This window comes from Protopterus annectens, chromosome 3.part1 (genome assembly GCF_019279795.1).
Source record: "Protopterus annectens isolate FY-2018-M chromosome 3.part1, PAN1.0, whole genome shotgun sequence".
Lineage (NCBI taxonomy): Eukaryota > Metazoa > Chordata > Ceratodontiformes > Protopteridae > Protopterus > Protopterus annectens.
Window position 1 is genome coordinate 1173478787 of NC_056732.1, and position 72089 is coordinate 1173550875.

Consider the following 72089-nt stretch of genomic DNA (forward strand, 5'->3'; position numbering starts at 1 on the left):
TACCGCATTTACAGCAGTTCTACTTCCTGAAACAGTTTACTTCTTGAATTTGCGATGAGTCTGTGTGAAATCAGGGGTCAAAGTTCAAAATGGCTGCTTTCAGCTTCTCTGCATGTTTTCTTGATGTTGAAGCTTTAAAAACGACTCGAGGACACTATTCATGAGGATACCCACACCCAAATTGTCTCCCATAACATTCTGGCGGGAATGTTAATAAAAGTAAGTGACAGACATTCATTTTGTAGTACAAATGAATCTATGCAGTGTAAAACCTTCTCAAAGCACTTCACAAGTCATTGCAGTCTCTATGGCAGTGAAACCAAGCCTTCAATTGCTTAACATAAACATAACTTATTTTTATATGCCCCATTTCATTTTCTCATTCAGAGTTTGTTACATACACATATCATTATTATCAGAACCTTATTACCTTATAAGTAAGAGAGAGAGAGAGAAAAAAAAAGAAAAAAAAGGTACCTACAAAGATATTTACTTGATGTTTGTTTTAATAAAGTAAAACCTGAAACATATTACTTTCAGACACTTTTAGTTCTAGTCAACTGCAGTTATATCATGACATATTATTTGATATCATATATTTAAGCAATTTAGTCATGGTGTAATAAATAGCAGTAACATTTAAACAGCATAAATAATTTTAAAGAGATAATAGATTATTTTTCCCCTTATTTCCTTCTTTTCATCCTTCCCCTCTCCCTGCTCTCCCCCACCCTTCTCTAGATGTTTAATTTAAAGAGAATGCTATTATTTAAAACAAGAAAAGAAAGGAAATGTATCAAATTACTAACCTTAGGTCTCTTTGTCATAAAAGAGAAACAAGTTGATTCATATCAGGTTATTTGTTCGTCAGGAAGTTTGATTATTTATAAAACAAAATTCAGTTCTTGCATATTGAAATAACTTTGAACAAACCATTAAAATATTTGTGGTTTTCTTGTAAATGTAGTAACTGTAATTAAAGAGTTTAAAGAAATATAAAACATGTCATTTGTTTTTTAGTCTTTTTTGTTTCTCTGATGTCTTCCAAGAAGTTCCTGTTGCCATTCTCTTTAACGAAGGACTTGCCCATTCCATATCCTCTATTTTATCTAGTATTTTATTTTTTTTAATGTGCAGCAAAGCAGAGTCCAAGTCTTCAAAAATTCTAGGGCCATCAGGTAAAAAGATTTTTAGCTTGGAAGGAAATAAAAGATGAGTTTTGAACTGTGCTTTCTTAAGCTCTCTTATTAATGGTAAAAAGACCTTTTTTTGATATGACCAAAGAAGAATAGTCATTGTCAATGTGCACTGTTGCTTCATTAATTTTTATAGGTGCTTTAGCCCATGCAGATTTTAATACCATCTCCTTGTCATAAGATGATAAAAATCTTACAATAACTGATCTAGGATACTTTTTATTTGTATTAGAATTAGATAAAGACTTATGGGCCCTTTCAATACCAAAAGAAAATGCATCTGACAGATCTAAAGTTTTGGGAAGCCAAGTACTTAAAAAAGAAGTAATGTTATTACCTTCTATATTTTCCGGCAGTCCAAAAATCCTTATATTATTGCGTCTGGATCTGTTTTCCAAGTCATCTAGTTTGGATTGAAGGTGTGTGTTTTGTTTTAATAAGAATTCAATGTTTATTTCTTCTTCCTTAATTCTGTTGTCCGTGTCTCTTCTAGACCTGTAATCTGAGCTTTCTGATGTTGTAGATCTTGGTGTAGCACATCCATTTGTTTTGTGGTTTTCTCTATAAAGTTATCAATTTTAACATCTAGTCTGTCCATTTTAGTTGTTAGTTGCTGAATAGTTGATAGTAAAGTCTGAAGCTCTTTCTCAATGCTGGAATCCTGGCTGTTAGCCTTGCTGGAACTCATTCTGAACAGAAGTGATGAGAGAGAAATTTCCAAAAAGATTTCTGACAGGAAAATTAGTTAAATTTTCTTTCTTTTTTAGATATTATTCAAGATATTGATATTCCAAATGTTATTAGAAAGAAAATTATTCCATTAGTTGAATTTTGAAGTAATAATTTCCTGTTAATGTAGTTATGTTGGTGGAGCTGAAGAAATCTGCTGCTATCCTGTGTTCATCCTTGGCCATGCCCCCTATTCTACAACTTTCTGTAGGCCTAATAGTTACTATATGCATAGAAATATTAAATATACCATATAAAAAGGAGTGCGAAGAAATGCGTTCACTCATGTTTGTTTAGCGGTGATTACTTGGCTCTCCCATAGATATTCATGGATATTTCAATAATCTAATATTTTTTCAACCCCAGTTTATAATGTATTGCTGTGCAAGCTCACCATGCTATTCTATATTTTCTTTTTTTTTTCTCAAAAAACTTTTTATTAGGTATATAAAACAAGACAATAAGAGTATTGTACATGAAAAAAAATATGTTTGAATAAGCAAAATGCAACATTAAAGAAAACAACTTTTTCAGAAAAATTTAATACAATATTAATAACACAAGCATAGCAAAAATATATACACTATGTACAAGTTAGGCTTAACTGAAAAACAATAAGAAGAGAGAAACCTGACATGAGAAAAAGAATATTTATGCAATTATCACAAGTTGAATGAAGAATTTGAGGCACTAATCATTGATAATATTTAAAACTTTTACTAACATTAACTTTTTAAAAGTCATTTTTTTTGGACTTCTGACTATGTTTTTCTGAGCATCAATATATAAATAAGCCATTTTCTGAAAAGCAACCCAATTTAGTTTGGTACGATTAAGCCAATTTTGGGTTATATACAATTTTAATAGTGAGCAAATAAAAATAATCACATGAGTATCTAATTTTGAGAAATGAGTTAATGGAATATGAAGAATGGCAAATTCCCAGAATAATGTAGATTTATGATAACCCATTTTTTGTAGCCTGACTTTCAGAGAAGTCCACATTCTATGAGAAAAACTACAATACCATAAAATATGGAGGAGATCTGCCTGGGAGTGATGACAACAAGGACAAGATGAGGATTTACTTGGGTTAAATTTATTTAATTTGTACGGAGTATAGTAGGCATCATTGTTAATCATTAATTGTGTGTATAAAAGTTTTTTAAAAGGGGTACAATCCTTTGTATATCTGATAGCCAGGAGTTTCTGATACTCAGATATTTGGGGATTATGCTTTAACCAGACATTAGACAAAATACAATTGTGATCCATCATTAAACTCTTTATCAATTTGTAAGAATTTGATAACATTTTATGTGATAAAGATAAAGATTTGATAATCGTGTTGAGATTATTCATTTGATATTCTGTAGGATCTATAAATGGAAACCTAATTTTAATTGTTTCCCTAAGTTGACGAAGAATTGACGAATAATTCCACTTAACTTTCAAAATCTTACGCCAATCAGTTAGGGATAAGTCAAAATGTTTTAAAACATCCCCAACTTTTAAATTCTTTATTAGAGGATAATGTGTTAAGTTGAAAGGAGTATTGTCTATCAATATATTTGGGTTTAGATGAATTGGTTGAATAAAGTGAGATATCTTGTCTAGATTACATAGTTTAAGTAAAGTTTGAAAGGCTTTAATCTTATGTTTAATGAATATAGAAAGATTTTTAGTAGATATGATGTCCAAAGAAATAAAAGGAATAACTTCTGGGTTTATATTTTTAGATATGATGTAATTATACCATATTTTTATCCATAAAGAATGATTGATATTAGAATTATTCGTGAAATTAGATATAGTGAAAAGTTTATTAGATGTAACAATCAGATAATAAAGATATAAGTTAGGAAGACCCAAACCACCTTTATCCTTAGAAATTGAAATTGATAGTCTGGAATAGGAAATTCTAACCGATTTGGGGAACCATAAAAATTTAGCTAAAACTTTATTTACAGATTCAAAGAAAGCCTTAGGAACTATCTGATCAGAAGAAAAGAAATGGTAAAGGAATCTAGGTAAAATGTTCATTTTAATTATAGCAGCCTTTGATAAAAGTGATAGATTTAGATGTTCCCATCTGTTTATATCAGATAATATTGAATTCCAAACTTTATTTAAGTTATTTTGAAAAGAAGATTTATTATTGTGTTCTAAGCTGATACCTAAGTACTTTATACTAAAAATAAACTGAATTTGATTGTCAAAAAACGGGAGTGGCTTATGGACTAAATGATTTAAAGGAAATATATAAGTTTTAGAGGAGTTTAAAAGATAGTTCGAAACAGAAGAGAAGTAATCAATAGAATTTGTTAATTTCCTAAAGTCAGATAATTGAGTTTGAAAATAAATTACTAGGTCATCAGCAAAGGCTGAGAAATACATTTTTGTGTTAAGAATTCTAGGAACATTATGAAAAGTGTTCTGAATAATGTACAGCAACAGAGGTTCTAAATAAATGTTGAAAAGAAAAGGGGATAATGGGCATCCTTGCCTTGTTCCTCTAGTGATCTTTATTGGAGAAGAAAAGTGTCCATTGATGTAAAGTCTGGTAAACATATCTTTATACAATATTTTTATGAAGTTAATAAAGAATAAAGGAATATTAAAACAAAGCATAGTTTGAAAAAGAAAATTCCAACAGACTCTGTCAAAAGCATTAGAAGCATCAACACTCAGAGCATATATTGGGTTTGTATCATTTTTACTAAGATGAATGATAGACTCTAAAGACAATGTATTGTCCCAAGCATGTCTATGGGACATAAAACCAGATTGATCTTGAGAAATAATTGAGGGTAAAATCCATTTCAATCTATCTACCAGCCAGAATAGATGATAAGATTTTAATATCAAGATTTATTAATGATATGGGTCTATAATTAACTGGGTCTGATTTTTCTTTGTTATTTTTCAGAATTAAAATAGTTTTAGATGTATTCCAATGAATGTCTGAAATATCATTTATTCTTATATAATTATATACTTTAAAAAGAAAAGGAAGAATCACTGATTTAAAAGTTTTGAAAAATTCTGGAGTGAAACCATCTGGACCAGGAGATTTGCCAGACTTAAGATTATCAATTGAATCCGATATCTTTTGTAGAGAAATAGGAGTAGAAAGCAATCTTTGTTGGTTATCATTTAATTTAGGGAAATGTAAAGAATTTAAAAAAGTTTTTATAAAATTATCATTAACAAAATTAGAAGAATTTGAGTATACATCCGTATAGAGTAAAGTAAAGAGCTGAATAATTTCTTCATCTGTGTTGTACAATTTATTGTTGTAAAACAAGGAAGAAATTTTTGGTCTGTCAAAATTATTTTTAATAATTCTAGCTAATAGTTTGGAAGGGACCTGGGCCCATTCTGAATATGAAGCTAGTAGTTTTTGTTCAACTAAAGAGAGGCTATTTTGATGAAGCATAATTAAGTCTTTCTGGCATTCAAGAATTTGCTTTTCTATATTGGAATCATAGTTCCTTCTAAGCTGATTCTCCAAAGATAGAATTCTATATTTTAAGGACTTCTCTTTTCTAAAGTACTGTTTTTTGAGATAGGCCGCTTTACTGATAAGCAAACCTCTCAATCTGGCTTTGCAAGCAGCCCATTGTATATCATAAGGGATATCTGATGACCCTAGATTACCCTCCATTTCCTGAAGAATTTCAGAGCATTGTTTACAAATTTCTTCATTGAGTAATAAATTATTATTTAAAGACCATTTATTTGAATTGATATTATTTTTAATATTAGTATTTATGCCTAGTTTTAATAAGATTCTTGAATGGTCTGAAAAAAATCTAGGTTCAATAGTAAAATCTAGAATATATTTTGAGATAGAATCAGAGATTAGAAAAAAATCCAATCTGGACCATGATCGATAACACTTAGAGTAATAGGTATAAATATCATTCCTACTTGAGATTTTGACAGAATGTAATGGATCAACCAAACCATGCTCTAACATTAAATCGTTAAGAGCCAGAGTAGATTGATAGTTATAGGAAGCAGTGGATCGAGAACGATCAATTTCTGGATTTATCACTGCGTTCCAATCTCCTCCTACTATAATATAATGATCTTTATATGATGTGAGAATATTGTAAATTTTTAAAATAAACAGATGTTGTAGACTACATGGACCATATATATTTAGAACTAAAAGAGGTTTATCTAGATTATGAATAGAAGCAGTAAACAAACACCATCTACCCTCATTATCAAATTTCTCATCAATTATGATCCCCATGAATTTTTGTTTAATAATTATGGCTACTCCTCTGGAATTAGATGAGTCCCCTGCAGCTACAATCCTCTTAATCCATTTTTTATTTTTCTCTTTGGCCCAATCAAGTCGAGGGATATGGGACTCTTGAATAAAACAAATATCGGCCTGTGACTTGAAAATCAAATGAAACAATAATGACTTGTTTGCTTTATTTTGGACTCCTCTAACATTCCAGGAATCCACTGATATATCAACTGACATATTTAATGCAAACAAGCAGTATTGATGCTGTTAAAAAAGATAATAAAAAAAAAAACATAGAGTGAAGACCCAACAATACGTAAACCAGTGCCTTTAAGAGATGAAAAAGACCCACTTGTATTGAACAATGTTTGAGTATATAATCAAATCAAAAAATATTCCTTGTAAAAGAAAAATAGAATAAAGAATAATATAACATTCATTTATTTCCTTTATCCTAACCCTAGTGCCTACCCACCAAACACCTATTGATAAAGGAAAACCGGATATGATTAAAATAGAAGATGAAGTTTTAAATACTAATAGCATCTGAATAATAAAACAAACACTAAATGTAAGCCTAACAAAAGTTAAAACCCATACTAAACTACCAAACCTATATACAAGACTAACTAATTTCAAGATGTCCAACATACTCAATCCCCACTTAATATATTACACTAAAAGCTCCTATTATTAAGTATAAATATATATCAATAGACTAAATTTCCTCATATATTCCCAAGGAAAAAAAAAAATTTGTGATTAACAAAAATAACCAATATTAAGCTGAGAACAAACAAATATGAAACAACATATAAGCATCTTAAAGGAAAGTATATTAACCTTACTATATATATGAATAAGCATATATGAAACTAAAATATTTGAATCATGAATAAGATGCTGATTTAGCTATAAAATGAAACTAGCTTTAAATATTGTAGAACAAAATAAAATTATGAAATATCTAATAATCACATAGTAAAAATAACAAATGTCTCAGTGGTGAATTGGTGCCTAACTGTGACAATAATATCTGAAATTATGTTTAAACATTTATATCTGGACCAGATACAGTATAATCTGTCACCCAGAAGACTTACGCTCCAAATTCAACCCCACAAAATGAATGTTACCTGCCAATGTAGTTGTTATACAGGAGCAGTTCTATATATTAAATAGATTTTGGCGCCATCTAGTGAATAAAAAGGGAAAAAAAACAGGTGAACAATACCCTAACCTACAGTATAAACCTAAATTCAAAGATAAATGGCTAAGGACAAAAAACAAAATGGATTATATGCTTCAAAAAATAAAGCATAAAATGTTTGTATCAAAAGCACCATTAGTTATAAATTCGTGATGCATATTAGTATATAGAGAAGCAGTCTAATACCAGGTGTCCATATTCATAAAGGACACCCACACCTCAAGGTTGGTGGCAACGCACGATGCATCGGAGACCATCCAGGTGCAATTAACCATAGGCAAGACTGCTCTGCAATTTGTAGCATGTTACAGGCCACCCTCTCAAACTCAGGAACCTCACATGGCCTTCCTGAAAACATTGGAGGGGATAAATGTATCTCCAAACACCATCATACTAGGTGACTTCAACTACCCTAATATAGACTGGGAACACTACTCAAGCCCGAACACTCTAACCCAAAGATTCCTGGAGTTCATAAACTCAAATGCCATGGAACAACTAGTCACCATCCCCACAAGAGGTGAAAACATACTTGATCTCATCATCACGAACATGGGATCAAAATGTTCAACACCGGAAGTATACCCCTCACTGGTGAGATCAGATCATAAACTAATCTCGCTGGAGGTCCTCATCCCGTGCCCACCTGAAACAAAAAAGACCACAGTGAAAAACTTCTCAAAGCCGATTTCACACTTCTAAAAACTAGTGTGGTCTCCTTTAAGGCCCCTGAGCCAGTGGTAAACATTACTCAAACCGCTGAATCACTTACAAATGCCTTCTACCAGCACCTACAGGACTGCATGGATCAGGCAATCCCAAACAAAACTAAGACTCTCTGTACCAAAGGCAAGTGTCCAGTCTGGTGGACCCCAGCCATAAACAAGCTCTACAACAAAAGGAGGAAGCTACTACAAGATAGAGCAAAATCCTTGAAAGGTAAGACACCTTTGATCATTATAAGTAAAAACTAAGAGCTCTCATAAAATCATCCAAGGCAAATTTTGAGAGAAAATCGCCAAGGACTCTAAAGACAATCATAAGGCCTTCTTTAGCTATGTTAGAAACCTAGGAGGAAACTCCCAGATATGCTCAGAATTAGTTCAAAATGATGTGAAAATTACTGAACCTACACACATTGCTAACATACTGGCTGACAGGTTCAGTGCAAACTTCTCCCCAAAAGGAGAGATATCTATTCCAGAGGATTGTAGCCCCCAAACATCTCCAACGCCCAGGTGAGAACTGCCCTCACTAAGGCAAAAACACAGCATCCATGGGACCGGATGGTGTCCCCGGCTGTGTGCTTCATGAACTCAACGAGGAATTAAACCCACAGTTAGGACAGCTGTTTAATCTTAGCCTCACCTCAGGATACGCACCAAGGAGTGGCGACGCGACTGTGGTCCCACTTCATAAGGGCGGTGCCTCCACAGACCCTGGAAATTACCGCCCCATTAGCTTGACAAGCCTTATCTGCAAAGCCATGGAGAGGATCATAATGGAACTCATAAATAAAGACATAGGGAACTTGCAGACTTTGGATCCAACCCAGTTTGGCTTTGTCAAAGGCAGATCCTGCCTCTTAAACTTGGTTGACTTTTCGAGACAGTCACCAAGGCCATTGATGAGGGAAAGGCAGTCCATACAGCCTACCTCGACCTGGCAAAGGCCTTGACACAATACCCCACTCAGGTATCATCGAAAAACTCATCAGCTTGAATGTAAACCCATACATCACAAGATGGGTTGCAAACTGGCTAGCGACAGAACCCACAGGGTCAGAGTTGCTGGAGCCATGTCAGACTCAAAGCCTGTCACAAGTGGTGTCCCACAGGGCTCAGTCCTGGGTCCACTCTTGTTCGGCATCTACTTTTCTGAAGTACAAGCAAACACAGGAGGGTTATGGCTGACAAAGTTTGCAGATGACTGCAAACTGGGCCATAGTCGAAAACACATCTGACACAGATATCCTCCAGAAGGGCCTCACAGAAATGGATAACTGGTGCCAGAGCCATGGCCTGAAGTTAAACGCCAAAAATGCATAGTCATACCCTTCGGGAAAAACAAGGTTACCCCTAGCTACCATATAGGTGACAATCCACTGAGCACAGAAAAGTCATCAGGGATCTGGGGACCCAAGTTGACAGTAGTCTTTCGTTTGACACTCATGTTGCTAAAGTAGTTAGGAAAACCTTCTATATCGCCCACCTGATCATGAAGGGATTCACATCTAGATCAAGGGAGGTCATCGTCCCCTGTACTCATCACTCATTAGACCTATGATTGAGTACAATGCCCGTTCGAATGTATCTGACCAGACACCTGATGCAGCTTGAAAGGCCCCAAAGTTCCTCACCAAAAGGATAAAGGGTCTCAAAATATGTCTTATGCTGCCCGACTGAAAGAACTCCAGCTTTATTCAGTCTCATACCGCTTGCTCAGAGGTGACCTGTGCCTGACATATAAGGCCATGTCAAACCCAGATTTGATGAATATGCTTCACCTCAAAAATCTAGATCCCTCAGAACCACAAGGGCGGAGACTTAAACCTTGACACGGTTATAAATAGAACGTGCTGGAGGGACAGATTCATCACCCAGAGACTCCCTATGCTGTGGAACAAAATCCCGGTACATGTGAGGCAGAGCACCTCGCTGGCCTTGTTCAAGAGGAATCTTGACCAATGGATGGGAGATCGCAGATATACCCCAGGGATTACTTCAGTGTCACTGCTTGACAGAGGCACAGAAAAATGATAGGCATAGTTTTTATTCAAACTAAAGGGGTGGCGAAAGCCACATAACTATGGGCAAGGCTTATAAATGCCCTTGGGCAGATAGCCTAGTATGAACCTATGAACCTATGAACCTATGAAGTAAACCACACAATTCTCGTACACTCGCTTTTTAAAATACCCAACAAGGACAAACAACACTAAATTTAAACTGTAAAAGAGTCAAATAGCATAAACCTAAACATAAATATTATATCAAGAACTTTAAGAGATAGACCTAAATGCAATGTACAACGGCTTAACTGTATGGTAGGTTGTCAAAAGTAACTAACATTCAAAAATCCCATACTGTATGAAGTAAAATGCATGAACTCACAAGATAAAAAGGCAGTAAAGCCAAACAGATACAATGACAAGCATATCATAATAACACAAATATATTTTCTTAATTGTCTCTTTTTATAGTTCAAAAATAAAAGAGACTAACCTCTTTTGTGGAAATAAAGACCCATTCCCACTTAGAAGTCAATATCAGAAGCTCGCGTAAAGCGAGAAAATCACAGTAAGATTTCCTGGTGGTACAGTGGAAATATGCCCTAACAAAGCCTGAAGATGATCATCGCCAGACCCAGACACATTGTAACGTAAAAATAAAAAACAAATTATAAGTCCATCCCCGAACTCGGGTAGGCGGTGAAGATGTACTGTAACTGCGAAGTCCACGGATCTCCTCAGCTAGTGATGACGTCACCCATAGTCTCCGACAGTTCATATGAGGTGCGCGATCATGTACAAAAGCAGCTGGTGATGCGAGGAGAAGTCCATCCCTGAACTCGGGTAGGCGGTGAAGATGTACTGTAACTGCGAAGACCACGGATCTCCTCGGCTAGTGATGACGTCACCCATAGTCTCCAACAGTTCATATAAGGTGCGCGATCATGTACAAAAGCAGCTGGTGATGCGAGGAGAAGATTTTTAACTTGAATAGTCTCGAGAAGTGAAAAATTCTCCCTCCAAAAACGGACTACTGGCGTAGGACTCTAAAAACTAGAAACTTGAAAATAATAACGGATTACCTTTACAATACGAATAAAAATAACAAACTGCAAGGCCATTAGAAACTCAAAAATAAAATATAATTCTAGAAACCTGAAAAGTAAACAATGTCATAATTCACATGAGGTTTTGGCATAACAAGAAAAGATATATTGAAATAACTATTAAAATGGAATAAAATTAAATTATAACAGACAAGAACATCCTAAAGCATGAAATATTAAAAAAAATAAATAAAATAAACACACTTTTGAAACTCAATATATAAGTAACATATTAAGACACAGAATCAGGAAGCTTTTTAAAAGCTTTAAAAAATATATCTTTAGCTTCCTTAGGATCAGAGCACACAAATCTTTTATCATTGATAGTAAAAGATAAGGTATTAGGATAGGACATACGAAATCTTATCCCTCTTTTTATCAAGTCAGCACAATAGGGAGAAAGTTTTTGTCTGTTAAGTTTTATTTGAGAAGGAAGGTCTTGAGCAAATGACAGTTTATGAGACTTCCATGTAAACTGCTTTTTACTTTTAGCTGCTTCCAGAATTTGGAAAGTGTCTTGAAAATTTAATAGTTTTGTGTAGATAATCCTTGGTAAAGTAGAATCCTGACTTGCACGTAATGCTCTATGAGCTGTTTCTACAATTATGGTATTAGAGGATGATTCACAGTTTAACCCAAGATTCAAAGATGCTTCTAGTCACAGATAACAAATTTTTATTGTCATAAGATTCAGGCAAACCACGAATAATGATGTTATTTCTACGACTTCTGGCTTCCAAATCCAACAATTTGGTTTGTATATCAGAAATAATCTTATCTTTAGACTTAAGGTCACTTTCCAGTGAATCAGTTCTTATCTCTATAGCTGAGTTTCTATTTTCAATCATATCCATTCTGTCATTTATTTGTTTTAAAGTCTTACTAAAGTCAGCAAATTGATCTGAGAAATTTTGAATAGCACTCTGGATAGGCTTTAATGCTAATTTTAGTTCATCCAAATAAAAATTTGAATCATTTAAGTCTTTATTACTTACTTTGGAAGAATCTGTAGATTGCTTAGATGTTCTTAATCTTTTTGAACTGGAATCTTTTTCAGGAGAGAGCATTGAAGAAAATTTGGCCTTTGTAGGCTGAGTCTCCATGGAGTCAGATTTAGTAGCCATACCCAGAGATGCAGTGCAACTGACAGGATTTCAGGATCCAGGAGTCTTCTGAGGCAGCAGATAATCAAGGCAGCTGAGAGAACAAAAATGTTCTGAGGTAAAATAAATCCCAGGATAAAAGTTCCGAACAAAAAAATACTCCAAATGCGCAGAAGAATATTTATAGAATCTTTTTGTAGAAAAAACTGAGGAAAAAGATTGCTGTAAAATTGTAAAAAAACCCAAAAGTTAAATAGCTGTGAGGAGCTCAAAGAGTAGGGACTAGTCTAGTCGGCAGCCATCTTGGAATCATGCTATTCTATATTTTCTTACTGATACTCACAGACACTCATATGTAATGCACAAGTCACATTGTTTATCAAATGAAAATGTAATATTCAACAAAGTAATAGACTGAATGTCCTTATGGCTCATGGCTGACTAACCTGTCATATGGAAGCAGGCAGCTTATTACACAAGATCCAAGGTGAAACAAATGCAGGCAGGAAGTAGTAAATCCATACAGTTTGTTGAGAAGAATAAGTGCTTTCATCCCAAACAGTTAATTTATCAGGAACTACATCAGAAACAGTACAGATTCATCCTACACCAAATTTATGTAAGTAAAAGATGACATCATATCCTGTCTTGGAGCCCAAATGTATAAACTCCCCCCCCCAATATAAATATATGAATATGCATATAAACAGTATAAGGACAAAATGATTGACTTCAACAATTGGCTAAGCTTCTGGTGTCATTCAAAGGGGATCCAGTATCAACAAACCACGATGCTTTGCCAGAGATGGTCTGCACCTGTCACCCCTGGGATTCAGGTTACTGGCTAAAGATCTTCCCACCCCTATAGTGTATTTTTAGGAAAGTACAAAACCACCACCGTATCATATACAAGCATGCAAAATCTGAAGGTAATGCTACTCAATGCTAGAAGTTTAAACCTCAAAATGCAATCTCTCGAGGCACTCCTAAAAATGGAGATCATTGATATCTGTGCAGTAACTGAGACTTGGTTCAAGGCTCCCAGAGAGCACCCCTGCAATAACAGGCAACAACTCTTACCACCCTTTTTGGCCACAGAACCAAGACCAAAACACTAAAGGTGGATGAGTGTCCATATTCACACCTCCAGGCTAGTTGCCCAACACAGTCCATCTGAAATTCTCCAGGTGCAACTAAAACTAGGTAAGACAACAATCCAAATTGTAGCTTACTACAGATGCCCCACCATGCCCCAAGATTTTCACTACACCTTTCTAAACATACTGGAAAATATTAAGATACAACCAAACACCCTAATACTGGGTGATTTCAACTACCCAGCCATTAACTGGGAAAAGTACTTGGGTACCAACTCCTTTTCCCAACGGTTCTTGGAATTCATAAATTCCAATGCCCTGGATCAACTAATCCATTGTCCCACTAGGGGCTCCAATATCCTAGACCTGGTCATTACCAACATGGGAGATAGATGCTCCACACCAGTGGTCACCCCCATCCACATCCCACCCCCACCTCCCTCAGTAAGAAAACCTCCTTAAAAAACTTCTCCAAAGCCAACATCATGCTACTGAAGTCAGAAGTGACAAACCTCATGACACCCATGCAGACGGGATCTGAAAGTTCGACTGCAGAATCCTACACTAAGGCACTGTACGAGCACATCCACTTGTGCATGAATCGTGCCATCCCAAATAGAACCAAGATGCTCTCCTTCAAAAAAGGAAGCCAATCTGGTGGTCCCCTGCTATAAACTATACAACAGAAGGAAGAAACTGTTGCAGAAAAGAGGAAAATCCCAGGATGCAAAAAGCTCCCTCACCAGCCTCAATAAGAAGCTGAGATCTCTCATAAAATCCTCAAAAGCTAGTAATGAAAATAAAATTGCCAAAGATTCCAAAGTCAGCCACAAGGCATACCATAGTTATGTCAAGAATTTAAATGGCAATGCTCAGATCTGCTCTGAGCTTTAATGGAAAGGCATTAAATATACTGATTCCAAGGATATTGCCAATATCTTGGCAGATCAATTTAGTGCCAACTTCAGCCTCCTCACACCCCCTAAAGGGCCCATCTCAATACCAAAAGATTGCCAAATTCAGGTAATCTCGGCCACACAGGTAGAAACCGCACTGTCCAAAGCTAAGAATACAGCATCCATGGGACCAGATGACATCCCAGGCTGTGTACTACATGAACTACAAAATCAACTGGCACCTCACCTAAGTGTCATGTTTAATCATAGCCTCACCTCAGACTTCATGCCCACTGAGTGGTGCACACCTACAGTTATCCCACTCCACAAGGGGGGATCCACCTTGGATCCCAGAAACTACTGTTCCATCAGTCTGACGAGCCTGATCTGCAAGGGCATGAAATGCATTATCATGAAACGTATAAACAAAGACATTGGCAACCTTCAAACACTGGACCCCACCCAGATTGGGATTGTGAAGGGCCAATCCTGTCTCCTGACCCTGATCGACTTCTTTGAATCAGTCTACAGAGCTGTGAATGAGGGTAATGTGATCCACGCAGCCTATCTGGACATCACCAAGGCCTTCGACACCATCCACCATTCTGAAATCATAGAAAAACTTACTAAGCTGGGCATAAATCCCTACATCACTCGATGGGTTGCCAACTAGCTTACTGACAGAACCCAGACTGTAAAAGTAGCCGACTCCAAATCCAGCTACAGACAAGTGACAAGTGGAGTACTTCAGGGTTCAGTCCTGGGACCACTCTTGTTTGGCATCTACTTCTCTGAAGTACAGGCCAACACTAAGGGACTCTGGCTAGCAAAGTTCGTGGATGACTGTAAACTGGGAGCCATTATTGAATCCTCAAATGATGTTAATATTCTACAAAAGGGCCTTACAGAAACAGATGCTTGGTGCCAGAGCCATGGGCTCAAGCTTAATGCCAAGAAATGTATAGTTATCCCTTTTGGAAAAAAACATGTACCCATGAATTACCACATAGGTGGCAGTACACTAAACATTGAAAGTGTGATAAGACACTTAGGGACAAAGGAGGACAGTGGTCTCATTTTCGATAACCACATCGCCACAACAGTCAGGAAATCCTTCTATGTGGCACACCTCATCACTAAGGGCTTTTCATCCAGAAAAAAGGAGGTCATTGTCCAACTGTACTCATCCCTCATTAGACCCATTATAGAGTATAATGCCCCATTTGGTATGTACCTCACAAGATTTGCAACAGCTGGAAAGGCCACATAAATACCTCACTAAAAGAATCATAGGCCTAAAGCAGATGCCATATGCTGACCGTCTAAATACACTCCAGCTATACTCTGTGGCATATCATCAACTCAGAGGCGATCTCTGCTTAACATACAAGGCCATGTCAAACCCTGAGCTGTTGGACATGCTCCACTTAAAGAAATCCCAATCTCTCAGAGCCACAAGCTCCAGGGATCTAAACCTTGTCATCACAATGAACAAAACATGCTGGCGGGATAGGTCCCTGAGTCAAAGACTCCCCATACTCTGGAATAGACTTTTCATACATGTCAAGCAGAGTGCCTCCTTGGTCCTCTTCAAAAGGAACTTTGATAATTGGATGGGAGATAGGAAATTCATCCTGGGGATCATGTCAGTTTCCCTGCTAGACAGGGGTCCAGAGAAGTAAATATTGTGGGAAAAAATATCCAGGGTATTGTTATGGTTAGGCTTGTATAGACCCTAGAGCTGATAGCCTAGTACCAATCTATGAACCTATGAACATTATATTAGTATCAAGAATTTAAGAATATATAAATAAAAGCACTTAATTATACACAAAAGGCATAAAAGCAATATAAAATATGAAAGAATTAGAAAATTTTAAGAAATGCAAACAAAATCACTATAAAAACTATGGGCCGGATTCATTAAGGCTTGCACGGAGTCTAAGAGTAGAGTAAGACTCCATGCAACCAACATGTCTGCCGAGCAATCCAGGAACAGCCGGTAGGGGCGTGCAAGAGAGCTCCTAAAACGACTCTTACATGGACAGGGCTAGGATATGCAAATTACCTCAATTGCTGATGAAAGCTATGCAAAGGAGGTAAATTTGTGATCCAGGAAACCCGAACCTGTCCGAGTAAGAGTAGTGTTATTTGCAGAAAAGTACTCCGTTGACAATTGAGTACCATTCTGCAAATAGCAAATCGGAGCCATGACAGCTCCAAAAAAAGGATGCATCTAGTTGAGAAAGCATGCCAATGGCCAAAAATATGGTCATTGGTAATGTTCCCTGTTGCAAAATAAAAAAATCTATTTTTTTTTATCCCGATCTCCGAAGTTTAAGCATAGAACAGTGCTCTATAAACCAGAAAACCAATAATTAAAATCCACAAATATGGATTTTATTGTAATTCTTAATTTATAATGCAAGGGAATGGCAGGCTGAAGACAGCATGGCTACCAAGTAGAGGTTGCTAAGGGGGGAAGCTCAGTCTAAGAGCTGTAACCAAGCATTAGTAGGCAATCCTATGCAAATGAGGGTAAGGATAGTGAATCCCAAGTTTACATAGCAAATCAGCACAGTCAGTGGAGTGTAGGAGTAGGATAAGGGGAGTATCAGAGTAGAAGATAGGTGACATCACGAGGGGGGTATGTATGAAAGACGTTAAGCTCATTGAAGCAGAGTGGCATGTGTTTGCTGTCAGTTACTCATCACTGGAAGAGGTGTGTCAACAGGTACCCTAGCTAAAGGCAAGAAATTTAAGTTGTATGCCGTGGATAACACTAAAGTTTCTTGTTGAAGTGCTTGCAACGTGTTTGCGCACAGGTGCCCGCCTGTATATTTGAGTAAGACTGTGTGCGTGCGTTTACACCTGTGTTCACGCGTTTAAGCCAGAGTGAGCATGTCTAAGGTTGTTGAAATGTGTGTAAGTGCGTATGCACCTGTGTGTGTGCGTTTTAGCAAGAATAAGCAAGTTTTAGTCTGTGTAAGCATGTGTGTGTGCATGTGAGCTGGTGTGCCCGTGTTTGCGCTTGTGTGCCTGGTGCTGACCCCCTGAGGAAACAGAAAGGGAAAAGGAAGCACAACAAATAGTAGGAAGTTAACCAGGGAGAACTACCAGAGCTAGCAGGTGAAAACAATCAGAATCAGGCAATTACACAGGCAGTACACTAGCCCAGCCTAGCACTTAAAACTCTGCAAACAACTTTCCACCATGTTTTCCTCAGAGACACTGCAACACAGTAAACTAAGAGAAGTGAAAACTTAAAAAAAGCTTTACTGAGACAAAAAATGTTAAGGGCTGCCATTGCTGTTATAAGGCGACATATGCAACATGCTGAGGGTAGTGACAATGCGAATGCTGCTGGACAATCCACAGTGAGGAAACAGAAAAGAGTATACAGGCCCAGGGTAACCTATCAGGGGCTACATGAGCTGGAGATAGTGGAGTGCTATAGAGTGGACAGAGACCTCATGCAGCAAATTGTTCAGCTGTGCAGGCCACGCCTCACACACAGAACCAACAGAGGGGAACCCATCCCAGTGGAAACCAAGGTATGTGTTGGCCTAAGAATATTAGCAACAGGTACCTTCCAGAGACCAACTGGTGATATGATGGGGATATCACAGGCAACAGCATCCAGGGTACTGCACCAGTTCCTGGATGCCATGTCAGCGATCATGTATATTTCCCCAATTCACATGAGGTATTAGCCAGCAATATGCATCTCTCCCAGCAAATAGCGGAATAACCTGAAGTAGTGGGTGCAATAGACTGCATGCACATACGCATCAAAGCACCAGCCGGTGAGTGGGGTAGGGTCTACATTAACTGCAAGGGCTTCCCCTCCATCAACTGCCAGGTAGTGTGTGATTCCCAGGGCATAATACTGAATGTGTGTGCTGGCTGCCCTGGAAGCTACCATGATTCCCATATCTGGCATCTGACACAGCTGTACCAGACATTTGCCAATGGGGACATCCCTCATGGTCACCTAGTAGGGGATGCTGGCTATGCTCTGGAGCTGTGGCTGATGACACCCATCAGAAACACACACACACCTGAACAGGAACGCCATAATGAGGCACACGCACAAACATGAAATGTAACTGAGCGTGTGTTTGGGCTGCTCAATTCATGGTTCCGGTGCCTGGACACAACTGGTGGAGCCTTGCAGTACTCACCAACTACATGTACCCAAATTGTCATGGTATGTGCTATGCTATATAATATGATCCTGCGAAAACAGCTGCAGCAGGAACAGCATAGGCCCAGGCCAAACAGCCCCCCACCATTGCCAAGGCCATCACAGGCAGAGCGTGACTCGGAGGAGGAACAACCTGAGCCTGCCCCAGTAGGCAGAAGGAGGCATGCCCAGTATGCTTTGGCCTTGGCAAAGAGGCAACGCATAGCACATACACTGGCTCAGTAGGAATCTTGGAAATTATACCTCTCTCTCTGACTCACACATATAGTAAAAGGGATGCCTAACTTGACACTACCTGTTTTCAAACATGTATAAGGAGTATAGTATGTGCATCCAATATAGGCAGCCCGGCAGCACCACCTGAGGCACGATTGCCATGTGTTAAGCAATATAAAGCAGTGCTAAACAGCTTTTACCACTATTTTGTATATGCAAACAAAATTGCACACTCTAACTAGCACAACTTTGGTCATTGTTGAGCAATATTGGGCAACGTTCAGCAATGTTGGTTAACATTGAGCAATGTTGGGCAAGCTTGGTCAAAGTTGAGCAAAAGCAGGTAAACATGCTCATATTTGTTCTGGTCATTAAGCAGTCTGGTCTGCCCAGTATGAAAATATAAAGCAGTGACAGGCCTCGAACCCAGGATACTGTGCACTATAGTCAAAGTACTGAACCATGACAGTATTTCACTGGTCAGCCTGTATGAAGAAATGTTGATACGTCTGTGCAAAGTATTTCATGGAAACCCTGCAGGCGCAGAATAATCCCTGTCGAGTTATGACACAAAGGTGAGCCCTGCAGTAAAAATATAACCTGATTTTCAACACACATATAGTATAAATGTTAATATTGGGCATGTTCACACACATTAACAAATGTAGTGGGCTTCAGACAGTAACATACTGAAAGGTCACACAGGGCATGCTCACACACTTAAATAAATGAGACAAATGTCAGGCAACAAAACACTGAAAGGCCAAACTGGGCATGCTCTCACACTTAGGCCATGTCTGAGTACAGCAGTGGGCCACACATATCTGGCAGTTGCATGTGTTAACCCAGGAACCTCTAACTATTCACCAGTCTGCCTTGTGCACACAGTTATATGACAACAGACACATATATAATATATTGGAACCCTGTCATAATCAAATATGTACTGCAGATACTTAGGTTGTTCATAGGAAGTTGGAAAGCAAAGAAGATAAAAAACCTGCAATCAGTATCATCAATAAACAATGTGCACTCCAAACATTATCATAGGTTCATAGGTTGCTACTAGGCTATCTGCCCTAGGGCATTTATAAGCCTAACCAGAGTTTGTGTTGGCTTTCGCCACCCTGTTAGATTAGTAGACTGTGCCTGTGAATAGTAGGCCACACCAGATAGCCCTTTTATGGTTAGTTTATTGTGCCTCTGTCTAGCAGGGACCCAGAAGAGATCCCAGGGGTAAACATATGATCACCGATCCACTCGTCAATATTTCTCCTGTAGAGGGTCAGTGCGGGGCTCTGCCTAAGCGGGGTTGGGATTTCATTCCAGAGTGAGGGGAGCCTCTGGGATATGAATCTGTCCCTCCAGCATGTCCAATTAATTTCTGTGCTGAGGTTTAAGTCCCTTGGAACGTGTAGCTCTAAGGGATTCGGATATTCTTAGGTGGAGCATGTCCATTAATTCTGAGTAGAGCTGGAGTTACTTTAGCTGAACTGCGCAGGGCATCTGTTTGAGTCCCTAGATCCACTTGGTGAGGTACTTTTGTGGCCATTACAGTTGCTGCAGGTGTCGGGTAAGGTACATCCAAAATGGGGCATTGTATCCAATCATGGGCCTTATGAGTATAGGGGCACAATGACTTTACTTGATCTAGATGTGAAACCTTTTGGGATTAGGTGAGCTATATAGAAGGTCTGTCTAACCACTTTGGCAACGTGATTGTCAAAGGCAAGATTACTATCTACTCGGGTCCCCAAATCCCTAATAACTTCTTCCATACTTAATCGATTACCACCTATGTGGTAATGTGTGGGCCCTTTGTTATTCCCAAAGGGGATGACTATGCATTTAATGGCATTTAGCTTTAAGCCATGGCTCTGGCACCAGTTATCCATCTCTGTGAGACCCTTTTGGAGAATGCTTGTGCCAGCTGGAGAGTCAATTATGGCACCCAGTTTGCAGTCATCTGCGAACTTGGTCAGCCATAGTCCTCCTGTGATAGCCTGTACATCAGAGAAATATATACTGAACAAGAGTGGTCCCAGGACTGAGCCTTGTGGGATGCCACTTGTAACTGATGTAGAGTCAGACATGGCACCTGCAATTCTGACCATGTGGGTGCTATCCCTGATCCAGTTTGCAATCCATCTTGTGGTATATGTGTTGATATCTAAGCTGGTGAGCTTATTTATGATGCCCAAGTGGGGTATTGTGTCGAAGGGTTTTGCGAGGTCCAGGTAGGCTGTGTGGACTACCTTACCTACATCTATGGACCTGGTAACTGTTTAAAGAAGTTGACCAGGTTCAAGATGCAAGATCTGCCCTCAACAAAGCCTAATTGGGTAGGATCCAGTGTCTGTAGGTTCCCTATGTCTTTGTTTATGAGCTCCATGATTATACGCTCCATAGCTTTGCAGACCAGGCTAGTTAGGCTTATAGGGCGATAGTGTCCGGGGTCCATTGTGGCACCACCTTTGTGGAGAAGAACCACTGTTGCTGTATGCCATTCCTTGGTACATATCCTGTAGTAAGTCTGATATTGAACAGTGACTTTATGTGAGGGTTAAGTTCTTCATGAAGCTCATGTAAGATGCAGACCCGGACACCATCCGGTCCCATTGATGCTGTGTTTTCTGCTTTGGAGAGGGCAGTTCTAACTTGTTCATCTGTGATGTCAGGGAGGCTACACTCTGTTGGGATGGACATTTGCTCTTTAGGGGGGATGGGGGGAGACATTTGCACTGAACCTGTCTGCCAGGATGTTGGCAATGTCTGTAGGTTCAGTGTATTTTTTGTCATTTTGCACTAACTCACAGCATATCTGGGAGTTGCCACCCAGGTTCCTGACATAACTAAAGAAGGCCTTGTGATTGTCCTTAGTGTCTGGTGCAATTTTCCTTTCGAAGCTGGCCTTAGATGAGTGATCGTAGCTTCTTGCTAGTACTGATCAGAGATGCCTTCCCTTTTTGGGATTGTGCTCTATCATGTAGTAGCCTCCTCATTTTGTTGTATAGCTTATTTATGGCTGGGGTCAACCAGACAGGTCACCTGCCTTTGGAGTAGTGAGTCTTGTTTTTATTTGGGATAGCACGATCCATGCATTCCAGTAGGTGTCCATAGAATGCGTTTGTAAAGGATTCTGAGGTATGAGCCATATTTATCACTATCTCGGGGTATTTGAAGGATACCACCTCAGTTTTGAGAAGTGTGACATTTGCTTTTGAGAAGTTCTTCACCGAGATTACATTGGACGGGGGTGGGGACGGGATATGGATGTCCAGTGAGATAAATGTATGGTCTGACCTTACCAATGAGGGGTATACCTCTGGTCTGGAACATAGAGTCCCCATGTTGGTGATGACCAGGTCCAATATGTTTTCCCCTCTTTTGTGGGGTGGTGACCAGTTGTGCCATAGCATTTCAGTTTATAAATTCTAGTAACCGTTGGGCGAGGGTGTTGGGGCTTGAATAGTATTCCCAGTCAATGTTTGGGTAGTTGAAGTCACCCAATATAATGGTGTTTGGAGAGACCTTCATAATCTCCAGTGTTCTCAGGAAAGCTGAGTGTGGTTCCTGAGTTTGGGAGGGTGGTCTGTAGCATGCTACAAACTGAAAGGCAGTTTTGCCCACTGTTAGTTGCACATGTATGGTCTCCGATGCTTCGTGCAGTGCTACTAACCTGGAGGTGTGTGTATCTGTGATGTATATGGATACTCCCCCTATTTTTGTTGGTCGGTCTGAGTTTTGTGGCCGAAAAGCATGGTATGAAGTATAACCTTGTGTGCTGGGGTGCTTTCGGGAGCCTTGAACCAGGTGTCTGCTACTGCACAGATATCGATATTCTCCATACTGAGGAGAGCCTTGAGTGCGTGCATTTTGAGGTTTAGACTTCTGGCATTGGGCAGCATTACCCTTAGTTTCTTTTACCTTGTATTGTCTATGGAGGTGGGTTTGTCTTTTGAGCCTTGCCTAAAAAAGGCACTATGGGGGTGGCAAGAGCCTTAGCCAGTATTCAAAAGCCCAGGGGTGACAGGTGCAAGCCATCCCTAGTGAAGCAATGTGGTATGTTGTGCATGTCATCCCAGGCTGACAGACACTGGATCCCCTTTGAATGACACCACTATGTTAGCCAACTGTTAAAATTGATCATTTTGTCTTTATACTGTGGCATCATTCTTGGTGAGGGTAAGATGCTACACAAGGTCAGGGTCATACATGATCAGAGAGCTCCTCTATGTCTCTTTTCATGTAGTCCAGGGAGGAACATCTGAGGTCATTCACACCAGCATGGACAATGATGGAGCCATATTTGTACTTGCTTTGGAGTGACCTGAGTGCATGTGTTATGTGACGGATCCTGGCACCCGACAGACAGCTCAAAGTGACCTTCTCCTTGTTCAGCCTGGTGAGTGGGATGTCAGTGTGTCTAACAATAGAGTCATCTATTACAAGTGTATTAGGTGTGTTGTTTAGCCTTAAGGGCAGTGACTGCGTGGCACACTGACTTTGTGAACTATGTGATATGTGGGTATTGTTGTGGAGTAGCAGTTGTTTGGGTGTCTGCTTTGGAGGTCTGTGCTGCTTAGGCAGATTTTTATTTAGAGCCTCAGAGTATGTTTTTGTGTGGTAATGTGTTTTGTTTGCTGTTGCTATAGGTCTATGTGAGACTGGTTTGTGGTGTATGTGGTTACCTTCACCACCTGATAGACTGTACCAGTCATGGGTCGAGAGAGCTCAGCCTCCTGTTTGTCTATATAGTTGCATCTCTCACATATATCTGAGTTTGTTGGGAGGAGGAGAAGGTTGTCTGTGTACATAAGGCAGTTGTAACATTGCATCAACATTCCCATATTCACCAGCTGGACTGGAGAGTACACACGAAACTGACCTTTGGACATGTCAGGATATTATGATGAAATACTCTTTTGACTGATCAAAAAGGCTCAGTAGGGTGTTAAGTGTGTAAAAGAGTATAACAGGGGTTTAGTGCTTAGGTTTGTCGGTGTTTTGCAAATGAGTCCAGACAGAACTATGACACTTCCTTCAGCTATGTCATAAATAGCAATGTACACTCATATATGTCCTGAGTCAGGGCCAACTGTAAATGACTGACAATGCCAACATCCTGTCATACATACATACATACCCACCTCCCACTGACAAAAGGCCCTATTATCATGCCAGGAGATATCACATGTAGAATGGGTAAACAGCTCCTTCCAAAGCTGAAAACGTGGCGTCAATTGGATTACATTGTTTCCCTGTATGTGTCATAAGTGAACTGCAGAACAAATAGACCCTGCACCCGAACAGTCTGTTGAGTCTCACCCTCTCTACAGGATCTGAAACTGTTGAATGGGTTACAGCAACATATGGCACACCCCAAAAGTGCTGGTGCACAACAGACCATGGGAACTATAGTCCTATAAGCCTATGAAGTCCATCATGATTAAAGTCATAAACAGAGCTATTGGAAGCCAACAAACACACAACCCTACCAACTTTGGTTTGTTCATGGGCAGATCATGGTTCCCAAACCTGCTAGACTGTTTGCAAGGCAGCCACCCAGGACATACATCACTGAAAGGAGCTACACACGTCCCACATAGAGTTTGAATAGCCCCTTTGCAACATCCCTGACACATGTCGTATCCACAAAATCAACAATCTGTGCATAAATATGTATTGTCATATGATGGAATGGCAATTGGTCCACAGATAGATCACACAAGCTAAGAATTGTGGAGTCCTGTTCAAGCTGTTAACACCTGCTGTCCCACATGGTTCAGTCCTGGGATTGCATAAAACAAAGTGCACACACATTACCATGTCCAGTCTGATGATGTCATCATCCTACAAATATAGCAGGAGAAAAGAAACCACCCAGTAAATCATATAGTGTGCCGTGTTAATGCGTATCTCTCTAGTATCAAAACATAGTTATGTAGGGGTTTGAATCCTGCAATTGCTGAATGTGTGTGGGGGTGTATGCATGTGTGCGTGATTTCCTTTGAGAGGAGTGCCCTTTTTGGAGACTAGGAAAACACATTAAAAGAGGTAAATTCCTCATTGGCAAGTCTGATGATGTCAGTATCCCACAAATAAAGCAGTGGAAAGGAAAGCTCCCAATAAAGCATATAGCACGTCATGTTAATGCGTAGCTCTCTACTATCATAACATAGTTAGGTAGGGGGTTGAATCCTGCAATTACTGAATGTGTGTGTGTGAAACTGCTGGTCAATGTGTTGTGGGTTTTGCTTTTACTACTGTATGGCATATCAGTAAAACAACAGTATGGGCATTGCACACTTCAGGTATCTGTGTGGCAAATGCATATATGTACATGTGACCTCAATTAGTTCATAGGTGTGAAGCCTGCTTTCTACATGAATACATCTGTTACCATTGACAGTTTGTGCTGCTGCTTCTCAGACCTTAGGTCACATATGTATGTTTGTGACAAGGCCAGCCACTGTAGTGATCTGTGGCCTAGGTCATCTGTGTCACACACACCTATGACAGTTTCTATAGAATGGTGTGAATGAGGGTTCATGCCTGGGGTATATTTCAGACATGTTCAAACACAACAAAGTCTGTCAATAATGGACATTCATTTTAGGTGTACAACAACTTTGTGGATATGCATACAGACCCATTATTGCTTATGTGATACACTGAGGGACTTCAGAATACCGTTGGAAATGTGAATACCAAAGGACAGATGACATAACATGTGGCTGTATGTACACATTGGTACCCTTCTACATGTTGTGGGCTACTACCTATGTGGTACTGTCAAGGTACTATGTTTAGTAAATGTGGATGACTATGCTATAGTTGGCTTATAGCTTTACAGCATGGGTTGGTCAACAGGTATCTGTCTGTACGATTCCCTTGTGGAGGATAAGTGTCTCATCCGGAGAATGCATTGTAGTCCACTGTATGCATTACCAGATGTGGACGGACATATTCCTAGTGTGTTTGCTTGTACCTAAGATGGCTACATGCCAAACAGGAGTGGTCCCAGGAATGGGTGGCGGTCAATACCACTGGTTACTGGTATAGTATAGTACCGGAAGGATTCAAATGCTACTGTGTATCCTACATCTGTGTGTCAGTTGTCAAGACATCATCTAACGATTGGTTAAAGTCAGGCTGTTGAGTTTATGTATACTACCAGAATGCAAACCAATGAACGATATTAACATTATCACCCACAGCATAGTGTCAAACCATGTCATACACACATGTGTACCCAAGTTGAAACATATGTGTAGTAAAATGCATACTGGCCACCAAAAGAAAATATGAAGTGTTAACACTGTGTAATACAGGGCATGTCACCTTCCCATGTGTCCACTATGCACGTACATGCAGACAGTGCACCTCCACCATGCTCACCAGTGTACACCTGCAAATCTGTACTGCACACATCACACACATACTGTTCACTCACCAACACATGCCACTGGTACCACACACATCAGCCAAGTGGCACATGGGTGGACAATACATTTTTGGAATTAACACTGGTGTAAACAATACTACATTGATAATCATAGCTTTAATGTATCATGTCTACTCAGATATACCTACAAGGATATCATTACACTTTACTGTAGACAATATGCTAACATTGTTACACTGCTATTAAGTCACCCTGTGCATCAGCACCATGTTAGCCTGTTCCTGCATCAATGTTACAGATGACAGGAGGTGGCACAGTTTCATCATATGCACACGGTGTGTTGTTGGTTTGCCAGAGCCCGACAGTGACCCATCCAATCGACATGTATGTGTGTGTGTGTGTTTGTGAGGGACAACAGTAGAGCATGGGTCAATGTTGATGTAATGTGTGTGTGTATGTGTTAGCCCTAGGTGTTTGGCTTATGTGTGTATGTCTGCATGCACACAGTTCCACCATGTGGCTGCCAAATACGGGAGGATGTGGGACAGCCACAGACTGTTCCTGCCAGGCTGTACAGATCACTGTCTCCGGCCAGGGACACAGTACCTCTGCCTGGCAGGGGTGCCACAGACAGTATCGGGTACTAAGCCAGACTGGGTACTACCATCAGAGGCAGAGGGATGTCGACTGGACCCATGTCCCTGCTGGGACTGGCCAGAGCCACGTGCATGTGGTCATCTAGGATGGTCTATTGACAGCCCAGCCCCAACATTGCTGGGGCTGGTACTGCCACTACAGGAGCGGCTGTGACTTGTGTGTTGTCCACGACGACTGCCAGCTGATGATGTTGCTGGCATATGTCCACGTCGACATCTCAGCCATCCTGCACTGTCCTGGCACATGGACATGATATTGCGGAGGACATCTAGTGTCTCCCCCAATGTCTATCAATGACCTTGGTGTAATTACGGATGGCACTGGCAAGGTCACAGATACTGTCATTGATAGCAGTGTTATGAGCCCTCTGCGCCCTTAGTCCCTGCCTAGTGTACCATTCCATACGTGTCTTTGCCTGCATTACAGCCTGGAACATACCTGAGGTTGTAAGACCTGTGGGGGCATGTCTGCCAGGGGCATTACGACCAGCAGTGCTCCCACGAGAAACCCTGGACATATGTCTATGTGGTACCATTCCTGGAGTCTGGGTATGGCTGCTGTGAGGGGATGCATGTGCCATAGATACCACACTATCCTGGTCAATGCCTACTGTATGCTGTCCCTCAGCTAAGGCCATTGGTGTTGAGGGATGTATTGGCAGTATGAATGTGCACATAGATGGGATGGAAAGCTGTGTACTGTTGATTAGCGAAACAACAACAGACCCTGTCAAACTTGCCTGTGCCACAATGCATGTATCATCATGTCCACTATTTGTGGCAGTGACTTCAGGTTCCCTGCTGCACTCATCCAACACAACCTCAGCACCTGTGAGAGGAAGACAGGAAACGCACTTTACAATCTGTACATGATGTTAGCACACATGCACACATGCACACAAATACACTACTCAGTCAAGTTGACACACACACACACACACACACACACACACACACACACACACACACACACACACACACACACACACACACACCAACAGCAATACAGAACATACTCATTAGTGGTTGATGGTGGAGTACAGTATCACAAGCCAAAGAGTCCTACCGCACTTGTCAGCATGCAGGATGTGTGTTGCTCAAAAGCATGGAGTGCGAGTGTAGAGAGTCCTTGTTGATAACAGTATACATGTCTTTGATGCATGTGTGTTGTTCAATGATTGGCCTCACCCTGGAACACAATGTGTACATGGACACAACATTGCTGTGCAAGTATAAAATGCTTTCCAATGTCCTGTGCACCATCACTCATAGGTATACATACCATGGCTGGATGCACACAACTGTCAGGTGTATAGCAATGAATGCTATGTGTAGTACTGTAGTTACTGTAACTGGATGTAGTGTAGTACCATGAGCCATAATCAGACAGCATCATGTGGTCACTCAAGGCCACACTAGCAATTATCTTGCTGTACCTGACCTGCACCACTTTGGCTACATTAACCGTTTCACAGGCAGTTGTTACATGGGTATGTAAGGTGTTCAATAGGGAGCATTGCCTAACATGAATGTCTTGTGTGTTGAAGAGTGTCACACTGACCTGTGATAGGCCTCTACCCCTCAGGTATAGAATGTGTGCTGTGTTGATGACATTTTGGATACTGGAGTCTGACCTTACAGCAGGTGTCTACATACGCCATGTGTATCATTTTAACACTTACTGCGTATGACAAAGTGGTGTATGTTGTGTGCATGTGTATTGACTCTGCCTATACAATGTCCACTACACTGTACCACAATTGGTTGGGATGCTCTGTGTATTGCATGTGTTTGAGGCAGCTGCTCATGTTACTGGGATGTGCATAGTCCCACAGAGAACATGCAGAGCATGCATTATGTGTAGGTGTTTTGCATGTGTATATGGCCTACAACTCTCCTATTATATGCACATGTTATATGCTATATTAAATGTAGAACACTCATCAGCATTGGTCTGCTGTCTTGCTATCACACCAGAGGGACCTACAAGGATATGAGACAGTTTGTCAGTGTCAACAACTGTGGCATTGCTGCTGTGAGTTTGCAATTTTACAGTAGTACAACAGGTGACAGTCACAGGCATACAGATTATGTACCAAAGTATCAGTATTGCATGACACCAGACTCCACATCTTCTAAATACGCAGTACACATCTGATAAATACATGTTCTAACAATCGAGCTAACAGTAGTCTACAGATATACCATGTTACCTGCACGCTCTGATTCGACTTGCTGGGTGACTCCGGCCTCCATGATGACACATGTCTGTTGTAGTGGTTGGCCAGGAGCCACCATGCTGAGGAGCAGCTCTTCCACTCTGGTGAGGGGTGGATGTGTTGCTGCACTACCACCTGTGGCAAGCTGTTGTCTGTGGACATCGGAGGCATGCTGCCGGACATGTCTGATTAAATCACTGCAGTGATGGCGCACCTGCTCATAAGTCCAGTTATGCATGCCTACATCATTTGCCCGATGGACAACATCCTGCCACAGTGCAGTGCGCCCATGTTGGTCCTGGATGGTTCTGGAGAACAGCATGTGGTTGTGATGTTGTATTAGGGCATCTAGGATTATTTCCTCCTCTTCAGGGGAATACGCGGGCTTGTGATTGTGAGACATATCCCTGGAAGACAATAAAGCAATAATTGTGAGCAAGTCATGTGGCACACTTAACATTCTAAAGTACAGACATCAATGAATTGCCATATATAGTAACCTATTGGCTGTCAGTAGATACACAATTTTAATATCACATATCACTGCTCAGCCCACAACTGCCTGACAGTGCCTGGCACATTCGATATATTAAACCATGTTCTGCACAGCAACAAAGTGAAGCCAGTATGTAAGACTATACAACAGTACATGGCACACTGTATGTGACACAATGCACCACCTAGCCACAGGAGGTATATATCAAGCTAATGGATAGAGAATGATGTCATCTATTGCAATGAATGTAAAGTACAGTTACAGTATTACCAGTATACCACAGTAGTCATTGATGCCAAACCCCTGCCTAATATATGTGCACAGTTGTTGATATAGGTGGCATACTGCTGTAGTAGACTATACATGTTGCTAGATACACACGTATACCCTGTAACACAGATATGATTGAAGGCATGGTACAGGCATAATTACACACACATCAGACATACATACAGCACACAAATGTATGCCAACCCAGATGAGCTTTACCTGTGTACCATACAGTACTGTGTATCACTTCTTACAAAACCTTATGCCTGAGGTATGTAATCTATGAGGACTACAGGCATGACACAAAACATGTTCCAAGCAATGTGAACATACACCATACTGTACTGTTTAGGCCTACAGCTTTAGGTAGTACTACAGTTCATATGGGAGTTGGATTCACCAGCAGTACCACTCACTAAGCATACATGTATTGCTTTAGCCTACAATGGGACAACACAGTCGACAACAAGGGACTACGTCACACCATATGCCATACTACTTTTTCTGCCTAGCAATAGCATACACATCTTTTCTGGGATCACAGCTAGGACACAAACTACCATGACAGAAACAATGTCACACTAAGCTATAACACCTTTACAGATCTTGCACACATTCACCAACACATTCACCATCACACTCAGTCAACCTCACATAGCAATTATTGCACTAAGTACATGTGTGTGTGCTTCCTGTCATGGGTAGATAATACGCTATTGGCCCTAGGGCCTACAGCAGCCTAGCCATATACTACCCTGGCCTTTGACACACATGTAATTTAATTTTACTTGCCCCTGTCAACAACAGCCACAGAGGTGATTCCTGGGGTGTATTTCCTATCTCCCAAACAATCATCAGGAGTATTTATGACAACTGCTAATGAGGAGCTTTGTTTGCAATTGATAGATGGTTTGTTCCAGAGTATGGCATGTCTCTGAGTTAGGACTCTATCCCTCCAGCATGTGCTGTTTAGTGAGCTGACAAGGTGTAGGGCCCTAGAGCATGTATCTGTGAGGGATTGTAATATGTTTACGTGGAGGACGTCCAACAGCTATGGAGGTGACATAGCTCAGTATGTTAGGCAGAGGTCACCTTTGGGTAGGCGCTATGCAACACAGTGAGTCGGTCTGCATAGGGCATCTGTTTGAGGCCAGTATTACTCTTTGTGAGGTATATCTGTGGCCTTTCCAGTTGCTGTAGTTGGCATTATACTCTCTAATGGGTTTTAAGTGTGATAAGTAGAGGGGAACACTGACCTATATTTCCCTAGATGACACACCTTTTGGGATGACGTGTACCACGTAGACAGAGTACATGACCAGTGTGGCACTGTGATTATCAAAGGGGAGGCTACTGTCCACCTGTGTCCCATGTTCCCTTATCACACCTTCGGTGTTAGGTAGACTACCACCTATGTGGTATTTAATGGGTACAGTGTTCTGGCAAGAAGGGATGGCACTGCAGTGTCAACACTGAGATTCAGTCCATAACTTAGTCACCAGGCACCTGTCACTGTATGTATACCCCATGTCTCTCTCCCTCTCTCTATATATATATATAGCTGCATATCTATATATATATATATATATATATATATATATCTGTATATATCTATATAGATCTACATATATATATATATATATATATATATATATATATATATATATATATACACACACACACACACACACACACACACACACACACACACACACACACACACACACACACACATATACATATAAACATCCATTGCTGTACATATAGATGTACATATAGGCACATATACAGTCCACTATTCATGGTGGGAATAGCACTTATGCGACAGTTGTGAGATATACAGTTATGTAATAATATTGCACAGTATTGTGCAGACTGCATTGAAGGTGTCCTCAGCCCATGTAGCTTTAGCAGGCCTCACTGGCTACAACATTGCATAAATGACAGAGCATACCCACAGCGTTTAACCACCACATGTCATATACCAGCACTGCATGCTATTGTCTTTTCCACACACTACAACCTACATAGACATATGCACATAACAACCTTCAACAATGTATATATGTATACCCTTCACAAACAGTTGCAGTGTGTCCCTTGCCCTATGCACATGTACAGATACATAGAGATATGTACTGCTGCCACATATGGATGATTCACAGTATGTAGAGTGTTCTTCATAAACATCTACTACATGCCAACAAATACATATGTGTTACATACCTTTTGTTTGTATTGTTGTGTTCAGTTTGTTTTTAAAGGTTATGTTTTTTTTTCTTTTTCTTTTCTCTGTCTGTTACTCTTTATTTTTCTGTGTTTCTCTGTCTGTCTCTGTCTCTATCTCTCTCTTGCTGCAATGAGATTATTGCATGTGTAGACAGCAAGTACAGCCTGCTTTTCTAGGTATCTGCACATGTGCATGTGATGGCCTCTGCACCAGTTGGTGCCCACCATTCAATAATTGCATGCAGCCTGCTGTGTGGTAATTGCACTACTCACTGTCATAGCAGCCCACTGCTATAAAATGCTAGGTTAGGTATGCTTAGCCCTTTCAGCTTTCCAAAGTGGTGCCCATGCTTGTTTGCTGTGGACACCGTTGTGTCAGTCAGAAGGTTGGTATACTTCTTATCTCAGAAGCTAGTGTTGTAGCCAGTGATTTGCATGTTGTACGCAAACCTGAATGTTGCTGCTTCTACTACACACTTGTCAGTGTAGACTTTTACTCACCCCTCCACATGCTTACACAAGATACATGGGAGTATGTACTTTCTTTTCTAATTAGACAATTAACTGTCATACAAAAGTAGTTATTGCAATGTGTTCCTCTGGCACATGAACTATTTGTGAACTACTATACTGCAAATATTAATTACCTCACTTCTGAACAGTTTGTTGTTTATTTGTGTTAACATTAGCATGGGCTGCTCAAGACAACTGGACACATTTCAGTACTGAGTATGGCTACCTACATCCTTGGTAGAGCCTGAATACACAGGAATATTGTTCTTTTGGGTAGGGGTGCAGAAGTACAGAGAGCATTATATATTATTGTGTGATGTTTATCTTGCTGAACATACAGGGTTGCTGTGTACCTGTTAGTTTAACAAGGCAAGTAGTCTGTCTGCGTAGCTCCCACTTGTGGACATATCTAGATGGTAGCCAGAGGTTGGCCTATTATTCTTTGTCTGTGCACCACACCAGTTTTTTCTGCACTAGAACAGTGGCATTGTCACAGTTGGTTGCTAACAGTACATGGCTACATCCTTTGATATTTCTGTGTTGTACTCCTACATAAGAGAATGCTTGTGGGACTCATTCCAAAGCTATTTGCAGAGTGTGTAACAGCAGACAAGCTGTAATGCCTGTGTGTTTCTGCCTCTGCCAGGCCTCTGATGCACTCAGGTATATATTCGAACAGCCTCAGGGAAAGGTACATATAAGTGGGGTACACCTGTAATATATTACAGACATTAAGTTGAGACTGTGAGAGAATCAGAGCATATGTATTACTACACCTTTTCTGACGTGCATGCAGTGTGTACTATTACTTATTGACATCATTCATTAAGTGTAATTCCCCACTCTTCGACCTACCATCAGTACTTTTCAGAGGGATTCTGAGGGACAAAGCTAAAATTTTTTAGGAATCAGGGACATCCCTGAAAAGCAGTCACACTTGCGAAGTATGTCCTCTGCCCTATTCAAATATGCCAGTGTTTATCCTGCTCTGACACTGTGTGGGGTTTGTAAAGTGCTACTGTAACATTATTTCCTGCTAGAATGGCAGATTCTCTTTTCACAGTCATGTCATGCAATTCCACAACAACTGCTGGTAAAGATTGACAGAACAAGATTTGTGTTATGACATTCCTATTTTCCCTTTACATTCACTCATTGTAATGCATGATATATTTATTACAGCACCAACTTGCTGGAAATCTACTGTGGCCTAGTGTTACTTCATGCAGTCTAGTGTGTTCAAGGTCCGGGTTCAAGACTGAGAGAGGTGTTTTATTTTGCTGCTCAGCAGAACAAGGGCAATGCCATGCAGAGTCACTAAGGCACTTTTAAGCAGTTGTAAGCGGGTTTGCGTGGGTTTGCGCAATGCTTAGCAATACTTAGCTAAGCGCACACATGCGCACAATTGCTTAAACCCATTAACCCGCGCTAATTTCTTTGAAAGAAAATAAAATGGGGAGATAGGAAAGCGGTGAAAAAGGGGGCCCAAAGAGGGGAAGACAGTAAGGAAACAAGCTCGGGATGTGCAGGACGGGTGTAGGGAAGGTCCATAGCTGCCCATTTCTTTACCAGCAACAACTGTGCATATGCAATAAATTTGGTGTGAAATTTGAAACCTTCCACCCCTGGGATAGGGGTGAGGACAACAAAGTATGTTGTACTGCCAATTATACTTATCAGTTTACATGTCCAGCGGACATGTGTGCGAAATGGGCAGCTATGTATGGGGCGTAATTTTTTTGTGGGTACAGATTGCCCTTTTTTTTTTTTTTAGGTGAGAGTGGAAAGTGAGGTAGAGGAAGTAGGTATATTTTGGGAGGTAGGTTGGGGAGCTAAACAGACAAGACAAACAAGATGCATACAGGGCAGTGTATGACACATGGGGTGGGTGAACACAATTGATGGGGACGGATGTTTGGAAATCACAAGCGCATGAGCCCACAGATGGTAACAGTGGAACTGAGATCCCCACCCATGGGCAGTCACCGCTGCACCTTCACAGAACCGAGGGTGGCTGTGCTGGGGGCTGCGTAGGACAGGCAGGATCACCCATGAGACGTGCCACTCTCGCCTCAAGCTGGCATAGGGGATCAGCGACTGAACTCTGGATCTCCCTACGCACCACAACCTGGACCCTTTAAAGGGTGACAGGTGGCCCTTCTCTGTCCATGCTTGCACAGGGGGGGGTGAGCCCTATCCCCCATAGTGCTTCCACCCAAAGGTGGCACAGGACCAACGGAGGAGGGGAGCCTGGGATGGGCACCGGACCTGCTGGTGCCAGGTGCAATCACCAGCTTAGGAGGGACAGGTGGGTCCGCTGGGATCGGCCTTCCCATATGTTCTGTGATCAGGTGTGTTTAATTACAACATGAACAACAGCATTCCAAATTAGTTGTAACAGCATGCAGTAATATTCCCATTAACCCAACACACCAAGGTTCCAAAAGTTGAACAGCAAGCATAACACATGCATATACTGAACAACAGTGGACATTCCAACAGCATGCAGAGATGATTGGTGGCAACAGGCCACCATGATTGTGGTGTTTAAACAGGGCACATGCATCAAAGTGAATGCAGATATTTATAGAACAATAGGACATATGTCCCAACAAATGTTTTGAGATTACACATACCCATTGAGGTGTGGAATTGCATTGTTTATGCACATACAGTAGGATGTAGAAAGAAACCTCAATTAACATCTTATAAGTACTTTTAGTCTACACTACATTCCTATTGACTGCAGGTGTATATCCCCTATGTATCATTACACTTGCCAACATGCATTAGGTTGTGTAATGGGTTTGGCTAGTTCATTATATACCTGACCTATATCTGACATACTAACTGTCCAAGATGCAGATGTTACTGCTACATGGTTATTGATTTTATTTGTATTTCTTTATCTACATATCTGGAAGTGTTCACATGATATTTTCAGTTAAATTTGTATAGAACCCTACATTTCATGTAGCACACTCACATTTCTGGGGAACATATTAACAAGCTACTCGTGTGCCAGATTTACTTATGCTTGCCAGCCATTAACTGACTGTTGTGAACTGTATATATGCTTCACAGCTACTGGCACTTCCATCAACCACTTTAGATGGGGCTGCCCAACTGTGGGTTGCCAGCACTTATTAAAAGAGTACTATTTGTATAATGCAAGGGTACAACAACATTTCAAAGTAAGTCATACAGCCACACTCCAGGTATTATACCTTTAGTAATTACATTACACACTTTTCCACAGGCTCTCTCCTTTATTTGATATTACTGTGCATACGGAAGACATATTCAAGACATATTATACCTTTATTAATAAGTTAGAACACTCTTTTTCAGGCTCACTCACTTATTTTATATGACAGTACATGCAGAGATATTATTCCGGACATATTTTACCTTCCTTAATGGTTTACTACTCTCTTTTTCTGGCTCTCTGACTTATTTTATATAACAGTACATGCAGAAGAATTATTCAGGGCATTTTATGGCTGTATTATTGGGCTACAACACTTTCTTTTAGGCTCTCTCACCTATTTTATATAACAATACATGCAGAATAATTACTAACCTGCCTGGTGGTGGAGCCTTTGCAGCCTATCTGCATAGGCTTGCTGATTCACAGCACAGAAACCTACAGCCCTGAAGTAAATGAAGGGATATTGAGATATACCTATCCATTATATAGACTAAATTAGCATGTCTTACATGCTGCATTCCATGGCTACCTACTCAGCAGTGGGGCATCTTGCATCCCACAGGCCTCCTGTATCCATTGGTTCAGTAGGTCCTGCTTTCGTCTCTTCAGGTCTGCATGGTGGTGACGGACCTGCTCACCAGTCCGAGGAACACCTGTGGCACTTGTGATATCATGAGCTAACCGGTTCCAAGCCTCTGCTTTGTACTCCATCCCTTGGAATGGGCCTTGCAGGAGTCTTGACTCATGACGGTGGACAAGGAGCCAAAACATGTATTTTGACTCCTCGATGCCCCAGCGTTGCGCTCAAAAGCGAGTACCCTCTCCAGCACCAGCCATTCTAACTGCAGATGGTAGCTACAATCAGTTATGGCAAGTATTCCCGCCCATGGGGCTTAAGTATGCCGCATTTCCCGCACTTATTTGTGATTGGCCATTTTTGAAAATTCTCAGCTGACTGCAGACCTGCTTAGCAATGGTTAATCTACCATTTATAAGTATATGTATGTTAACAGTGGCTGTTTATCCTAAGCTGTCATGGCTTAGTGGTTCAGTATGTTTATTATGGTGCACAGTGTCCTGGGTTCGAACCTTGTCATTGCTTTTTATTTTACCACTATCCAGACAGGCTAGAGGGTGTGGCTGTGTTTAGGCAACTTTGCTCTATGTTGCCGTATGGTGCGCTGGTTGGTGCAGCGCGCACCTCTGCACAAACTGATTGCACTGGGTAAAGTGCAATTTATCTATGGGCAACTATATTGCGCTGGGTAAAGTGCCGCTTAACTACGAACAACTATATTGCGCTGGGTAAAGTGCTGCTTAACTACAGGCAACTATATTGCGCTGGGTAAAGCGCTGCTTAACTACGGGCAACTATATTGCGCTGGGTAAAGCGTTGCTTAACTGCGGTCAATTATATGTCAGGGTCCTTTATAAATATACATTTTGTTCACTGATACATAGGCCATTTCAATGCTTTTTAGTAAAATTTTAATCATATATATCAGGAATTATTTCATATATTTTATTTATTTATTTTACATTTGTTGACCGGGCTAGTCCAGCTGGATTAATGTCCATTTTCAGTGGAGGCCCGTGGAGAAAAGCTCCAGAGGTTAAAAACAGTATTGGAAATACATAAAAAGACATAGTACAAATGTATTATACAAAGGGAAAAAATGTAAGTACAAATATTAAATATCTTAACTAATCAGAATCATCCTAGGTCAGAAAGAAGTTAGGTTAGAGGTTAGCAACTAGCAAAACAATATAATAAGGTATCAAATCATAAACACAAACAATTCCTGTTTTTTTTTTTTTTTTTGTAGTGAGTTAAGTAATATTTACAAAAAAGGGATAATATCTCAGTTGAAGTAGAAGATGAAATCCAAGTGGATAAGAAAAGTTTATGACAAACATAAGGGTGCCAACAGGCTAGTCTGGGTTGGTACAAGAACAAAGCCAGAATTTATTAAGATGTATTAAAAGTTGTTTCTTAAATAGTGGGAGAGTAGGCAAAGAGGACAAATCAGATGGAAGATTATTCCATATTTTACCTACTGAGTTAGAGAAAAGGCAATTGCCTGCAGAATTCATAATTTTGGTAATATTAACAAGTAATTTATCAGAGGAACGTAGTTGTTTCAGGTTGATATAGGGAGTCAAGAGGTTATAAAGAGATGGTGTTTTAGAAGGTTGGTATAGAATTTTATGTGCAATTAAGAGTTGTTGAAAAAATGAGCTTGTTAGGGAGTTCCAGCCAGTGTAGTTGTTTTAGGTTTAGACAGTGGTGAAATCTAAATTGGGATGTGGTGGCAAAGCGGGCAATATTGTGGCAAGATGTAGTAAGTTTCTTAAGGTTACTTTTAGATAGATTAGTGTAAATAGAGGAAGCATACAAAAGGGTAGAGATAAGGTGTGTTTGGGCTAAGGTTATCCTAGCTTCAGGTGTGAGGAAGAGCTTTATTCTGTATAGGGATCCAATCTTTTTATTAACAGCTTTTATTGTGGTGTTGATGTGACAATCATAGTTGAGATTATTATCGATAATAACACCAAGAAGTTTAGTTGAGGAGTCAGGAGAGATTATGGTGTTGTCAGTTGCAGTAATACAGAAGTTTATCAAAGTAGATTTACGGGTAGGTGAAAAGAGTAATAATTTAGTTTTCTTGGGGTTAAGGAGTAAGCAGCGATTGGAGAACCACTGTTCAACAGTTGAGAAGGCTGATTGTGTTTGAAACTGGAGATCTGTTTGAGAAGAGACAGTGCAAATTATAGTGGAGTCATCTGCATATTGTATGCAGGTAGTATTAGGTAAAGATGATTGAAGGTCATTAATAAAGATAGAAAATAGAAGTGGGCCTAGGATAGACCCTTGAGGTACTCCTAAAGAGATAGGGAGGAGAGCAGAGAGAGAATTTTTCCAGAGTACGGCTTGCTGACGATTTACAAGATAGGAAGAAAACCAGGTAAGGGAAGAGGGCTCCAGGGCCAGAGATTTTAATGTGTGCAAAAGAAGTATATGATTAACCATGTCAAAGGCTTTTGATAGGTCTATGAAAAGAGAAGATGTAAGTTTATTGTTGTTACGGTTTAAGTTAATAGTGTTGATGAAGGAGAGAAGAGCTGTGGTAGTACTGTGAGCAGGTCTAAAACCATGTTGAGTGTCAGCTAGAAGGCTATTATTGAGGAGATGGTTGAGTAGTTGTTTATGTATGCATTTTTCCGTGATTTTAGCTAAGGGGGATAAAAGTGCTATGGGACGATAGTTGGAGAAGTCATAAGATTTGCCTCCTTTATGGAGGGGTATGATATGTGATATCTTCCAGATTGTTGGGAAAATACCTTCTTTTATTGATCTGTTTATCAAGATAGAGACAGGGTAAGCAATGTCTTTTGCTGCTAGTTGCAGGAATTCAGCAGGAAGTTTATCTGCAGAAGGGGTGGTAGGTTTAAGTTTTTGGATAAGAGATTGTATATAAGAGGTAGATACAGGTTGTAGGTGAAGGGGAGGAATGGTATTTATTAAGGTATTTGGAGGTAGTTGAGAAGTATCAGGAGATAGCTGGTTGGCTAGAGTTTGTATAGAATTGGTGAAGAAGGAATTAAAGTTATTGGCTGTTAGTGTGGGATTATCGGGGTCAGAATCCTGAGGGTTTGGTGTAATTATTTGGCCTGGGGTCAGGAGACTATTAATACTGGACCAGAATTTTTTAGGTTCCTTTTTGCTAGTTTTTTGAAGTTGAAAGTAATAGTTCTTTTTGTCTGTTAGGATGGCTTTTTTAGTACTATTTCTAAGCTCTCTAAACCGTTGGTGGTCTATTTGACTTTTGGTGGAACGCCACTTATGCCAAGATTTATTTCTGAGGGCGATTTTATGCTTAGTATTCGAGGTTAGCCAGGGAGCAGTTTTAGTTCTAATGGTTCGACTTGGGGCGTGTTGATTAAGTATTGCTAAGAATGTTGAGTTGAAGTGTTCCACAGCTTTGTTGAGTGGGAGATGTTTTAGAGGGCCCAATGACATTGGAAAAGTTCAGCTTGAAACTGATCAGGGTTAAAATGTTTTTTTGAATGAAGAGTTCTAAAAGTTGTGGGTAAGGTTAGGTTGGTTTTGCTTCTAATGATAAAGGTAAGTGAGTGGTCACTAAGGTCATCAGGAAGGATACCTGTTTGGTAGGTTTGCAGGGGGGTATTAGTAAGAATCTAGTCTAAGGTAGTAGCCTTATTGTTTATTTTATTGATTCTAGTGGGACTATTGATAAGTTGTTTGAAGCCAGAGAGGTTGATATGTGAGGTAGGGTAAGTGTTATTACATGAATGTCAATCTATATTAAAGTCACCTAGGACTAGAGTTTCTTGTGGAAGTTTGATAGAGAGTTGGTAGAGTATATCTTCAAGGGTGTTGATGTTATTTCCAGGGGGGAGATATGCACAGATAATGTTAATGGCTTTATTGGTATTGATTTGTATTTTAGAGCTAATTACTTCAGCATAATTATTTTGAGTAAGAGTCAGGTCTAGAGGAATCAGTTTTAGTTTTGCTTTATGCAGAATGGCTACCCCACCTCCTTTCTTGTTAGTGTGATCAAGTCTAATAATGCTATAACCAGGTGGGGTAATTTCGATGTCTTTAATTGAGGGTTTTAACCAAGTTTCAGATAGGCATAAAATATCAAACTTCTCAGTTTCAAGAAGGGCATGGAGTTGATTAATTTTGTTACAGACACTACGTATATTAAGATGGGCAATGGACAAAGAGTTAGAAGGTTTAGAGCAAGAGAGAGATAAAGGTTTAGTTTGGTTTTGTTCTATATTGGTTATAATATGATGTGGGCCTGGATTATGGTGAATATCGCCATCTTGTAGTAAGTGGAGAAGAGTAGGATATATCTGTGGTTTAAGATTATAGGGAATAACATCTGTTTTTTTGGTATAGGTTTTTCTGAACTTGCAGTGTAGTAGTCTGTGATATTTGGCTAGAAGGTAAATGGACTGAGAGGGTGAATGCAAATAGGATGAAGCTAAAGGTGTTGTATCTGTTGAGGTACTTTTAGAGGGCAGTAGAGGAGAGATAGTCTGAGAGTATTCATAAGAAGTTATGATGTAGGAAGTTGCAAGAGATGATAACAATAGTATAAAGATGAGTAGTCTTAGTAATGCATGGATAGATAAAGTGGGCATAGTGGTTTCAAAGGAGGTTTGTAGAGAAGTAGGATGAAGTATGATGAAGTAATGTTTGATAGGAGTAATTAGAGAGGGTGGGGCAGGAGGTAGGGATATAATGAGGTAGTAATAGTGTTTAAGAAAGGGGAGGGTGAGTATTTGTGATCAAGGTAGGTGTGGTGAAATCAGAGAGTTGTATAGAGATTCAATTGGAGAGGAGGTGTAAAGGGGTGTGTTCCTATTTGAGATAAATGTAGGACCCCTGGGGGTGTGTGGGAATTGGGGGTAGGGTGGGGAGCGGAGTGAGCCCGCAGGGCGAACAGAGCGGGGAGAGCCCATGAAGAAGAGGTCCAGGAGGAAAACAATCAGTGAAGTGCTCAGAAAGAAGGTAAGTAAGGCAAGGGGATGTAAATATATTTGGTGACAAGAGGTAGGAGCAAGTAGAAGCTAGAAGTATCAGAGCAAGTAGAAGAGAAAAGTGGAGCAGAAAGGGGCTAACAGTAGGTGAGATAGAGAGTTTGCTAGGTAGAGGCAATTTCCAGAGGAAAAACCCTAGTAGTAAGGGCCACCTAATGACCGCAGCAGATATTTCAATAATTGCTGCTTACAGGGCTTGTGGTTTAAAACGAGAGGCAAGTAGTTAGGGATATTATTGGGAAATATATGATCAGTTGGTGGAGAGGAGGGGGGGTTAGTTGCTGGCTACTGGCAGTGCTGACTTTGGGTTTTACAAATTCACTGGGAAAGAAAAATACAAAAGATTAAGACGAGCAGGAGCTCTAGGACATACTTTCTTTTATCTTTCCATGTGTAGGCTCCACAAGGTGGGATAGCTTTTTTTCCTTAAAGTAGGAGAGGAGAATAGCAGTTGTGGATGGGATGCAAAAACCCAGACCTAAAGGTGGTCAGGGGGGTTATACTGCTGGGAAAAGAAGGAAGAAAGGAGATACTTTAGATAAAGAGCAAACACAGTCTTCAGAAGGCACTACTATAAAACACATTTAGCATTTTCATGTTTAAAAACTCAGAGTTCAGCAACAGTTCTAATAGAAGATAGTTCAGGCAGAAACACTACAATAAAATACACTTAACATTCTCATGTAAAAAAAGCTCATAGTTCAGCAACAGTTCTAGTAGAAGTTAGTTCAGGCAAAAACAGAATAAATCATTTATATTGTCTAGAGCAGCAGTTAAAAATACATATAACAAATATGAGCAGACTAGAGAGTTTCAAGTAAGCAAAGATACAACATCAAGAGCAAGGCTAAGTTCCTTCGGATTACACTAAAATACTAGATAAAGAGTCAAAAGGCAGTAGAAGTAAGTTAAATTATTACATTAAGCACAAACTATACTATACTAATTTAAAACATAAAATAGAAAGGGGAGTGGTGGGACTCGAACCGTGAATGCCTCCTCTTTGTGCGAAGGCTCTACCACTACGCTATTGCTATTTGGCTTAATTTGCATAAACATTCCTTATTATGCTCTTCAATGTCAAGATTGCTAGCTGCAGCTAAGCAATGGGCACACCCGCGCAAACACGGGCAGCTATATCGGGAATTAGAAAAAAAAAATTTAAGTTTTACTTTTTATAACTGTACTGGGGGTTTACAATGTCAGGGAGTGTAGTGTTGGGTACGTGGACATTTGAGCGAACTCGCTCATGTGTGTTGACATTTCACAATTAAGACACTTGCAGGGGTGTGGACCTTTGGACTGCTCAGCAGTCAGACACGCCCCCTGCCTTCCTGCACAGTCTGTGTTAGACTTGGAGTGGAGTCAGCGTGCCCTCGTGAATATGCATGGCACACTGACATCATACCATTCAAGTGCAATCTCCGAATAAGACCTATTTAGTCTTACACGGAGGATTTGCGAATCCGGGGGTATCTTTTGGGAGCTTTCAGTTTTAAAAGACTAGAGATAGAGAGACTTTCATTTAAACCTGACCAGTATATGGAATACAGGCGCATTTGCCATATTAATTCCAATTTTTCCAAAAAAATAGGGCCATGCACCACCTCTTTCTGATACAGATATAACTTCTAAAACAATAAATTTAAACGTGTTCTGGATTTAATGTGACATGCTTTTCTAGTGCATTCACTTCACAACAATCTCTAATATTTCTCAGATGTTCCTTAGTCCTGTTTTTGAATTTACATTCTACCTTCCCCACATAAAAACATAAACAGTTAGAACATAAAGCACAATAAACTAATTTCTCACTGTTACAATAGCATTATTATTATTACTACACAAGATGTATACAATTTTTGAAGCTGATGGATTGATTGTTTTACTAGTACTAAATTAAATTGTTTATTAAATGATGTGACAAAGTTATTTATCTAATCTTCTTTTATGTAATTTTATTAATTCATTCATCTTCTTTTATTAATTCATTCATTTTCTGATACTATATTAACCAACAGAGGCTTGTGGGAGTCCCAGATCCTATCCTGACACCAGGAGCTTGGAATGAATCCTGTCCTGGGCTGGACATCAGGACATCACAGTGACCTGTTGTAACTATAAGGATATACTGTCTGCTGTACTTAAACCACACAGTGTCTGATGAAGGAAAACAGCACTATGTATTTCTGCTTCCCATATTTAGACTGGGGCAATGTGTATTATTATTATGATTATTATGATGATGATTATTCTTATTATTATTAATATGTAAGAAATTAAACACATTCATAGAAAGCTGCTACACTAACAAAATAAGAGGACATTTTCCTGATGGAAAACTTTCTGAAAATAACAGACTTGTTTGAATGACTAAGTGGCAAAGCTAGTAATCTCTTCAAATGACCAAATAGCTGAAAGATATGAAACATGCACGTGATTTATGGGAAAATGTTTTAGAGAGTGACTATGAGGACACAAAGGATAAGAAAAGAAAATGTTGCAACTAATCCTATGGCCAGAATTTACAAATGACTAACACATTATGCAGCACAAATGAATGGGTAGTACAATGCAGTGATTGTGTACGATTCAGAAACACAGAGTGCTCACATAAGAGTAACATTAGCAAAGTGTGAAGTGTATTTTAAGGAGTGTATAGTGACATGCAGACTTGGACATTGCATGCAAATGTGAATTTTATTTATTTTACTCCTTTAGCCTTATAAGAGATGTTTGCTGTTTCTGGATACTGTATGGCTGTTATCAGTATACATTTGTCAGTTTGAGCTTTTCTTCCCAGTCCTCCACTGAAAGGGGGTTTTATTGCCTGTTCACACTTTCCCAGTAATCAAATGAAATCAATAAATAAATAAATGATGTAATCCATGCAATAGGTATATGGAAATGATCATGCCCAATGTGTTGAACCTCCTCAGAAATACGTAAAATAGGCATGCTCTGCTGTCACACGTATCCATTTTTTCACTGAGAATCAGTCAGAGTACATGATGGGTGAGATGCCTGGATTAGCTGTGGCTGTAGTTCAGTAGTGATTTGTCAGCAGGGAGGCTGTAAAGGACCTTGTTGAACTGCATCAAGCACAAGTAGAATCAAGGTGGTTGCATGATATGCCATTCCTGGTGCATAATAAGGTATGTGTAGTTTTAACCATCATAGCTACAAGGATCTTTCAGTGGCCTACCAAGGATACATTAGGAATACTGCAGGCATCAGCCTCATGGATCCTGAAGCAATTCCTTAACATTATGCTGCAGCATGTGGAAGAGCATTTCTGGATCCGAGGACTGCAAAGGAAAGAAACAATGCCGTATAGGCATTTCATGCAACACAGGCAATGCTCACTTTCTTGAGGTCTTCTGAGCCACAGATTGCACACACATACCATAAAACCCCACCTATTGCAGGAATCCTGTGATACATGAACAGGAAGTGTTTCCACTCCCTCAACTGTCTGATCTCTGTAATGTACAAGGCATTATTTATTATGTGTCCTAGTGCCACTTGGCACAGCTGTCATCTCATATCTGGCAAGCTATGCTTAAAGTTACGGCAACGGGATTCCCAAGAGGTCATCTAGGTGGTAGGTATACACACACACGCACAATATATTGGGTGACATGCAATGATATAGCAGCACAATTTTTTTGTTTGTGTCATGTTGTACAACATGGCAGTATGCAGGCAGTTCACAGTGAAAGGTAAACATCTAAGCAAATCTTTCATACCAGCTGTACCAGCACTAAAAGGAAAAGGTAGGAATGAGAAACATGCAGCAATAGTACCACAGCTGAGGCAGAGATTGGTGCAGTATATTGTAACACTGGCAAAAAGGTGGCATTTTATGCATAACTATGAGCCATGACACAGATGGCAATGAATAAAATTATGCATACATTATCATAACTGGCTATGCAGGTCAGTGCAGGAACAGGTCACACTAAGTGAGACTTAACTACATTCACAGAGGATAGGAGGTAGAAAGTGTAAAGTCATCATCACTTACACAGGTGGGAAGATACAATGACAGGTGACTGTAGCATTATGAGATGGGTTACAGTCATGGGAAGTTAACATGGCAGCCACATACTGTGGATCAGAAGACGTTTGTATATTCATACCTGAAGAAAATGCTTAACAGTCTACATTTTTTGTAGTAAAATGTCCATTCATTTAAGTGCCTTCCCCATTGTTATTTCATCCTTACATACTCTGGGAGGTTGTGGTTAATGAGGGATCAAATCCTTAAATAGTGGCCTGAAGCTGACATGATATGACTATTGACATTGTATACCATTGTATATCATGTAAGCAGGTAGTGCTAGTGGTTGATGTGAACCATGGCAGTGAAGGCATAGAACTATGGGGCCATGAGTATTACTACATCTGAGTATGTCTTCTGTGATTGTTAATCACATGCAGGTGTCAGCCTGGGTGTCTCTTTAGGCAAAAGGGAAGAGGTGGTACTCTGTGCACATGTGTGTGTGTGTGTGTGTGTGTGTGTGTGTGTGTGTGTGTGTGTGTGTGTGTGTGTGTGTGTGTGTAGCCACTACCTGAATGACATATGGGACTGGTTGTGGCAGGCGGTATAGGTAATTCCTTCTCTCAAATGGTCTGAAGCATCTGACTTGGGATAATCTGTATCCAGTCTTCTCATTTCCTGACCCCACCACACGTATAGAAGGCATGGCATCTACAGGCAGACCCGAAGGAGTTATGGTACCATATGGAGGTAACATCTGTCATGACCTGAACAACACAATCTGCTCCCAGCCCCTATTTTCCATGTCACTGTGAAGTTGTTGCACACCATCCCCTGACCCATGGAACATACTCATCATCAACACAAGATTATGCTTAGATCATTGACTTACACATCCACTGGTGCCATTAGCACCCTGAAATACAACCAAGCAGCATATCCTTCACCATTATCCAAATTCCTGTATAAACTCAAGCCCAGCTATAAGTGGCTATTTAACAGCCACATTGTTAACTTGACTATAATATTGGAAGGGGATATACAGCCCAATCCTGGAGTCACTCATCTAAATCCAGACCTGACTAAACCAGCTCCCATGTATCTTGAAGCAGCAACAGGCTACCTATCCAATCACCTAGCACTTAAAATAAATACTAGACAGTAACCTAGGAAGTATCTTTAATGATATCATAGAAGAGCTTATCCATAAAGCCCACTATTCCCCTTATCTCTTCATAGGTAGTTACTAGGCTATTTGCCCGAGGGCATTTATAAGCCTAGCCAGAGTGTGTCGGCTTTTGCCTCCCCATTGATTAATTAACTGAGCCTCTGTAAAGCAGAGCCAATGAAGTGATCCCAGGGGTGTATTTTCTGTTACCCATCCACTCGTCAATGTTTCTCTTGAAGAGTGTTAGTGAGGGGCTCTGCCTAATGTAGATAGGAATTTTGTTCCAAAGCATGAGGAGTCTCTGTGACAGGAATCTATCCCTCCAGCATGCGGTGAGGTGTAGCTCACTAGAGCGCGTGGCTCACAATGATTTGGATTTCTTTAGGTGGAGCATGTCCATCAATTCTGAGTTGGACATGGCTTTGTAAGTCAGGAAGAGATCACCTCTGAGTAAGCGATATGCCACTGAGTACAGTCAGAGTTTTTACAGTCGGTCTGCATAGGACATATGTTTGAGGCCAGTAATCCTCTTGGTGAGGTACTTTTGTGGTATTTCCAGCTGTTGGAAGTGTCTTGTGAGGTACATCTCAAATGGGGCATTGTACTCTATGATGGATCTGATGAGTGATGAGTAGAGGGGCACTATAACCTCAAGTAGAGGGGCACTATAACCTCTTTATTTCTAGATGCAAACCCTTTAGTTATTAGATGGGCTACATAGAAGGATTTCCTAACTATTTTGGGAATATGATTGTGATAGGAGAGATTACTATCTACCTGGGTCCCCAGATCTCTTATTACCTCTTCTGTATTAAGGGGGCTGCCACCTATGTGGCAATTTGTGGGTATTTTGTTTTTCCCAAATGGGATGACTATGCATTTTTTGGCATTTAGCTTGAGGTCATGACTTTGACACCAGGTGTCCGTCTCAGTAATGCCTTTTTGGAGGATGTCCGTGTTAGCCATAGAGTCAATTATGCATCCCAGTTTGCAGACATCGGCAAACTTGGTTAGCCATAGTCCTCCTGTGTTTGCCTGTACTTCTGAGAAGTATATGCCAAACAGTAGCGGGTCTCAGGACTGAGCCTTGTGGGACACCACTTGTGACTGGTTTAGAGTTGGACCTGGAGCCTGCTATTCTTACCACATGAGTTCTGTCTGTAAGCCAGTTGTTGGCAACCCATCTTGTGACATAGGGGTTTATGTTCAGGCTGGTGAGTTTTTCTATAATACCAGAGTGAGGAATGGTATCGAATGCCTTGGTGAGGTCATGGTAGGCTGTGTGAACCACCTTTCCCTCGTCTATGGCATTGGTGACTGTCTCAAAGAAGTCAACCAGGTTTAGTAGGCAGGATCTGCCCTTAACAAAGCCGAACTGGGTCGGGTCAAGTGTTTGGAGGTTCCCAATGTCTGTGTTAATGAGTTCCATGATGATTCACTCCATAGCCTTGCAGACCAGGCTAGTCAGGCTTATGGGGTGATAGTTAACAGGGTCAGTTGTGGCCCCTCCTTTGTGGAGTGGAATAACCGCTGCTGTCCGCCATTCCATGGGCACGTAGCCTGTGGAGAGGCTGAGGTTGAACAGCGTGTTTAGGTGGGGGGGTTAGTTCATTCTATAGTTTGTGCAAGATGCATCCTGGGACACCATCTGACTCCACTGATGCTGTGTTTTTGGCTTTTGAAAGGGCTCTTTTCACCTGTGCGTCTGTGATTTCCGAGACACTACACTTTTCCGGTATTGTTGTGGGCCCTTTTGGAGGTGAGAGGAGGGTGAAGTTTGCACTGAATCTATCTGCCAGGATGTTGAAAATATCAGTAGGTTAAGTATATTTTGTGCTATTTTCCACTAGCTCAGAGCATATCTGTGAGTTGCCACTTAGATTCTCGACATAGCTAAAGTAGGCTTTGTGGTTATCTTTCAAATCCTTGGCTATTTTTCTTTCGAAGTTAGCCTTGGATGATTTTATGAGGGACCTTAGTTTCTTACTGATACTGATCAGGAATGTCTTTCCTTCTTGGGATTTGCTTTTTTTCTGAACTAGTTTCCTCCATTTATTGTATAACCTGTTTATGGCAGGGGTCCACCAAGACTGGTTTCCTTCTCTTAGGGGAGTGAGTCTTGCTTTTGCTAGGGATGGCATGAGCCATGCATCCTTGTAGGTGCTCATAAATTGCATTTGTAAAGGATTCTGCATATTGGGCAGCATTATCCTTTAGCGTGGGGCTGTGAAACTTACCATCTCAGTCTTAAGTAAGGTGAAGTTTGCTTTAGAAATGTTTTTCATTGTGGTTTCCTTGGTTGGGGGTGTTGGTGGGGTGTGGACATCCAAAGTGATTAGTTTATGGTCTGATCTAACCAGTGACAGGTTTACCTCCGGTGAGGATCACCTATCACCCATGTTGGTGATGACCAGGTCCAATATGTTTTTACCTCTGGTAGGGGAGTTTACCAGCTGATCCAGGGTGTTTGAGTTGATAAATTCCAGGAAGCGCTAAGCCTGGGAGTTTGTACTCAAGTATTTTTCCCAGTTAATGGTAGGGTAATTGAAATCGCCTAATATCAGGGTGTTTGGTAGGACCTTCATGTTTTCCAGTGTCTCCAGAAAGGCAGAGAGGTGGTCCTGGGTCATGGAGGGTGATCTGTAACAGGCCACAATTTGCATGGCAGATTTGCCCGATGTTAGTTGCACATGGATGATCTCAGAGGTATCATGCTGCGCCACTAACCTGGAGGTGTAGGTATCCTTGATGAATATGGATACACCCCCTCCTTTTGTGTTTCGGTCTGTGTTCTATGGCTGAAATGTGTGGTATGAGTTGTAGCACAGTTGTGCTGCAGTGCTGTCTGGAGCCTTGAACCAGGTTTCAGTTACTGCACAGATGTCGATGTTCTCCATACTGAGGAGTGCTTCGAGCACATGCATTTTGAGATTTAAACTCCTGGCACTGAGTAGCATAACCCTCATTTTTTTTTTATTTGTGCTGTTTATGGAGGTGGGTTTGGCTTTTGAGCCTTGCCTAAAAAAGGCACTATGGCCACAGAAACTTGCTAAAGCCAATTTGCAGACATACAAAACTAATCCCACCACATTATAATATACTCAGACTAGACAGAGCCAAGAAAAAAGCAGGTAGAGTTGCAGTTTTATACAGAAATGGTTTTGATCTGCCCAATTACCATGATACTATACCCACTTTCATAAATGCTGAACTTCTCATCTCACACTTCAAACTGAACACTCCTGAATATGTAGTTGTCAGCTACACATACCACCTGGTAACAATATGCCCATTCTAGAAGAGATCCTCGGCTGGATCTTAGTCAACATAGGACTGGAAACCATCTTGCAAGGAAATGTTAACAGAGACTGGCAAAAGATAGCCTTTGAACCCCCCTCCCAAAACAAAAAATCATTTCAGCTATATGACTTCACTCAATTGATCAAGACTCCAACTTCATTTAACCAGGCCAAATCTAAAGACTCCATCCTAGACTGGATTCTAACATCCAGTCCAAACAATGTTGTCACAAGTGCCACCCTAGCCAATAGCCTTAGTGACTGCTATGAAACATAATCACACACTCCAAACAGCCCCATAAGGTTCATCACAGTAACACAGTCAGAAACTTTAGTAACTTCAATAAAGAAACTTTTATTTACTACCTACTCCAGATCAGTTGGACTCCACTTAAAACTCTTCCCATTGATGAAGCAGTAGACACATATAATACAATATTTCTAAACATTCTGGCAGAGCAAACTCCTTTAATAACAAACAAGTTAGAAACAAACCAGCCCTTTGATTAATGAAAAAAAATAGTAACTCATGCAACTTAGGGGTCTATATTACTTCACTGAGTTTTCGGAAACTTGAAATTCATATGGTCGAAATCATATCAATGAGTTCCTGAAAACTCAAAAAAAAAAAAAATCTATGTTTTTGCAGGGGGAAGCACCCCTCCAACCCCCCCCCCCATCCCCTGCAATTTATATATACCAAACCCAAGATCATACTAAAGTGAAGAAAAGGCTACATTCCCAATCCCGATCATCTACATAGAACTGCTTCAATGTGGAATTCACCCTTTTCCACACTGTAGTGCAATCTTAGAGATAGTATATATAATTTGCAGAGGTGTGTGCAGAGGGGTGTTCAGGGGGGCTTGACCCACTACAAAAGCATAGATTTATTTTTTTTATTTCGAGTTTTTGGAAATGTGGTTATATGTTCTCGACCAGATGAATTTTTTGTTTCCAAAAACTCGATGAAGTAATATAAACCCACAACTGAGAGAATAAGCCATGAAGTCATGGCTACAAATCAAGTCTCAAACACCCCATGCAGTAATATAAGCATAAAGCATGACAAAATGCTTATTATAACAACACCAAAAATTAATTATCAAACAAGCCAAAAAATTTCTGGAAATCAGTAAATATATTGCTCAGTCCTGGAAAATCAACCGACACCAGCCCAACCAAAGCCATTAACTCCCAATTCATTGCTTCACAATTTAACTCACATTTTATAAATACAATAATCTCCCTCATACAAAATGAAACTACTACAAATCCAGTCATGCTTTTATAATCATTAAAGCCACAATAGACCTTCACATTCACTCCAGTGCTAACATTTACAAGTAAAAAATACCTATTCACCCTTAAGATAACAAACACTGCTATTGACCAACTTCCATCTGAATACCTCAAACTCATTGTAGATAGCTTTGCACATCCTGTTTCAATTCTAATAAACTATTATATACAAGAAAAGTATGTCTCCACCTTATGAAAAACATTATGAAAAAAACATATAATACTCTTCATAAAGGTAGTTCACCAATCAAGCTCACAAAGTATAGACTAATCACCATTCTCTCACCCTTATCCAGAATGTTTGAAAGATATATTCACACCCAACATACTACTTATATTACTTCTCACAATCTCCTCTCTGTAAGGCTCAAACCCAGGACCATCTACAGTACAGTCACAGCAGTTAACCACTAAGCCATCATACCAATATTCCTCGCATTCTGGTTTCAGACCAAATCTCAGTACAACCACTGCTCTTCTAAGTTTCACAGATATAATAAATCAAAACCGAAATGCAGGTCTTCTAACATCAGCCATATTTCTGGATCTCTCCAAGACATTCAACACAATCAATCATAGTGGTAGCTTTGTTGCCTCACAGCAAGAGGTTCTCCTGTTCGATGCTTGACTGGAGTGCCTTCTGTGTGGAGTCTTCATGTCTTCCCCATGGTTGAGTGGCTTCTGAAAGACATGCATGAATGTGTGTGCCTTCGCTGAAGGTTGAGTGTCGGGCTGGCAACTTGGCACCATAAAAATCAACTGCCAATCATTAGCGGACCGGAGTTCTGCTGTGGCGACCCCTAACTGGGAAAAGCCAAACAATCATCAAATTTTCCAAGCTAGGCTTGTCACTTTCCATACTTAACTGGTTTCTTAGTTACCTCACTGATAAATCTCAAGCAGTGAAATGTTGAGATGATTTCTCCTCTTTTCTTCCTATATACATTGAAGTCCCACAAGGCTCCATCCAAGGACCACTAACTGTTTAACTTATTTACCAACAACATAAACACAGCAACCAAAGAGGCCACCAAAGTACAATATGCTGATGACTTCACTCTAATAAGTGCTGCTAGAACACTACCCATGCTCCAACCCCTCACCCAGAAATCCTTTTCTTCCATAGAAGCTTGGCTTTACAACTCACTATTACCCCTGAATCAAGCAAAAAATGAAAAAGCTGTTGACCCTCAACTCTCTCTCTCTTTTAACTATATTAACTGCCTTTAATATACTGTCATCCAGCAGGCCCAATATAGAACTGGTATCTCACACCCAACTACTAGGTGTCATTATCGAAGACTGCATAGCCACGTCTTCTCTACTCTCCTGTCCTAACCAAACACAACTCCTATTTCTCAGCCAAACTAGAACGATGCTACAATAAAGTAATCAAACTGGCAGCCAACCAGCAGTATAGATCACATCACTGCCTCACTCAAAGACAACTAAACTGTCTTGAACTAAACAATTCTATGTTGTACTCACAATTAATAACAGCCTTCAAACTACTGCTCAGCCATGAAAAATTCCAATCTCTTCATTCCATCATTTAACCTTACAGTACTAAGAGATCTCTACTCTCCACTGACAAGGTATTACTTATATAACTAAACCCAACAACAATGCAGGATACACCCTGTATTCACACTGCATTGATAATAGATGGAATACCATCTCACTCCACTTAAGAACAGTCTGCAACCTGAAAGATTTTAAATGTCAACTGAAGCAACATCTGGTAGATAAATGGCAATGGCTCTGTACCTGCAGCACCCTTGGTTAAACTGATACTACTATAGCTATATGAATTTGTGCCATAACATTATGCCAAAAAAAACCTAATGTATTATTAACACATCTATACCCTCCTCCATAGCTCTCAACCTTCCATCTCCAAAATGAGGAACACTTGCCCTCATAATGTGGAACAAATGGGCAAAATGTGGAACACATACTAATGGCTTACTAACAACTTCAATTAGGAAGGTCATAGGAAGGTTAAAATATGTTGGTTTTATTTATAAAGAAGATCATTTAATGAACTAATATGATTCAGTTCTATTTACCATGAATTTTACTTAAACAATTCCTAACACTGACAGAGTATTTCAATGTGGAACATTGAGGAACTTTGAGGAACATGAACTTTTTCAGACCCCCAAATGAGGTACATTCCTCATAATGAGGTACACTTGAGAAGTATGCCCTCCTCTATCATCTCATCTCTTTTATCTTGCTTGTGCCTCCTCCCCTCCTTCCTTGCTTTGAACGGGTCTAACTCTTTATCTATAAAAAATATTCATATACTGCCCATGTATCTGTTATTTTAAATCAAAACTATAAATGATGCAACTGATGTTAAGGATGTCTCAAAATGGAATGAATGAAACAGACTGTAAATTATGACACAATGCAAATGATGCCCATGATGTCTGTATAATGGAGCTTTTCTCCCTAGGCCTTTGCTGAATAAGGGCATTGCTCAGTCAGATCTTCCCAGTAAAAGAACACCAATAAATAAATAAATCAGAAGAATAAAAACAGAACCTACAGCCTTCTACAACAAAGGTAAGTGTGCTACCCGGCATTACTAACAAGTGACACATTGGTCCAGGTCGAAAAGCTATTCCACATATGGGTATAAGGATCTGCTTTCCCTGGATTGTGCATCACACCGAATTCACCTCTGCCTCATTAAGGCACTTTTAAAGATGGTGATCAAGCCCCTGCTATGTACCTAGCAATGCCGCATGTTTTTTCCTTTGCACAAAGTATCATAGCATCAACCTTCATCCTCTAACTAATTTCCCTTTTTCTGCAAAGAATATCAGAAAATCATGGATTTGGACAGTTTGAACACTGGGCAGACACTATTTTCATGGAATCTGGCATTTTAGGCCAGAAAACTGTGTTACTACAATTTGCATTTCTTCAGATCTTCACTACATATAATATTCCTGGTTTGCTTTATTGAGCAGTCTGTAATAATAATAATCCGTTTAACTGTGAATAGATATAGTTACACAAAATATAATAAATCTTGTTAAAAACAAATTAGACTTAATAATCAGTGGTATGATTCCCAAATTTCTTCTCAGAAAACAGATTTTTTTTCTTTTCAGAAAATCAGTGTGCTTGCCCTTCATCCAGCCTATTGCAGAGCCCTATTATGTCCACCAACAGCATTCACATTCTGTACCACTCCCTGTTCTTCTTTATTCACCACTATGCACACAGATTACAGCCATCACACTACTAGTCCCAAACAACTATAAAGAACTTTAAGACCACAAAAGAAAGTTACTGTTTGTCGTTTTTGCATTTAAGTTACCTGTAACACATTGCAATTAAGTTACCTGGCACTTGCTCACTAAAGCAATTATATAAGTCAGCACTAAAAATTAAAAGCACTACACCCTCAATCCCCACTTGCCCTGGTTTTCAATTATTAAGGAATTCCCAATATTATTCTAGCATGTCCAAATGTCAGTTGTCAATCTCCTCTCCGGTCCAGCTGGTGAATCTGGGAATCTTGAAGCAATGTTACAACTGCCTCATGTACACAGACAACCCTCTCCTCCTCCCAACAAATTCCAACACATGTGAGAGATGCAACCATATAGCCAAACTGGAGGCTAAGCTCTCTCAACTCAATACTGGCATAACCAGTCAGGAGGAGAAGGAAACCACACTCGCTACAATTCCAGTCTCACATAGACCTACCATGACAGCAAACCAAACACATAATCACACAAAAACATACTCGGAGGCTCTAAATAAAGATCTGCCGAAGCAGCAGAGACCTCCAAAGCAGACACCCAAGCAGCCGCTACCCCAAAACAAAACACGTGCAACACATATCTCACAAAGCCAGTGTGCCAAACAGTCACAGCCCTTAAGACTAAACAACACACCTGATACACTTGTAATAGGTGACTCTATCGTCAGGCACACTGACGTCCCGCTCACCAGGCTGAACAAGGAGAGGGCCATGGTGAGCAGCCTGTCGGGCGCTAGGATCCGCCACATAACACAAGCACTCAGGTCACTCCAAGGCAAGTACAAATATGACTCAGTCATTGTCCATGCTGGTGTGAGTGACCTGAGACGTACCTCCCTGGTCTACATGAAAAAAGACATAAAGGAGCTCTTTGAGCATGTAGCCCAGGCCGGTATGACCCTGACCTTGAGTAGCATCTTACCCTTACCAAGAATGTTGCCACAATATGAAGACAAGATGATCAATTTCAACAATTGGCTTAAGTACTGGTGTCATTCAAAGGGGATCCAATGCCTGTTAGCTTGGGATGATATGCTCAACAAGCCACGATGCTTCGCTAGGGACGGCTTGCACCTGTCACCCCTGGGCTTTCGGATATTGGCAAAGGCTCTTGCTACCCCCATAGTGCCTTTTTTAGGCAAGGCTCAAAAGACAAACCCACCTCCATAGGTATCACAAGGGATAAGAAACTAAGAGTAATGCTACTCAACGCCAGAAGTCTAAACCTCAAGATGCACGCACTCTAAACTCTCCTTAGCATGGAGAACATTGATATCTGTGCAGTAACAGAAACCTGGTTCAGGGCTCCCGAGAGCACCCCAGCACTACCAGGTTATACCTCATAGCATGCTTTTCGGCCCCAAAATTTGGACCGAACCACAAAAGGAGGGGGAGTATCGATATTCATCAAATACACCCACACCTCCAGGATGGTGGCAAAGCATGAAGCATCAGAGACTATCCATGTGCAACTAACAGTGGGTAAAACTGCCTTCCAGTTTATAGCCTGCTACAGACCACCCTCCCAAACACAGGAACCCCACTCGGCCTTCCTGAGAACACTGGAAAATATGAAGGTCTCTCCAAACACCATTATATTGGGCGACTTCAACTACCCAAACATAGACTGGGAGCATTACTCTAGCTCCAACACCCTAGCCGAAAGATTCCTAGAATTTATAAACTCAAATGCTATGGAACAACTTGTTACCACTCCCACAAGAGGGGAAAACATACTGGACCTGATCATCACCAACATGGGGACTCTATGCTCCAGACCAGAAGTGTATCCCTCACTGGTAAGATCAGACCATAAACTAATCTCACTGGATATTCACATCCCGACCCCACCCCCTGCCCAGAAAACCACAGTGAAAAACTTCTCTAAAGCAAATTTCACACTCCTCAAAACTGAGGTGGAATCCTTCAAAGCCCCCGGGCCTGTGGAAAATACGGCCCAGACCGCAGAATCCTTTATAAACGCATTCTATGAACACCTTCAGGAATGCATGGATCATGCGATCCCAACTAAAACCAAGACCCAATCCTCCAAAGGCAGACATCCTGTCTGGTGGACCCCAGCCATAAACAAACTATACAATATAAGGAGGAAGCTACTAAATGACAGAACAAAATCCCAAAAAGGGAAGGCATCACTGATCAGTATTAGCAAAAAACTACGGGCACACATAAAATTGTCTAAGGCCAGCTTCGAGAGAAAAATTGCACGGGACACTAAGGATAATCACAAGGCTTTCTTTAGTTATGTTAGGAACCTGGGTGGTAATTCCCAGATATGCTCAGAATTAGTCCAAAATGACAAAAAATACACCGAACCCACAGACATTGCCAACATCCTAGCTGACAGGTTCAGCGCAAACTTCTTCCCCCACTCCCCACCAAAAGGTCAAATATCTATCCCAGCAGAGTGCTGCCCCCCTGACATCTCGGATGCTCAGGTAAGAGCCGCCCTCTCCAAAGCAAAAAACACAGCATCAATGGGACCAGATGGTGTCCCGGGCTGTGTCCTACATGAACTCCAAGAAGAGCTAAACCCAAACATAAAACTACTGTTCAATTTCAACCTTACTACAGGATATGTGCCCAAAGAGTGGCGTACAGCAACAGTGATCCCTCTCCATAAAGGTGGTGCCTCAACGGATCCTGGAAACTATCGCCCCATAAGCCTGACTAGCTTGGTCTGCAAAGCTATGGAAAGGATCATCATGGACCTCATAAATAAAGATATTGGGGACCTACAAACACTGGATCCTACCCAGTTTGGCTTTGTTAAGGGCAGATCCTGCATCTTAAACCTGGTTGATTTCTTTGAAACAGTCACCAAGGCCATTGACAAGGGGAAGGTGGTCCACACAGCCTACCTGGACCACGCAAAAGCCTTCGATACAATACCCCACTCGGGCATTATAGATAAGCTCACCAGCTTAAATATAAACCCCTATGTCACTAGATGGATTGCAAACTGGCTCAAGGACAGAACCCACATGGTTAGAATTGCTGGAGCCATGTCAGACTCCAAACCAGTTACAAGTGGTGTCCCACAAGGCTCAGTCCTGGGACCTCTCTTGTTCGGTATATATTTCTCAGAGGTACAGGCCAACACGGAAGGACTGTGGCTGACCAAGTTCGCAGATGACTGCAAACTGGGCGCCATAATCGACTCTCCAGCTGACAAAAGCATCCTCCAAAAGGGCCTCATAGAAACAGACAACTGGTGCCAGAGCCATGGCCTCAAGCTAAATGCCAAAAAGTGTATAGTCATCCCCTTTGGCAAAAACAAAGTCCCCACAAATTACCACATAGGTGGTAATCCATTAAGTACAGAAGAAGTAATTAGGGACCTGGGGACCCAAGTTGATAGCACTCTCTCATTTGACAACCACGTGGCCAAAGTGGTTAGAAAAACATTTTATATAGCCCACCTAATCATGAAGGGATTCACATCTAGATCAGGGGAGGTCATCGTGCGTCTTTACTCATCCCTCATCAGGCCCATAATTGAGTACAATGCCCCTTTTGGGATGTACCTTACCAGACACCTGCAGCAACTGGAAAAACCCCAAAAGTACCTCACCAAGAGGCTCAAAGGGCTCAAACAGATGCCATATGCTGCCCGGTTAAAGAAACTCCAGCTCTACTCAGTGGCATACCGCATGTTCAGAGGCGATTTGTGTCTGACGTATAAAGCCATGTCCATCCCGGAATTAATGGACATGCTGCACCTCAGAAAATCCAAATCCCATCGAGCTACGTGCTCGAGAGACTTGAACCTCAGCACTGAAATAAATAGGACATGCTGGAGGGACAGATTCATAACCCAGAGGCTCCCTTCACTCTGGAATAAAATCCCAGTCCAGGTTAGGCAGAGTCCCTCATTGACTCTCTTCAAGAGGAATCTTGATGAGTGGATGGGAGATCGTAGGTTTACCCGGGTATCACTTCTGTGTCACTGTTAGACAGAGGCACAGTATACTAACCTCGAAAAAGGGCATAGCAAAATAAATTTAAAATGGGTGGCGAAAGCCAAACACATTCTGGCTAGGCTTATAAATGCCCTAGGGCAGATAGCCTTGTATGAACCTATGAACCTATGAAACTATGAACAAACTACTCAAACTCTATTTTTACCTCAGAACCCAATTCATTAGCTGCTGTGATATACACCCAAACCCAGGCCCACAAAATCTAGGAGCCCCTACCCTCAACCCGAATGATACCCAACTCCACCAAGACAAATCCATGCTCCTCATTTTAAATTTATATGTCAGAAGTATACTAAACAAAGTCCATGACCTTCATGCACTACTCTCCTTTTATCAACCTGAGATAGTCATACTAACAGAGACTTGGCTTAAACCAGGCAACCACAACAATGAAATCACTCCAGCAGGTTACAATATAATTCATAGTGATAGAATAGGTAAAAACAGGGGGAAGGGGTGTTGCTGTAGTGTATAAATCTCACCTCATCCTTGAGAAAGTAGACATAACACCAAATCACGATAAAGTTGAACTCACTCTAACAAAACTAAAACTTAATGATAGTAAACACGTTAACATCATAGGATGCTACATCCCTCCAGGCAACAATATCCCCATTACAGAAAAACTCTTAGAATGGATATCTAACTCCCTCCCCCAGGAAAGCATAGTATTAGGAGATCTTAGGAGACCTTAATACTGACTGGCAAAACTGTTCCAATCATAACCCACTCTCCCATATTAACCTACATGGCCTAACCAAACTCATCACTTCCCCCACAAGAACAGACAAGAGAACCAAACATCAATCCACTCTAGATTGAATACTCGTATCCCACCCATCACTGATATCCCTAGCAGGGTGTCTACCAGACACCCTGAGTGACCACCAAACCACATTCTTACTCAGATCAAAATCACCACAACTGACCCAAATATCTACATGCCTAATTAGAAACAAAAACACTTTAACCACTCCAACTTTATAAATTACCTAAAAATGTGCAACTGGACCCCCCTAAAAAAAACTACCTCTTGATGAAACTGCACTATATTTCAATACTACCTTCTTAAACACCCTTAACCATCATGCCCCCTCCAGAACAACAGGAATTAAAACTAAATATGCCCCCTGCGTTACCACAGACACAAAGTCCCTCCTCAAAAAAAGAAACAAGGCCCGGACCAACTACCTCAACAGTAAATCCCAACTGAACAAACAAATATATGTTGAACTACGTAACAAAGCCAAAAAAACTCACCAAAACAGCCAAAATATCTTACTACCAAAGTTACAGTATAAGCACAGGAACAACCTACAAAAATTTTGGGCAGCAATTAACTCTCTTCTACAAACAAGTAAAACAACTACCCCAACCCCAAAAATAGATAACAACCAAGAAGACATCCCCACTCAATTTAATAAATACTTTACAGAAACCATCCAGACCCTTGCAAACAACCAACCATATGACAACATCCCCACCCCTGCAAATCCACCCCCCACCACAACTAACAATTGCCCCAAGTTTAGATTCCACCCAAAACCAACCAAATCCAATGAAAAACTACTGTGCATGCTCAAACCAACGTTTCCAGCCGCAGATACATAACCTGCTGAATACCTCCACCTGGCTGCAGAAGCCATATTATATCATGTCTCTATCCTAATTAACAGATCCATCTCCAAGTGTATACTACCCAAGCTATGGAAAATATCACATATCATTCCCCTACATGAAGGGGGAACCTCCATGGAACTCAATCACTACTGCCCTATAACCATACTACCCCCTTTATCTAAAATTTTAGAGAGGGTAATACACAAGCAACTAATGAAATATCTCCTAGAAAATAATATAATAGCAGCACAACAACATGGCTTTAGACCCTTCCATAGCACAGAATTCACCAACATTGTCAATACTCACAGAAACCACAAACTCCTTGTATCTGCCACCTTCCTTGACTTGTCCAAAGCATTCAATATGGTTATCCACAATAAACTCCTTCTTTCACTAGCAACTCTAAACATTACCACCCCTGCCATCTCCTAGTTCAAAAACTACCTAGAGGGAAGGAAACAAGCTGTTATGTGGCAAAACTAACTCTCCCCCTCCCTACCAGTCTCCCTAGGAGTACCCCAAGGCTCCATCCTGGGGCCACTTCTTTTTACCCTCTTCACCAATCAGCTCCCAAACAGTATTCCTAAAGCTTCAATAGTGCAATATGCAAATGATACAACCATAATATGCGCAGTCAAATCAATTGACATCCTTCACTCCCTAACACAAGAATGCATTTCCCTAGCAGAATCTTGGATTACAAACCAAAGACTCATTCTAAACCCAAGTAAAACAAAGCTAGTACTCTTTAGCTCCCACAAAGCCACACCTCCTACTGATTCTTTCTTCATCTCCACCTTTAACAAGAACACAATCACCCCCACAAATTATACCAAACTCTTAGGGGTTGAAATAGATAATCACCTTAGATTTGACCTACATATTTTTATAACCATAAAAAAGTACATAAAAAACTTGGCCTAGTATAGCACAATAAAAAATTCCTCACTGACCACTTCAAAACTACAATAGCGAGGACTCACCTACTATCCACTCTACTTTATGCCTCCCCCGTGCTTACAAATCTCTGCAAATTCGACCTAAACAAACTTGATAGTTGTTATAATAAGATAACCAAATTCACTACAACCTCTCCCATCAGAACACATCACTGTGAATGCCTAAAAAAACTCAATTGGCTAGAACTAAAACTACTACTTCAACTCGATCAACTATCACTAGCCCACAAAATAATGCATAACTCTGAAAACACCCCAGCCCTACAAAATCTTTTGCAACCCTGTACAACCACCAGGCCCTTGAGGTGTAGCACACAAAACCTGCTCAAAGTAACCAAATATAACAATGAAGCTGTCTACAGCCACTGTATAGCAAAAACCTGGAACTCCCTTCCTGCCCACATAACTGACAACAAATCCCCATCACAGTTCAAGAAACTTGTTAAAACTCACTTTTTGATTAATCGACTGTGCTCATGTATTCCCCCATGGCTAATGTCTCAGAACACTTCACTTAACTTAAGTAACTCTGCTAAGCCAACCAATCATAGTACTGTACCTACTTAGGACTGTTAATCTACTGCTCATCCCATCTCTCCAGGAGTTAGGGAAATCTACCCCAGCAATGATGAGCTTTCCATAAGCAACTAAAACCAGAACAAGACATATTGTAAATCAATTTGTTATCCTTCTCAACTAAAACTAGGCGAAGACATATAGTGAATCAATTTGTTATCCTTCTCAACTATAACGAGCATCATCTGCTCTCTTAGAGCCTTATTCTACGTCTCTCTGCTTTTACAATGATAGTAAATCTACCACAGGAATTCTAGACTTATTAATATTAATATCTTCCAAAATGTAATATTATATTGTAGAGAATGAATGTATCCTATCTGTTAGTTAATATGTATGTCAAAGTATCTTCTATGGAAATTGTATGTGAAAAGTCTGTCCTTAAAACTATATTTTGTAAAAAATTGTTCTCTTGGAGCTTTTCTCCCCGGACCGCCACTGAAAATGGACTTGTAATCCAGTTGGGCTCTCCCGTTCAACAAATGTAAAATAAATAAAATAAATAAATAAATAAAATGAGGACATGTATGTCATAAGAGTGGAGAGCCTGCAGTAGCACTTTGTTATCCAGGGCAATGAACTTTTCCAGCCAATGCCTGTCTTGGGTGGTCATGCTGATAGACTTACATCTGTAGGCAAGAATGCTAGTGAGTGGATGCATATGGTATTAAGGCTACAGCCTCCTTTATGTACTTGCTTATCAACTGTAGTTATTGCTATGCACAGGATTCCTCCTTGTTTGCATATTGAAGACATGCCTCAGTTCATGGAGCTTTTTGTTATAGAGCAAGTTTTATCTAACCCTGTGGGGGAGGGGGGTCCTGGGAAGATACACTTGAGTATCGTGAGTTATTACTATGGCAACTGAGGTTAGAACCTAACACCTCACCAGGTCTGAGTAACATGCTGTCATTATATAGTGTGCTTAAATTAAGGATGGCTAAACTATGAAAATGTTAGAATTATTATATATTGTATTTATTGATTTTTTGAATGCTGCGGTGGTGGTGCTGCGGTAGCATTGTCGCCTCACAGTAAGACGTTGTCTTGTTCGATTCTCAGCTAAAGCGTCTTCTGTGTGGAGGCATGCATGAATGGGCGTACCTTCGTTGAAGGTTGTGCATCAGGGTGGTAACTGGGCATGTAAAAATTAACTACCAATCATTAGCAGACTGGAGTTCTGCTGTGGCGACCCCTAACCGGCAAAAGCCGAAAGACACAACATTTTTGTGTTTTTGAATATGTTTCTAATATTTTGTAAAATATTGTTATTTTTTTAGAATTAACTCTGAATAGCATGCTTTTTAATGTGAGTTTTTTCTGTGATTAACTTATGGAAGTCATGTGACTTTAAATTGTTTAATTAAATTCTTGCTTATTAAGTATATAGGGAGTGCCTGATTAATGTTTGTTAGTTCTGAAGAAGTCAATTTGACCCACAGTGGTGGTGCTGTGGTAGCATTGTCGCCTCACAGTAAGATGCTGTCCGGTTCGATTCTCAGCTAGAGCGTCTTCTGCGTGGAGACATGCGTGAATGGGCGTACCTTTGTTGATGGGTGTGCGGCAGCGCTGGTAACGCAGCATGTAAAAATCAACTACCAATTATTAGCGGACTGGAGTTCTGCTGTGGTGACCCCTAACTGGGAAAAGCTGAAAGACACAACAAGTTCTGAAGAAAGTTTATTAAAAGGGTCGAAAATGATCAACTAACCTATTTAAAACATCAATTTGTGGTTCTAATGTAATTTCTCCAGGATTTTGGTGTGCTCTTGGTGTTTGACTGGGCCGCTACCTCAGATGAGGTTTTGTACATGCAGCTGGAACATCAAACCCCCTGTAGAATGTTATTCTCAATGTCTCTATTGAACACAGTTGCCCAAAAACACACAGGCAAATGGTATAGTGTTATACCAGAGTCCTGGATTCACAACTGCATGATAATCACAATGTTTGTCTTACTGTGTCTGATATTCACCGCATAAATTGCTGTTATTTTTATTGCTGAGGTACTTTGCTAATTAAGGCTCCTTCTTCTTCTTCTTTCGGCTGCTCCCATTAGGGGTCACCATAGCAGATCAGCTGTTTCCATTTCTTCCTGTCCGCTGCATCTTGCTCTGTCACACCAACCACCTGCATGTCCTCTCTCACACATCCATAAACCTTATCGTAGGCCTCCCTCTTTTCCTGTTAATTGGCAGTTTCATCCTTAGCATCTTTTTCCCAATATACTCTGCATCCCTCCTCAGCACATGTCCAAACCAACGTAATCTTGCCTCTCTGGCTTTGTCTCCAAACCTTCCAACCTGGGCTGACCCTCTAATATACTTATTCCTAATCCTGGCTCCTTCATAAACCCTGTATATTCTTCCTTAACTCTGTAAATCTAAATGTGTATAGATCCCTTATTGAAATTCCTCTGTTATCTGTGCCAGAGAAATCCTTGGATGCTAGATCAATAGTTGCAACTGGGGCTGTCTATCAGAAGGGAAAATGGTATGTCTTGCTAGAGGTGACCTGAAGGGTTCAATAATGCCCTTTGTAGCTGCTTCTCTGGAGGGGGGTGCACGGTTTCAATCTGAGGGTAGTCGGTAGGCATCTGCTTTAATCTCCTTGTGTAAATTGTGAAAACTCCAAGAAAAACTTAACAAAGCTACAGTGATCACTGTGTGATACCTGAAGCCTCCTGTAACGGAGGCCCATTGGATATATGCAAATGGCTCCTTAAGTACATCAAATGTTATAGCTACACAGCTTCTGAACATCCATGACTTTTCTAATTTATAAGTTTTTATGGTTATATTCAGGCCAATAAAGCCAATCCCACTAACTGTGGACATGCATGTTCAACATTCTTTAGGTTTTACATCTCATTACCCTTTGGGGCAGGCTGTCTTCATTGGCATTAACACTACCACTACTATGCTGGACAATCATGATATAGGAATTCAAGGCTAAACCCCATCTCAGAAGCTTTTTCTTTTGCCCATTTGTCCTATGTACCAATGTAAAGGGTTGTCATCTGTAACCATGATGAAACTCCTGCTCATCTGGTAAGTTTGAAGCTTTTGCAGATCCCAGGCACTCATTCTGTGTAGCCATATAGGATTACTCCGTGAGTTTAAATGTGCAGTTCCAATACGACATATGGTGTTTTATGCCTCTAAAGTAACCTGGCTAAATAGTGCCACACACTAAAGTAACCTGGTTAAGTAGTGCTAAACGCCATAGTTGTAGCATCTACCAGCACAACGAATTATTGAGTAAAATCAAAACTGGATAGTACAAGCTTTCCATTTAAATTCTGAGCATTTGAAATGTCAGCTTATATTTTTAAGTGCAGGAAAACAGGCAACTGTACCTTGTCTTTTTTTTCTGGTAAGTCCTTTAGAGGGTGTGGCTATCACACCTTAGTGGAGAATAAATTTTGTATAGTATTTTCTTTTCCCTAAGAATGCCCTCAGCTGTTTCTTTCTCGGTAGTGTAGGCAATGCTATAATAGTTTCAACCAAGATTGCCTTTGGCTTAATTATTCCACTCCCCAACTCTATGCCTCAGATAACTGCAATTACTTTTTGCTGAAATTTCTAATTTTTGCTGATTTTGGTCATTTTTATTACCTGCACTTCTCAGAAAGCTTAAAAAGTAACCTAGCTACTTATTTCACTGTATTTCTGCCTGTAAATCATTTTCCAGTTGTAACCTAGCTACTTATTTCTCTGTATTTCTGCCTGTAAATCATTTTCCAGTTGTGCACTCGCCTTGCTTTATTTAAAAAGTTTAAATTTTCAAATTTCTAATTTTCCAAAGTTTTAAATGACTTTACTGTTCTGGGCTATACACTCAAGTGCATTAGACTTTCTGTGCTTATTTACTGTATAACTGCATTGTTTACCCTGATTTAACTAAAAAAAAAAAAAAAAAAAAAAAATCTATCTTGTTTGCTAATTTCCCACCTTTTCTAACTAGAATAGTCCAGTTTCCAGGCTTTGCTGGTTTCAGGACTTTAGTTTCAGTGTTCAGAGCTATCCAGACCTTGCTGTGGCAGAGAAAGGTCCTACTCCTTACCAGTGAGAGTGGGAACATTGTACTGTCTATCTAACACTAGAGGAGTGGTTTCCAGCTCTGAAATTGCAATTTTATTGGCCATTTTGGGCTGATTTCTATCCCTTTCAACTTTTTGGCATAAATACACACATTTGCGCACCGCAGGGCTAAGGTTAAACTACTCCCGGTGCCGGAAAGCCTGCTCTTCAAATTTTCCCTTAGAACTAGCAAGTTTATCAGCAGTAGCACTAAAATCTGTATACCTGTGATAAGTACTTTCTCTAAAACTCGCTAAAAAGCACTAGGAAGCCTTAATTTGTTACAAGCACTCACCTCTCCTTGGTAATAAGGAGAAAATAGTCATAGGAACTAGACAGCCTACAATTGCAAGTACCTTGCCAAAAAGTAAGGGAAAACAGCTCTTGTACTCCACAAAGAAAGTACCTAACCAGGCATGCCCAAGGGTCAGCTTCCGGTGATTTCTCCTGTCCACCTGGTGAATCTGGGCATACTGGGGCAATGCAGCAATTGTCTCATGTACACAGATAACCCTGTCCTCCTGCCACCAAACACTACAACCTGCAAGAGATGCACTTACATAGCCAAACTGGAAGCAAAGCTCTCTCCAGCCAAGATTGTGTTAGACAGTCAAGAGGAGAAGGTTAACACCCACATAACACTCAAACAACACATAGTCCTTCAAAACCCACACCACCAAAACCCACACATAGCAACACAAAACCTACATATGCAGAGGCTCTTAACATTAACCTTCCCAAGCAACAAGGACCTCCGAAGCAGAAACACAAACAAACACCACCCCCAAACACAACCAAAGCATCACATAGCTCACAACACCAGTGTGCCACCCAACAGCAGCCCCTAAGGCAAGACAACCTCCCCAACACTTTAGTCATAGGTGACTCTATAGTCAGGCACACTGACGTCCCACTCACCAGACTGAATAAGCAGAAAATTACAGTTAGTTGCCTGTCAGGTACCAGGATCCACCACATAACTCATGCACTCAAGTCACTCCACAACAGGTACAAATATGACTCTGTCCTTGTCCATGTTGGAGTGAATGACTTGAGATGTACCGCCCTGGACTACATGAAAAGAGACATGGAAGAACTTTTGAATCATGTAGACCAGGCAGGTATGACCCTAGCCATGAGCAGCATCCTGCCATTGCCCAGAATGATACTACAGTATAATGACAAAATGATTGAATTCAATAATTGGCTAAGCTTCTGGTGTCATTTAAAGGGGATCCTGTATCTGTCTGCCTGGGATGACATGATTGACAAACCACAATGCTTTGGAAGAGATGGTTTTCACTTGTGGCTCCTGGGATTCAAGTTATTGGCTAAGGCTCTTGCCACCCGTATAGCGCCTTTTTTTAGGCAAGGTTCAAAGGACAAAACTACCACCATAACGGGTACAAGCAAGCAAAATCTGAAGGTAATGCTACTCAATGCTAGAAGTCTAAACCTCAAGATGCACTCTCTCGAGGCTCTCCTAAAAATGGAGAACATTGATATCTATGCAGTAACTGAGACCTGGCTCAAAGCTCCAGAGAGCACCCCTGCAATACCAGGCTACAACTCATACCACTCTTTTCAGCCACCAAACCAGGACTGAAACACTAAAGGTGGAGGAGTGTTCATATTCACCAAGGATATTCACACCTCCAGGCTGGTTGCCCAACACAATGCATCTGAAATTCTCCAGGTGCAACTAACACTAGGTAAGATTGCAATATAAATTGTAGCTTGCAACCGATCCCCCACCATGCCCCAATATTCTCACTACACCTTTCTAAACATACTGGAAAATATTAAGATACAACCAAACACCCTAATACTGGGTGATTTCAACTACCCTGCCATTAACTGGGAAAACTACTCCTGTACCAACACCTTTGCTCAACAGTTCTTGGAATTCATAAATTCCAATGCCCTAGAGCAACTAATTCATAGTCACATCAGGGGTACCAATATTTTAGACCTGGTCATTACCAACATGGGAGACCAATGCTCCACACCAGTGGTCACCCCCTCGTTGGTCAGCTCAGACCATAAGCTAATCACCCTTGACATCCACATCCCAACCCCACCCACCTTTAAGGAAACCTCCATAAAAAATTTCTCCAAAGCCAACTTCATGCTTCTCAAGTCAGAAGTAGCAAACTTCATGACACCCATGTAGATGGGAACTGGAAGCTCAACTGCTGAATCCTACACTAAGTTGCTGTACAAGCACATTCACTCCTGCATGGATCGAGCCATCCTAAATAGAACCAAGACACTGTCCTCTACAAAAAGGAAGCAAATCTGGTGGTCCCCTGCCTTAAACAAGCTGTACAACAGAAGGAAGAAACTGTTGCAGAAAAGAGGAAGAACCCAGGATTTAAAAAACTCCCTCACCAGCCTCTGTAGAAAGCTGAGATCCCTCATAAAATCTTTCAAAGCTAGCTACGAAAACAAAATTGCCAAAGATTCCAAAGACAACCACAAGGCATTGTATAGCTATGTCAAGAATCTAAATGGCAATACTCAGATCTGCTCTGAGCTACAGCAGAATGGCACTAGATATACTGATCCCAAGGATATTGTCAATATCCTGGCAGATAGATTCAGTGCGAACTTCACCCCATCTCAATACCGAAAGAATGCCAAATTCCTGTAATCACAGCCACTCAGGTAAAAACCACACTCTCCAAAGCCAAGAATACAGCATCCATGGGACCAGACAACATTACAAGCTGTGTACTGCATGAACTACAAAATGAACTGGCACCTCACCTATGTGTCATAGCCTCACCTCAGGCTTTGTGCCCACAGAGTGATGCACAGCTACAGTCATCCCACTCCACAAAGGGGGATCCACTTTGGATCCTGGGAACTACTGTCCCATCAGTCTGATGAGCCTGATCTGCAAGGCCATGGAACGTATTATCATGGAACTTATGAACAAAGACATTGGCAACCTTCAAACACTGGACCCCACCCAGTTTGGGTTCATGAAGGGCCAATCTTGCCTCCTGAACCTGATCGACTTCTTTGAATCAGTCTCCAGAGCCGTGGACTAGGGTAAGGTGGTTCACACAGCCTACTTGGACATTGCCAAGGCTTTCGACACTATCCCCCTCTCTGGAATCATAGATAAACATACTAAGCTGGCATTAATCCCTACGTCACTCTATGGGTTGTAAATTGGCTTACTGACAGAACACAGACGGTAAAAGTAGCCGACTCCAAATCTATCTCCAGACAAGTGACAAGGGTTCTGTCCTGGGACCACTCTTGTTTGGCATAAACATCTCTGAAGTACAGGCCAACACTAAGGGACTCTGGCTTACAAAGTTCGCAGATGACTGCAAGCTGGGAGCCATTACTGAATCCCCAAATAATGTGGATATACTACAGAAGGGCCTTACCGAAACAGATGCCTGGTGCCAGAGCCATGGGCTCAAGCTAAATGCCAAAAAATGTATAGTTGTCCCCTTTAGGAAAAAACACATACCTGTGAACTACCATATAGTTGGCAGTACACTAAACACCCAAAGTGTGATAAGAGACCTAGGGACACAGGTGGACAGTGGTCTCACCTTTGATAACCACATAGTCACAACAGTTAGAAAATCTTTCTACTTGGCACACCTCATCACTAAGGGCTTTTCATCCAGATAAAAGGAGGTCATTGTCCCTCTATACTCATCCCTCATTAGACCCATTATAGAATACAATGCCTCATTTGGTATGTACCTCACAAGACATCTGCAAAAACTAGAAAGGCCACAGAAATACCTCACTAAAAGAATCACAGGCCTAAAGCAGATGCTTTATGCTGACCGTCTAAAGAAACTCCAGCTGTACTCTGTCGCATATCGCCTACTCAGAGGCGATCTCTGCCTAACATTCAAGGCAATGTCAAACCCAGAGTTGTTGCACATGCTACACTTAAAGAAATCCCAATCCCTTCGAGCCACACATTCCAGGGATCTTAACCTTGTCATCACGATGAATAGAACACGCTCGAGGGATAGGTTCCTGACCCAGAGACTCCCCGTAATCTGGAATAGTCTGCCCATACATGTCAGGCAGAGTGACTCAATGGCCCTCTTCAAGTGGAACCTTGACAATTGAATGGGAGATAGGAAATTCACCCCAGGGATCACATCAGTAGCCCTGCTAGACAGGGGTCCAGGAAAGTAAATATTTGTGGAATGCAATAGCCAGGGAATCATTATGGCTAGGCTTGTATAGGCCATAGGGCCAATAGCCTAGTACCTACCTATGAACCTATAATTCTGCCATACCCACCTAACACTGGTTGGCCTTATTAGTCAAACTGACCTTTACCGTCTGCCCAGTACATGGCTGACATGATGAATATGTTCTTCTGATGATCAGATCTACATGAACATGTCATCCAGGTAAGCAAGGACATAATCTCTTTTTCATAATAAGGTGCAATGTATTAGCCAGTGGAAAGTTGATGGGGCATTCCTCATTCCAAAAAGCATTTTAGTAAAACTGTATAACTCAAATGAGGTGCGAAATGCTGACCCCTCTCTGGCTCCAGGTATCAAGGGTTCTTGTCAGCAATCCCTGCTTAATCAGAAGTAGTTAGATACTTACCCCCACTTAGTTTCTCTAAGAGTTCATCTACCCTGGGCATGTGGTAGGTATCTGCCTATGTCTGATTGTTCGATTTTCTGTAGTTCACAGAGATTCTAATGTTGCTTTCTTTGGCAATAGCACCACTACTGAGGTCCAGTGACACTTGGGCTCCTGGTTTACCCCCTTTTCCAACATGTAAGTTCTTCTGTCAACCATTGTCTAAGTCTGTAAGGCAACCCGTGAAAGGTATGTTTGACTGGCTGCTAGGGACCTGTGTACACATGGTATTCCACCAAGCGCATATAACCTGGATTATCAGCAAACACATCCACACATTTCTGTAGTGCTGCCTGGACTTCTTGAGTCTGGGTCGGATATAACTGTTGAGATAGGGGTAACACATCTACAGATGTGCCAAATAGAACCTCATAAAGGAAATCTACCATCTGAGCTTCCTCTGGTTTGTCAAAAAAACCCATTCTGACATTGTGTGCCACAGACTGTTTGTCTTGGTAAGGCTTTGTCATGATAACATGGTAGAGTTTGCACTTTTTTTCCACACATTTAACATCGTTCACTTTTCATAATAGTGAAAGGAACCTCACAATCTGTCTGTAGATTGCTGTGTCCAACAGGAATAAGCACCATCACCTGCAGCCCAGCGGAGTACCATCTGGTTCTAACTGTCCTGTCATACCAGGCTTTCTGCCGCTTTCATGCTTATTTTTAGTGCTCCTTAGCGACTCCTGTCAACTCCCTAAGTGTAGTCTAAAGAATAAGATAAACTCCGAAACATGCTTCTCGTGCAAATAGAAATCATCGTTCCACTTTCTGCAAATTAAATTTATTGAGCACCTCACTGTGGGACCATAAAGAAGCCCAAAAAGGGAAAAAATGTGGATTCCTGGGGCAACTGCCTTTATGCAAAGAGGGAAGGTATTTGTCCTACTCCATCTTATACTAGTCTGTAACTGCCCTCTGCATGGTCTTCCGTGTATAGTTGAACCTTTCCACCAGATCACTGGTCTGTGTGTGTGGTAGTGGTAGTCTTGAAATGCTTTAAGCCTACAACATTTCCACTAACAGGGCTGCATGTCTATCATGAAGTTAGCATTTTTAAGTGTCAATGTTTCTCTAGGAAATTCTGACATGCAGAACATGCGTAAGAGGGCATTTGTCACCTTGTTTTGCTTTAGTGGAAGACAGAACCACTGCTTCTAGGTATCTAGTAACATTATTCACCAAAACCAAGATATATTTATTTCCTTTGAGCATGGGGCACTACAATGCCCATAGCTGCTCTGTAAAATGATTCTTCAATAACAGTCAAAGGCATCAGAGCAACACCAGCTTTGTCTCTTGCCTTGCCAACATTTTGGCACTGATCACAGATACTGCTGTATTCTGTTACATCCTTTACAATATCTGTCCAATAGATGTTCTGCACAAGCCTTCTTTTAGTATGCAATATACCTATATGGCCTGCAAAAGCAATACTGTGGTTTATGGCTAAAACTGCCTGTTAGTATGCCATAGGTATTACCAATTTTTGTCTCTAGCCCACATTCAGAGGCCAATCCCAGAGTAACATTTTTTTTTGTCATTTGAGTACCATGAGCTTCCTTGGATACTTTCCTTTAGTCCTTTAGTGTCTGAGGGCTAAGCCTACCTCAGCGTTTTCTTGGTGACCCTGCTCCACACTCTTTACAAACGTGCCTTGAATTCTGACTGACTACTACTGCTTTCCTCACCCCTGAAATAACCCCTTCCAACAAAAGCACAGTATATTTCCACTGCGCTGGCTTAGTTCTTAGCTCACTACTACTGTCTACCAGCTCACCCTCTACCTCTTAATTGTACAGA